We start from the raw sequence: 71485 nt of genomic DNA on the forward strand, positions 1-71485 counted from the left end.
TCGAGAAAAATTGAATTAAAATCACTGAAAAATCAAAAATATCTGCGGAAAGTTTTTAAGCGTTACCTAGGAATTCTTTTCTCATTTTTAAATGCACTGCCTATGAGCTGTATTTGTCATGCTGCTACTCTGAGTATTATCTTTTCGCAAAATACAGATCTTCATTTCGAAAAATAAAGCTTTTTATTTTGCAAATTATAGATTTCCAATTCGTTTCGTCATTTTTCGTTTCGAAAATTACAGTAGGCCCCCGCTACGTAAGAATCAGGAAGAAAAAAAAAGCAACAATTAAGTGATAACATGAAAACAACTGAGGCAAGGCTGCATGCAGACGACGGACAAGAACTTTGAAATGTTAAAGAAGGCGTACGTCTAAGTATCCAAGAACGTTTTGTGGTCTTTTCCAGAAGCGGCTAGTTTTATTTACTTCATTGCTGTAGTGCATAATGGGAACAGTTCTGCCTTTTTTCTTTCCTTTGCCGCCATCATTTAACTGATATCCTCCATTCCACAAATTACTTTTCTCTCTTCCACATTGAATTTCCAGAAGGTTTGGCTTATTTTCACTAGCACGGCACTTTATTTTCTTTACCGATGAGAGCAACTTCTCACTTAACCTCGTTCTCGCGACGTAATTTCGGCACCAGATTTTTTAAATATCGCGAGAACACTGGGAATTGCGGAAATGGCCCACTTCAAGCAAATTCGTTGAGTGTCACGTTCCATTCAATTCATTGGGAATTGGCCAATGTGTGGCTTCATAGCTCAGTTGGTAGAGCATCGCACCGGTATTCGCGGAGGTCACGGGTTCGAATCCCGTTGAAGCCCTGATTTTTTTCAGGCTTCTTCTTTCCAATTGCTTAAATTGGAAAATTTACTGCGATGATCACATTTCACTTTCATCTACAACCGCAGTACAAAAATGAATTATTTCATATAAACTTCACAGTAACAATTAACACAATGAAAAATTGTCGAATACCTGTGAAGAAATACTTCCTGGCTGGTCGTCTCGGCCAAGCTTAGGCTAATCAGAGACCTGTTGACCTGTTGTAAGATTATTTAGTTTGTTAGACTGATGGAGTTAACTAGCTTGAGAAACTTGTGCAAACGGAGGTACCGGGAGTTTGATAAAGAACTTTCATTCCCTCTCTGCTTAATGACTCTAAATGGCTCTTCATCTGAAAGACTGAGTCTCTGTGTGTTATTCAGCCCCAAGTACACGCTCTTAAATATCCTAACGGTAGGGATGTTTGGGCTTACGCAACAACTGACCTAAGCAGAGTGAACATATTTTTATAACCCAAACAATTTCACAAGATATTGGAAATGAACAACAAAGTACTTCAATCTCAACTAATCTTCGAGAACTGAAATCTAGAGAAAACTTATTTTTTCTTTCGCGAAACAGTAAGCCATATCCTGTTTGAGTGTTGTTATTCAATGTTCTACAACTATATAATAATTTTAGGAAAAATCTACCTTTGGACCCGTAAACAAAAAATCATGAAGCCAAACCTAAGACACTTTAAAGTAATTTTAAAAAAAAACCTAGAGAAAACTACCCAATGAAGACCCTAATTCAGATCAAGAACAAACCCAAACATGACCAGCGATGACGATTATCGCACGAGAATTAAACTATATTTCAACACTCAAAGACACATCACTAAAAGGTAAAAATAAATGTGTTGTCTCGCAGCACAGAACAAACCAAGGCCCATCTGACTCGCACAAGGATTTCAAAATCATTTCACAGACGTAAACAATTCCCAAACACTTGGCCGGAACATTCCTGATTTTAATAGTTCCCAAACAATTCTAATTTTAGTAGCTCATAGCAAGTTCATTAAAAGATGCAGGGTGAGTAGATGTTATATAACATGTAGAGTGCTTTAAAATGGGTGAACGTTGCCCTGTTAGCAAATATACTCAATAGAAAGCAGCAGGGGGAAAATGATAAACAAATAGGAAGTAAATGTACCTACGGTCAATTTTCAAAATCTCAATAGTATAATGTCCTTGTCAGTACTGACCTGCCTTCGCCATTATTTATCACAGGCGGTTTGAATTCAGACAGTTAAAAGAACTGCCACCAAACGTTTTCGATAAATTGACTCAGCTATAGGACTTGCGAGTAGCACACTCTATATTCTTAACAAAGCAGATATTTCAGATTGGTTAAAAACGGGAACAGAACCGACCCTAAATTTTACCCTGATTGATTGAACTTCAAACGTTCTCTTAATTCTCTATCAGACGTAGTTGATACATAATTATTTTTCATAATGACTTGGCCGGATATCACCTTAGCTTACGTGGCTTTAGTGCTGAATTGCTTTGCAATGAAGTACTAAAATGAATGTGGCTGCAGCCAAATACATCAGAAAATTATTTAGAGAGGAATGGGACGTCAACACCACTGAACTGAATTCGGAATAAATTTTTGGTTGTGACAAGTCATGTTTTACCTATGTGGTGTACTCGCGCGAAACCCGTCCAGGGTCCTTTTTTGACATTGACTGAAATGCGGTGAACGAAGTGGAGTTTCTCGACCGAGACAAACGAGAGATGTAAACTTATGACATCATTCCGATGGCTGTGTGATCGGGATAGCTGTACCAAACCAAATCATCCAACATACAGCTCAGATCAGATTGTGAAAGGGGGTAGTGTGCAGCCTTGTGTGGCGTAAATACTGTGAATACTAAGTTACCGAAAACTCTCCATAATTGGAACGATTAAGTTTTTGTTTCAATTCGCATACGTGCAGCTAAAATACATTTGCTATGTTGGCGAAGGCATACAGGAGGAGTGTATTAAATTAAAAATTTACCTTGCATAATATTTATATTCCCACTCTTTAAAGGTAAACGCATAGGGCCGAATAAAACGAAGGATTAATATTACTGATGTTTTCAGAAGGAGTATAGAAATTGCCCGAGCCGTGCAGCGACTTCGTCAACTTCTGAAAACATTAGTAACATCGATCCCAATATTTTTACGACGAAACATTCATTATAAGGAGCAAAGTTTTAATTTACTATGGTCAAAAATGGACGCTGTCGTGCAATTACGTAGAAAGCCAATTCAGTGTTCAGTTAGCAGCAATGAACTTAAAAACTTTCGAATCAGCTGAATGAAATTTTATTTTTTATAGTAACGCCAAAGCAATGACACCAGCCTTGCTAACAAACGTTCATACATTCTGACATTCATAACTATTCTACAAGGTAGAACAAGGTAGAACAGCAGATCAAAGGAACAGTAGATTCAAGTTTCATAAAAAAAAATGGTTTATCAGGAAAAGGGTCCTTTAGGAAAAATAAACTGAATTACGAAGTTTTTCAACTGTCAGCGGATTCTCAGTATTTACGGTCAATGGCTCTTAACGTAATTTAAGTTTCAGTATATTGTGATCATAGTTGTAACTCGATACATGGCCCGTATGGATACCAGCCTTCGAGCAAAAAGGGCTATCCTGTCTAAATAAAGTTTTACTCCACTTACTTCTAAGCTCCAAATGTGTTGCTATAAGCTGAATTTACGATGCTACTAAGGCGTTGTGGTTTTAGACTAAGGTCAATCGAATTTCGTGCATGAGACCACAAAGAAAGCCGGGTTTTTGACATTGCTTCATAACAGAAAATATAGAGCGTTGTTTGCGTTTTTGACAATCGTTCCGATCAAATCACAGGTATATCTACAACAACAAACTTAGCAGCCTTCATGCAGGAATATTCAAGACCTTGAAGTCCTTGGAATTTTTGTGAGTGTTTGCGTTTTTTTCTAACAGTAAAAATCACTTGGTAAAGATTTCGGTCATGCACGCTTTCATTTGAAAATAAATTGACTTATTTGCAATCTACTATGTAAGGGCTCCTTTCGATTTTGATATTTATTGATGTGATTACTGAGTTGACTGGGACGGTTTGTTCCACCTAAGAGTTGCTTGGGTTAAACATTTGAAAAAAAAACTATATGCTATTTTGTTCCGTGTCTGAGCAACAATTTTCTTGAATAGGCCTGGAAAACATTTGTATAAAATACTTTTTAGTTCACCAAGCTGCCACAATGATCGGCAGATACTTCTAGTATAACTTTTACGCTGTTTCTTTTTCCTAAAGTTATCATAGACATTTTGAATCTTAATAAAAAAAAATAGTAATCAGTTTACAAATAACTACGTCTTCGTCACTGTCGTCGTCGCCCTGGGCGCTAATCTGAATCATTACGTTAGCTTCTATAAGCTCAAAAAGTATGTTAGCTTCTATAAGCTCAAAAAGTATGTTACGATTGAGGAAAACTAATTGCTTCAAAGCCGGACACAAAATACCCCAAAAATCCGCAGGTGTAAAAAAAGGGAACAAGGGTGTAGTGCTTTTTTTAGGACTTCGGGACTTCAGGCGTCCTATGTAAAACATGGTATGCACGTACCGATTGGCTAGTTCAGAGGTGAAAAGCAAGAAATTTTTACCTCCGAGCAGCCGATGAAATAACATATCGTGCGTCAAGGGTATACCTCCAAACATTTTTCTGTATATCGAAAGTGATAAACTAATTTTTTCAAAAGCAGTTTTTCCTAAAAAGTATTTCTGATTGAAAGATTTACAAGAGTACTTGTCTGTCGTGCATTCATTAATAGACATCGATGATTTCTGACTCATAACTACCACAATAGCCCATATTCCTAAAACTGTTCGGAATTGTTTTACTTACGGATATTTGATCCCGATTTTCAAGGGAAGACCCCTGAGAGCGAGGTTGTGAACGTGCGTCATATCTAAATTTGATATGCAATTTTATATTGAGTGGTTTTAGTCATTGGAGACCGTTTTTAGGGCGGATCTCTGATTTTGGTATCTATAACCTTTTTTGGACTTTCAGTAAATGAATTTCATATTTAAGAGATATCAAAAGAAAGGGGAGGCTGTATCAAACAATTCCTGAATGTGCGAAATTTTATCCTTCAAATATATTAAAATGCATGTGACACCGTTTGCACATTATGATGTCTACTGGCATGAAAAAGAATAGTTAAAGGGCCTATGTCATGGATACGAATAAATAGCGCTGTATTATGGAGAGGTCAATCTCAGCAACGAAGGAACAAAGCAGATATTATATGTTAGGCACATGAACGCAAGCACTTCATCCATGCCCGAGCAATAATCGCGTAAATGGCACCACTATGGGCGATATAGTAGATAAAAACCGGCCTTACGGCCAACAAACAAGGTTATCAAAAAAAAAAGAGAAGACAAAATTACCGCAAAACATATTTAGTTAGCTTTGTAGATTTGAGAGTATTCTCACGCGCCCTATACATGCCTAATATTATTCATGCCAACTAATTGGCAATTCTTATCGAGGACTTTTTTCAATTCTTTTACGAATCTGCATTTGTCAAGTTTTATCGCATCCATCGCCATCTTTTTCTCTCATTGATACAATGACTCGTAAACAAATTACTCTTAAAGAAATTACCATGCAGGATGTTTCTTTAATATTGTCACAACATTCACTTTCTACCCGTTTTTTTCTTATATTTTAAATGGATATTTGGAAATCGTATTACAAAGACATGAAAGCTAAAATGAGGATTCAAAGTGAGGATGGTAGAAGCTTATTTTCACCTTAAACTAACTGCAGGTGGTTACACGCCAACAAACTGCAAAGCCTTCCTTCTACGATATTTGGTAACCTTACCTCCCTGAGAAAACTGTAAATACCTGTAACTCGCAATTTTCAGTTGAAAACTTTTTCATCAATGCTAACGTTCTCATACAAACGTTGAATCCTACGTCATAAAAATCTAAATGATCTGTGCTTACCAAGAATATGATAATACGTTTTTCCCTGAAATGAATTCTAAAGGTCAGAGAACTGATGTATTCGAACTAATTTTCCAGTTCTTAATTGTGCACCTTAAAACTTAATCATTTAAGGTATGGGGTAACTGTTTAAAAAATATTTTACAGGTTGTTGTCCGTTAACCAGCTCAGTCAACTACCGCCGATTATTTTCAAGGAAAATAAAAACCTAGAGTGGCTGTAAGTAGAAAACGAATTACTCTTCATAGTTACTGAAGCTGTATAGTACTCAACAGCGATCGATATATTAGACCAGAGGTGAATATGAAAAAAGGTCCTAGATTCAGACAATCATTCCATATAGATTTCCTTTATCTTTTCCTCTCTTCTGAGTAAGGAAAAGTGCGTCAGTCAGTGATCGAACGACTAAAGCTGAGGTCACTGGACTTACGGGGAACTTATATTCCTCTAGATATCCCGGCAAAGAAGTTTGAATTTTTTCGTGATTTACATTGACCTGTTTATTTCCCCCTTGATTACTTCCAACTAGTTTCACGTTGGGTTAGTTAGTAGTTAGCGCTGATAGTCCTTGCGGCCCTGCGGCCTTTTAATTAAGAACATAAGACAAAAATCCCCATATAAGGGCTGTAGCGACCACTTGAGTAAGGCCAAAAAGCCGTGCGGCCCCGGGAGGTGCGAATGCAGAAGAAATGAAGAGAAAGAAAGAGTGAAGGTCTCACGTGCGTCGCCTACAGATATCTGCACTACATCAGTTCCTAACCAAAGTCAGAGACAAGGACAAGCCAGAAAACAGACAGGGAGCTTTTATAAGAACAACTGCTCATACTGCAAATATCCTTTATCGGAAAAACTTCAAAAACAACCGCATGACTGGACACAAACGAGAGGCAATAATTGATGACGTCAAAATTCACATCGCTGAACATTATTCACTCTATGAAGACACTATCAACTGGGACTCTACGTAATTCCTGACTTACAGCTTCAACTACTTACGACGACAGATTCTGGCCAGCAGATTTACTACCTTAGAACAGACTTCCCTCAAAATATGTCTAAAACTGCCAATATCATACAAACGTCTTATTCGCGGTATTTGCAGACAAATAGAACCGAAGAGAACGACCTTTAACGACGGATCGAAGCCGACCAATTACGACCGACTAACGGGTACTCGAGTCTTGCAGACAATAACACCATGGAAAAACTGACCAATCAGTATGCACGAACCGGACTATAAACAGCTCGACTGACAACAGCTCTTCACTAGTCTCTAATGAAGACTTCTGCTGAGGTTGTGCAAGCGTCATTTACCACTTCCCTCACCCGGACGATCAGAATACATGATCAAATGTTACTCACAGGTTTAAAACATTTATGGTACCATTATTTTTGTTTTCTGTTTTATTTCTATGAACAATGCAGAGAGTTGTCCGACAACAATCTCAACGAATTAACTGATAACCTGTTTCGAGGAATGAAGAATTTAACAAGGCTGTAAGTGAGACCTTTTTAAGATTCTAATAACGATTAAATGATTAATGATTAAAGGAACTTTCTGGCATGGGATTTAAACTTGTAAAAGCAAATCCTGACGACAGACGTTAACGATTTTTCACTGCAGGGCAAGAAGACTAATAGGGAAATTATAATTTATGACAAGCCAGCTTGCAAAGGCTGTTCTATGATCAGACTTTTATACTTCTCATTGATCATTCCAAATGATGTTAAAGGCTGCAAACCAGCTCGTTAAATCATCTATAACCTTTACCGAATTTTTTTGGAGTCTTTCTGTTGTTATCCTCTATCAGTCCATTCTTAACCTTTATCTAGATTGTTTTTCCTATTTTTATACTGTCTTTCCGCATATCTCTCCCTCCGTTTTCCCCGCTTCTCGTTTCAGTGTGTTTATCTGTCTGGATATCCTTTGATTCTCTTGCCACTCTTACAGGTGGTTGCGTAACAACAAACTGAAGAAGCTAACCCCAGAACTGTTCACAGATTTAATCAGTTTAGATGACCTGTGAGTGAATGCGTTAAAGATTAAATCTAAAAGCCCTTTGATCTTACATTTCTACCTCCTGAAAAGTCGTAATTTGTCAAGTTAGACTGACTGAAAATGGAAAGGAGAAATAAAATTGTTATTCTTAAATAACACCATGAACAAATATGTACACTGCAAATATTGTGACGTGCCATTCTGACTTAAGAAAAAGGCTTAGTTTTTCAGTTTTATTTCGTTAAAATTTGGAAGAAATCATGATGAAATACGCATTAAAGCAAATCAATCTACACTCAGATGTTAGGAAACTATCAATCTATTTAGTGCAGTGAAGGGGGGGGGGGGAAGCGTGAGCCTCTGAAGCCCTCCCCCCTTTACCTCTCCAAACCCTGTTGCAAATGTAAAAGAGCCCAGTGCCCAGTTTGAATATCATCAACAACGTATTTACTAACAGTAACTTTGGGGGCTGACAGGTCAAGTTTCTTTACCTTCTTATCCATAACGAGCATGGGTTTTCTTTTTGCCTCTTAACCTATCAATTCCTAAACGTATCCAGGTCAAAGCAATGACTAAGAGTAATGCAAACGTCTGCTTTCTAGCTTGGCCTCGAAAGCAATCAGTCTTACCCATTAGACAAAGAGCGCTTGGTTTCACTATTCCCCGGGCTAAGCAGGATCTGTTTCTGTTGCGATTCATGAAATAAACGATTGCTTTCAGGGATCTGTCGAACAACGAAATTAAAAATCTGCCCCAAGGACTTTTCCAAGGTTTAAAGAAGCTTGAACATCTGTAAGTGATGAATTACATCTAAGAATTCCTTAGTTTTGGAGAATGATTTAAACATCCTTCCTTCAAATATAAAACTCAGAAGTGCTAAATCTTAATTAATAATGTTGATGTCACTCACCTTTCCAACCAACAGTTTTCTAAATAAGCTACAAGGCAAGCGCTTTCATTAACAGGGGGACCAGGATTGGGAAAAAAAAAAGATAATTAAAGCAAATGTTCAAAAATATAAATTTCAACAAAGAGCATGCAAGAAGAATAGAGATTTGCTGGTGTTATTAGATACTACTTAAGTTCTAATAAATGTATATGAAACCTTAAGTTCATCAAGACTTAAAATTTAAATATCAAGAGAAACGAATTGATGAAGAAAACTGCTAAAAAAGAACAAATCGAATATAAAGTAGTTTCTAATGCACAAAATTTTGAAACAAAAATTCTAAATTTACCATTTAGTTTAATTATTTCTTCGTTCATTCATTCATTTAGCTGTTGCTCTCTCACTTTCTTATTTACCGTATTTACCCGTGTATAATGCGGGCCCGTGTATAATACGAATCCCAATTTCAGACCAAATTTTGAGAAAAAAGAAAAATAAACTACTCAACAAGAAGGTGAAATTGTATAACATTATTTATTTCAATTAACTTGGCAAACTAACGAAATGATGGTTACAACATCTTTCACCTATCAAATCCTTCAAACTCGGACTCGGAGTCTGACTGGAACAGTTCTCTTGCAAACGAGTCATCGAGCTCGTTGTTGCAGTCATCGTTGGCCTCGTAAACTACGTCGTCCTCGGATCCATCAAGGCCATCAAGGGAATCCCATATTTCTCGTTCTTTGCCATGTCGAGGGCCTTCAGCCTCACCAGCGATGGTAAAATGGCGAGACCATTGTTCCGTTTCTCTGTGATCCATTCGAGGAGATCAACCTCAAGTTCTGGCCATGCAGCTTTTTTGCCACGATTTGCTCGTTTCAACCGAGGCATCTTTTCCAAGTTTTCCTTGCTCTTCCGCCATAAGCGAACATTACTTTCAGATACTCCGAACTCTCTTTCAGCAGCGAGATTTCCATGCTGTTAGGCGAAATTGATGATTCGTAACTTATCTGACACTGTGTAACTTTGACGCTTTGTTCCGGCGAGTTTTGTAGCCATGTTTACGTTTGATTGCTCAAGATTACAGTAACTGTTTTGTTGATCAGCTGTTCGCTTAAATACTTAGTTAAATTTATTCAAGGATCCAAATTGTTAACATGTCATTGGTAGGTTAGTTTACCCTCAAATTAAAGACCAATTACATCGCACGCTTATGTGTCTTTGTTATTCTAATGTCGCGTGAGCCTAAACAAAGGATTCCGTGTATAATACGCATCTCGAATTTGGGTGTTTATTTCGGGAAAAATAAGTTCGCATTATACACGGGTAAATACGGTATTTATTTATTAATTTATTCATCCTTTCACTTGCTTAGTTCAAATACAACCTTTCTGATTAAAACTAATACCGTTGGTAATTATATTTTTGTAAAGGATAAAGCTGAGGTTTTTGTTGTCGATTAAGGTGATTCCTCAAAGAAAAAAAGTAACCGAACATACAAGTAATTTTTTTAAACTTTCCTTAAACGTTCCTTACCAATGTCTCTTTCGAGAGTACAATAAAAGGGATAGGTCCCCATGCTTGTTTTGGATGATAAGCCAAACTTACCCCACTTATACCTGTACTGGTACTAATCACGCGCGTCATTTCATCGGTTAACGGTACGTTTTTCTGCACTGGGTTTTTAAAGTAACACATGTAAAAAAATCTTGATTGGTAGAAAGTGTCCAGCGCATGGCACAATTGATATGTAATTTCGGGAAAATCACGCAAATTTAAACATGTACCTCGAGTTGTTCCTTTCAAGGTTATAATTTGCATCCTCGAGTAACGGGCTTCGTGCACGCTTTTAGCCTTATCTTTTTTTCTTAAGGAATAATTCTTTTTTAATTTCCCCAATTTAAAGTGGAAAATTTTGCACCAAAATTATGCACAAAAAAAAAAAAAAAATATATATATATATATATATATATATATATATATATATATATATATATAGGTCACCGTGCTCGTTCAAGAGCTAAAGACCATCGTACCTCTTTTCCCACAATACCTTGTGGGCGCTCATTTCTCTGATTACGTGATTTTTATGCGCAATAAAGGATGCACAGTGCAAAACTGAGGAATTACCTCAGGCAAAGTGTTAAAGCAGATTTAAGCAATCGTATTTGATTGGAAGAAGCAAGTATCGGAAGTAGCTATGTAATCAACAGCAAGCAACAGGTTAGTCCTCGATCCTCCTGAAAAGGTTGATAGCGAAACTAGACTTAACTTTCAACTTGGTATCTAATTTCTTTTACGCTATCCCTGTTTTCCATAGGATTTTGTCAGGCAATCAACTCGAGGAACTACCCGGAAATATTTTTGCCAACCTCTCCAAGCTGTTAAATATGTAAGTCATCAAGCACTACGCCCGATGTCCCATGAATAGTGTTTTCGCCGACGTCACAAAATGTATTTTTGAAGAGATATACTATGTTTCACAGTGCTCCAAAGCTTTCTTCGTCGCATTTTCATTGACTTATTATATGCCACAGAAAACTGGACAAGAACAAGCTTAAGAGCCTCCCCAGGGATTTGCTTCGTACTCTGGTCAACTTAAACGGGCTGTAAGTTTTGTGATTGGGTTCAAAGATATCACTTACTTTAATAATGACATATTGTAATCCGCGAAAGCATTATCGAACCTAAATAAGTCCTCTAATTTAAAAATATGCATAGTAAAACTATTCCTTGGATTCTGTCTCTATATGAAAGTGGATCCATTTTTTAATCTCGCTATCGCGCGCTGTCTTTGATTAAAAGAACGTGTTTTTAACAGAGTACAAAACACGGAGCTGAGCTAAAGCTGTCACGCTATCTACCAATGTTTACTATTTTTTTTGTAAACATGCCATGCGCCGTGATTGATGTTATTAAAAAACGTGAGCAGAGACGAAAATCCTCAAAGAGAATATGAAATGGGCAGTCCGAGTTTCGAAGGTTTTCACTCCCAGTGAGATTGTGAGCTTTCTTACGGCAATAAAAATCAAACATAGATAACACTCGTATAGCATATATAGTTTCGTGATCAAAAACAAAACAGAACCAAGCAGGAATCATGAAAAACATAACCAAACAGGCATAACTGTTAAAATTCATGTAAATCATGACGGTGTCAGAGCGACTGCGATCATGATGAGGTCAATCGCGGCTAACTGTAAATTCGGCTGTCGTTCATTCAGTAAACATACGACTTCAGCAGTTTGTTTTATAGTTGTCATGAAAAAAAAATTTGCGTGTCTTTATTAGCCACAATTAGATCGGATTTAAATGCACATTTCACTTTAAGATTCTGTTATAAGACTGAAAAACTTCTGGCAACAGTGTTAAATTCGACCTGCCGAACGTACTATTTCAGTTTGTGAACTAATACAGATTGTGCACTTTGATGGTTGTAAACTTTGATTGTTTGGCATTCATTTTTGACAGCTTTGATCTTATTCAACCAATCAGATCATTTGAACCATTCTAACAAGGATTCTGAAACTTTATTGATTTGGCTTATTCTAACTTGATTCATGAGAGTATAGAACATGCCGACGGCGCTTTTGCTTGCTTCTAAAACTACAATTTGTTTTGAAAATAGTAAGTAATGCGTGGGAAATTTGACGGATTCTTTGTTATAAAAAAAATAAAGACAACTCCATCAAGGGTGTGGCAAAACTGAATTGCTCCCATTTGGACTAAATAATATCGTTGGAATATGCTACTTTGAAAACAGTCTAAGGGATAACGCGGGTGAAAAACTGATCGAGACGACGGGGAGTCGTCTGTGATACTACTATCACACTATCAGCTGACTCTGGATCCACGATATCTTGTTTGCCTCAGTAGCTCGATATACCAGGGTTTACTTTGAATAACTGTTGTAATCCGCAAGTTTTGTGTCTGTTCATGCTATGTAACTATTACTTTGTAGCTACCATTTAGTTTCCCTGTTGATGCACGTGTTTACATCTCGTACCCGTGGTGCAAAGTCATGCCTCTACAGATAAACATTTATTCGTTTGCCTAGCCAGTCCAATAAAAAAAATTTGGGCATTTATCTAAAACATAATTTACATTTAAGGTATCTGTCCGAAAATAACATCAAGAATTTACCCAAAGGGATTTTCAGCGGCACGAGAAAACTTCAGGTTCTGTAAGTACAACATTTGCAAACATCACCTGATGGATTTTTCTTTTTTTGTATGCTTAAGAAGCACTCCATATCATCCGATGCCATATCATACTATGACATTACCGACCACACCACATGTAGATTACTGAGGATCACATAAACCATCTCACGGCCACACTTTTCCACATTGAATCACAGCACATGATATGATTTTGAAACCTTCAATACTGCTCAAACTTTATAATTTCTGAAACCCTCAACGAAAGACATACCTTACTATCTCAAGAAGCACTCCATATCATACGATGCTATACGATGCCAAATCATACTTTGACATTGCGGACCACACTACATGTAGATTACTAAAGACCACATAAACCATCTCATATCCACACTTTTCCCCATTGAATTACAGCACATCGCATCATTTTGAAACCTACAACATTGCTCAAACTTTATAATTTCTGAAACCCTCAACAAAAGACACACCTTACTATCTCATACAGTACCACACGTCATCATAAAAAAGAACACTAAACACATCGCATCACATCGCATCACACTTTACTATGTCATACTACCCCACAGCCCACCACACCATGAGAAGGAACACTGCAACACATCACATCACACTTTACCATGTAGTACCACACCACAGCACACCATATCATGAGAAGGAACACTGCAACACATCACATCACATTTTATTATGTCATGCCACACCACAGCACGCCATATCATGAGAAGGAACACTACAACACATCACATCACACTTTATCATGTCATACCACACCGCACCACAGCACACCATATCATGAAAACGAACACCGCAGCACACCATATCACGAGAGGGAACACCGCAACACATCACATCACACTTTGCCATGTCATATCACACCATGGCACTCCATATCACGAGAAGGAACACGGCAACATATCACATCACACTTTACCAAGTCATACCACACCACAGCACACAAAATCATGATAAGGAACACTGCAACACATCACATCACACCTTATCATGTCATACCACATCACAGCTTACCATATCATGAGAAATAACACCGCAACACGTCATATCTTACTTTATCATGTCATACCACACCACAGCACACCATATCATGAAAACGCATACTGCAGCACATCATACCACACTTTTCCATGTCATATAACACCAGAGCACACTGTATCATCAAAACGAACACCATGGCACATCACATCACACTTTACCATGTCATACTGCACCACACAATACCTCAACATTCCAGTCATACCCTGCAAAACCACTCTTTATTAATTCACATCATAACAAATGATCCACAAAACATCACACCACAGAAGACTTTCCCGTGAGCAGTTGCCCTTACCTCATATTATGGTGGATATTACCGCTGTGACTTTTTACTTCCTAACGCCGATTTTTTTTTCTCCACAGCACTATTTCTGATAACAAGATTCCCGGTGTCACCAACGAAAACTTTAGGGACCTTCCAAATTTGGTTATTTTGTGAGCATATACCCACTGATGAATTCATCATTAGACCACCACATTATATCTTAAAGCCCACTGGATCCTACTGGGCTTACTAAAAGTGAAAATTGGTTTATAACAATGACTTCCTGTAAATAAACACACTTTTAAATTGAAAATCATGAAATAGGAACATGATGTTCTAGCGCTAGCTTTATATTTTTTGCATCAAAAATACAGAGAAACCGTATTTACTCTGTTTTAGTTGTTGTCGTTTAACTTACAAGAGGTTCCTGAAAAGACTTTTTTAACCCTTTAACTCCAACGAGTGACCAAGAAAGCATTTCTCCCTGCAATATTAATACAATATCAAAGAGAAAAGTGATGAGAATAGGGAACACATCAGTTAGGGGATTATTTGTTGATCCTGCACCAAATTCTCCAAACTAACAATAGAATGACTGAATGGAAGGCAGAATGATTAATGTGATCTTGGGAATGAAAGAGTTAACGACTAAACTGCTTGAATTCTAGCGAATTTTATCCTACTGCAGTTAATATGTCGCTGGTACAATGGTATAGTGAAAAAACTTAACTGGCTTATTTTTGAGAAAAGATTACAGGTATTTATTGCGAGCACAGAGCGAGAGGCACCTTTAAAGAAATCGGGATCGCCAGTTTACACAAACCTCATGGTTTGTTCCGAGATCGATTTAGACTGGAATCCGGAGACGTTGGGCTATAAAAAAGGATGAATCTTCACGGCGTTTAAACATAATTTAAACACGCAACAAGGGGGCACACGTTTTGACATCACGGTGTAGTTTCAATTTCTTATCCATACCTATTTATCGATGGTAGCCTTTTTTATTTTTAGGAATATGCAAAATAACGAAATGTCTGAGCTTCCTAACGGGTTTTTCGATAGAATGAAGGACATCATGAAAGTGTAAGTTTTTTTTTAATGGTCAGTGAAACGTACAATATTATATTATATTATGGTTCAAGTTTCCTGCAATACCGACTCCGCAAATATTTAGCTGGTTTAGGTCAGTTTAACCTACTGAAAACTTGTAGCTATACAGAGATTGTTGTTGAAGTTACAATCTTTTGCAATTATATGGTTTCCTTTTTCCTTTTTTGAGGCCCCATATAATCACAGCCTACCTCACTTAGCTTCAAAATAAGCGGAAACTTTGGTGCCTCAAAGACCATTCGATTCACTATCCCTAGATTGAGCCAACAGCAACCTGGAAAATAAATTATACCCCATATTTTGATCATGACCTTTCAGTGTTAGTGACAACATATGTTTTGCGTTTTTATCCTCACTGTATTTTCCCTCTACATTATGGATTATAGGATAGTGGACACCAGTCTTATGTGTTGTCATCTGACCAAAGAAGACGCCCAATGCACCGCTTTATACGACGACAGCTTCGCCAGTTGCGAGAGCATGTTCCGCAACTCAGCTCCACGTAAAAGTATTTGGGCAATCGGAATCCTTTCTTTGCTTGGTGCTGTGTTCGTAATTGTGTGGCGTCTAATCTTTAAAGAGAGAAACGTAGTCCAGCTTATCATGTTAATGCACTTAGCAGTTGGGGATTGCTTGATGGGCGTTTACTTGGTCACCTTAGGTGCCAAAGACCTGTTATGGTCGGGAAGTTACTATCTGCATGACTTCCAGTGGCGATCCAGTTTGTCGTGTCAGGTTACAGGTGCGATCTCAGTGCTGTCCAGTGAGGTGTCTGTAATGGTGCTGGCGCTCATCTCTGCTGACAGGCTGAAGAACATCGTTTTCCCATACCATGGCAGAGGGCTGACTCGCAGGAAGGCACACATTCTGTGCGCGATTATTTGGGTCCTTAGTTTTGTCATCGCATTCCTTCCCCTCAGTGGCATTGGCTACTTTTATGACGCCCTAGAGCGCCCTGCCTACTACGGACGTTCCGTTGTGTGCCTCCCACTGCAACTGTCCAACAGGTTTCCAGCTGGTTGGGAGTTCTCCATCGCTATCTTTGTCGGGTTAAACTTCCTCCTCTTCCTGTTCATGACGGTGGCCTATGTCGCAATTTTCCTTAAAAGTTATCGCTCCAGCCGTCAGCTTGCAAGGGAGGGAACCCGACGAGAGGTGCAGGCAAGAAAGAAGAACGCCAGTTCCAGAAGGGAGAGAGCATTGGCCAAAAGAGTCTTCTTTATCATCCTCACAGATTGCGCCTGTTGGATGCCGATAATAGTCATGGGCATCAGGTCTTTGGTTGAAAAAGATTACAGTCCCCGAGGAGATCTTCCTGCCTGGATCGCCGTGTTTGTACTGCCAATTAACTCAGCCTTGAATCCAATTATCTACACCCTATCAACCCCTCAGGTATGTCAGGGACGTAAATTAGTAAAGTGCAATGACGTATTACTCCATCGTGTTTATGCGTTAATTACGTATTCTCGCAGAATGCTTAAAAGTGGTAATGAAAGATATACTTCGTAGGCTTCCTAGGAAAAACCTTATCGTGGAATTATCGTCCAGTGGAAGAATTTTTTCATAAAAGAAAGAAGTAGGTAGCTTATCAAATGTTGCGATTGCAAATGAACACGGCTGTGACATTGAATTTCAAAATGATTTGTTTCACACAAAAATTTCCCGCTCCTTGAAAAATATTATTACAAATATCTGCACAAGAAATTTCTAAAAGCTACTTGAACAGTTTCTCATAGTCCATGTTGAGGCATTTGGAAAATATCAGAATTCGATAAATGGCCATGCAACTTAACAGGCTTATTCTAGCAATCGGCTCTCCTTGTGTTTAAATTGTATGATAAGCTTTATCACTGTTTATGAAAGTTACATTTGTAAACTCTCTATCATATTCTATCTTAATTTATACAGATTTAATGAAATATTCACTTTTCATTCCCCTAATAGGTGCAGGGCATATTGCGACCTAAACTGCGAATTTTGATGAACCATGTGCGCAGCTTTTTCTCTTGCTGTAAAAAACAACAAGATCATCAAAGTGAGGTTTACCATTTTCTTTAGTCACTGTTAAGTCACTACATAGGTGGGAGGTATCATATTTTTGTGATAAGAAAGAAAAGCTCATATCAGTTTGCCTGAAAATAATATGGCTCAGTGCAATTAATGGAATTAGAAACTTGATTACATCCATTTTGAAATCACTGGTGGTCCTTGTAATTTGATTAGCCCTGATTGGTGCACCATTTCTTGCTTTAAATCGCATCATTTTCCCGGCCAATGAGGAGGCTACGCTGAAAACAAAACAACCAATCAGATTTCAAGGCTTGTATAAAGTGTCCAATCTAATTGCAGGAAAATGAAAGACGAAGAGTATCATGTGGCAAATTTTGCAATCTTTGTTTCCAAAACTCTTGTTTTTTAAAATGGATGTAATAAAGTGGTAATTGAACCTTGTGCCGTGCAATTTTGGTCTGAAATCATACTTGTGATTTCAAATCGAACTCGCGCTATGCGCTTGGTTGATTTTGAAATCACACGTATGATTTCAGCCCAAATTGTACTCCACTCAGTTCAATTGCCATTATTTTTCACATTATCGCATCAATGGAAAAGCTCAGTAAATATAATAAGAACTTATCCAAGGTCACTTTTAGAGTATTCACAGCATGTTAGATTATATGAGCATACATATATATATGAGTTCACACGTATACATGTATAAATATGAATATTTATTGTACATGTATGTTGATTGGTCACGGTAGATCAGGAACAGGGAGACGATGGAATGCTTGAAATGGTGGAAATGGTGCAACTTGGACAAGCAGATCCAGAGCAAGGTAACTTCTGTTAAATTGATCTTTGGCATTTATCCAGGCAAACCAAAAAGAATAATCTATGAATACAAGATACATTAGTTAGGAAGCTGATTTATGTCAAAATAATGGATGAAGGACCAAAAAGAAAACTTTTTATTCTTTAATTTTCTTTATAGCTTTATTTATCTATTCAATATACCTTTGGTGGTCGTGTAGTAAGAATGGATGCCACATTAACAAAACTTGTTTTGCACAGGTTGTATTGCTATTTAAAATAAGAGACCTCACTTTAAACATACTTGACATTAACAGTATACTTTATTAGTATTGGTACGAAACGACCGAGCTGAGTACTAAACAACTCAACTGATTGGATACGAATCGACCGGGTATGAAACAACCGTGAGTCGGTACGAAAACACTGGTAACCAACTCAAATAAGGTGGTAACACCTTTATCTGTTTTTTCCTTAACGATATTGGAAGAACTTGAATAAGAACTCCCATTAATGAGTTGCAAAAGCAATAAAGAAATAGAAACAACTGATTCATTTTCTGTTAGGTGCAGGCCAAGTTAACGAGGAAGAACACGTGCTGCCGGCTGAAGCAGGTATTACAACAAACAAGACCCAACATTTATTATCGCAATGAAGTCCTTAGATTAAAAAGATGGATATGCCTCATTTGATCTTTTAACGTGGAGTTCCCAAAAAGGTTTTGTCTGTTGATCAGTTTACTTTTTTTGTCGTAATTCACAATTTTTTTTGGCTTTTTTAATTAACAAAACTCGACGAATATTGTAAGAAGGCGGGAAAGGCGGGTGACCTGCGATGAATCAGAATGATTGTTGCATATAAAGGAAACCCGGAACAACTTCGCCGCCTCGTGGGCTAATAGGGTAGAGAATGAATTTGACTTTACTTTAGCCTAACTTAAATGTGTTAGAACAGTTATGAAATAAACACACAAAGTTTAACTGTTATCCTGAAGTAGATGTCACTTATTTGTTGTGTTCAATATTTGCAGCTCAAGAAGAAGAAGTACATTTGTTGATTGGCGCAGAAGGCGCTTTTTTAAAGCAATTTTATTTTTGTTAGACTGCTTATTGTGACACATGTCACACTCGATCGTGAATATAAATTTTTTCAACTAGCGTTGGATAAGGGATAATGTACTGTGAACATTTAAGAATATTTCTGTTGGATAATTTGATACCATTTTGTTGTTCAAGCAGAAAAAGACGAAGATGAGGGCAACGGAGGAAATTTGCAAATGGTTGTTGTGGAAGGTGAGTCGTTCTCTGAGAGTCTGTATCAAAGGACATAGCCTTGAATGCTCTTTCAGAAAATAGTAAGTGTTAGTGGTAAAACCTACAGAGAGTTAAACGAAACGAACCTGAGAGGACCCCGAAAGCATTGCGCTGAGACTTCTATCAAGAAAAGATCTGAGGGGTCATCATTTTTCCAAAGAAAGAGGTGCTTGGATGCTCACTTTGTTCATCTCTGTCATGGAAAGGAAATCTTAATGTCATCAATATTTTCATTCGGAGCTAATACATTGATTGCTAACGAGAAAATTAATCTTAGTCTGTTTTTTTTCCATTTCAGTTCATCCATACAAAGGACCACGAGATAATGCAGTCCAAACTATGACTTATGGACAAGGTAAAGTTTTCATTGTACTAAATCAGTTTTAAAGCGGTTCATAAGTCATCACCACTTCTTAATTTTTGTCTTTTTAATTTACGCCAAAGCCACCTTTATAGTTTTTTAGTTCAACTACTTATATTTTTTCAACTCCAAATTACGTTTTCAATACCAAATTAACCAATTGTCTTACCGATTGACTTATCAATCAACTTACCGATTAACAAATATCAAGGTTTTGTTTCCTTCTGTTTCAAATCAGAACAAAAGCAGGATTCTGAACAGGACAAGGAAGGACAACAGGCAGCTTCCACAGAACAACCATCAACTTCCTTTGAGGGTGAAGAAGAAAAAGAGGCCGTTGAATTTGAAACCAAAAGTAGTGACAGAGATGATCGAACTACCTCGGACCGACCACCAACTCCTTTGAAGGAAACCAGCGAAGAAGCTATTGAACACGAAGACAACGAGAGAGAAGAAGAAGAGAAAGAAGAAGAAAAAGAAGAAGAAGAAAAAGAAAAGGAAGAAGAAGAAGAAGAAATGGAATACGAAGAAAAAGAAAAGGAAGAAGAAGAAAAAGAAAAGGAAGAAGAAGAAAAAGAAAAGGAAGAAGAAGAAAAAGAAAAGGAAGAAGAAGAAAAAGAAAAGGAAGAAGAAGAAAAAGAAAAGGAAGAAGAAGAAGAAGAAGAAGAGGAAAGTAAGATCGCTCCAGATGAACCATCTGCTCTCTGTAAAGAAACATTTGAGGAAGCTAAAGAATACCGAGACACAATGGGTGAGGATGATGAGAGCAAGAACGTCCCAGCTAAACGAGAGTAGTAAAACTACTTGATATGACACAGGCAGTGACTTAACTTAAATATAATTATAAACGTTTTATGTAGCACTTAGATTTGTAGTTTCGAGCTGGAATAAGCAGATAGCGAGAAAAGACAGCAAAACTATACAGAAAAAAAAGTTCAGTTACTCCACAGGATCGTAAAGACTACGGTGAACTAGTTCGGTAAAATTGGAAAAAAAAAGTCACTCACTGAATACAAAGATATCTAGACACGTATTTATCTCTTGTTTTACTCAGAAGTTACGATAGCATTTAGCATTTGCAACATGTATACACAATATGTTGGTAGGAGACGGTTGAGGTCCTTTTTCTTGCATGTTTCCGAGTTTCATTATACTGGTCTATTTTAATCTTCTCTCTCGTCAAATAAAATTTCATGTATTGCTTTTGCTTACAATAAAAAGAAGATCAGGTTTTAGAACAATTTTGTAGCACCGATTAGAAGCCGTCTCTGGAAAAGTAACATACATTCCTGAAACAAGGTGAAAACGTTTGTGACTAACAAACAACAGAGGCTTAAAGATGTATGGACAATGAGATTGTAATCGTGATTAAGTAAGCAACGCTGTTAAACCACATGATTATCAATAAAACCGTCGAGAGAGTTTAAGTTACTTTGCCTTCTAGAGATGACTTGTTACTTTGCGAAAAGTGATAAAGACAACACACGACCATCTGATTTGCAATGAGGTAGAAGCAGAAGTAAGGAGTTTATTTGTGGACCGTCTGTCGGAACATAAGGGGTGGCCTAAGATTTATATTCGACCGAATGCGACTTCCCTTTCACGGAAAAAGTGAAGAAAGTTTCTGTAATACCTTGAGAGCGGGACGGATTATCAGACTTAAAACTGTAAAACGCATTAAAAACCAACAACAAAAATCAATCAAACAAACAAAAAAAACTAAACAAATTAAGTGAAAGTAACTGGCAACCTAGAATTGGCACATGGAATGATTGTTAAGCTCAGGCGTGATAATAACAGTACTTTGCTCTTCTCCAATCTACATCGAGTCTGTATGGATTGAAAAAAAAAAAAAAAAAAAAAAAGGTGTACTGAGAATTAACCAGCGTATCCTACTAAATCAGAAGTACATTGATGAGACGAAAGTGCAAAGCTGCTTTGCTATTTCCATTGACCCCTGCAAGTCTCGTGCCCACCTTAAGATACCCCGAGACAACCCACGGGGTTCTATGAGAGAAACTCCCTCCTTACCCACTCAGCTCTGTCTTTAAGGTTTTTTAGTTGATTAATCCCGCCATTACTAGCCCCTCTACAGGAGTCCATACACCCTTTAATTTTCATTTTCTCTTAGTTCAGGCATCGACGAATCCAGGGAACTTAGTTTTAAAACCTTAGTTTTAAAACTAAGGTGGAAACGAATTGATATGATCAGTCACTAGATTTCGCATATCAATAACGCTAACGTCTGGCCCGTTGGCGTTTTATGTTGTGACTCAAACAAACAGAAAATGCAATCGCCGTAGGAAAACGGAGTGACAAAATCATGAGCTACGCAGGCGTCTGTATTGCATAGCAGTTTATTTTGATTACTGTTACAAAGTCTGTATTGCCTAGCAGTTTATTTTGACTACTGTTACAAAGTCTGTATTGCCTAACAGTTTATTTTGATTACTGTTACAAACAAGTCCGGGATGGATCTATCCTTACTCCTTTACCTTAGCACGGCATCAACGTATTTGGATGGCTTCATTGGAAAAATAAATATTGTATCTCAAGCAACCAAAAGACCTGATATTCTCAGTCTCTTAAAGCCACTCAATGCCGGTAAACATAAGGTGTGATAAGTAATGAAGGAATAGAAAAGCTTTGTCTTAGCAAGTGTCCTAAATTCTCGAGGTCTTTCAGTTGAGGCTAAAGAAACGAACCTGAGAATCAAAAGAAAAGTAGTTCGTTCCCTACGGCAATTTCACGTTACTTTACTCGCATATAAAGTCACCACACAAACCAACTATGAATACAAATTATTAATCTTGTACGGTGTTAGTCTTACTATAAAGTTTTACACTATTTAAGTAGAAAGCTGATCTATGTAAAACAGGTAATTTAAATTGGCCACCGTAAAGAGTAAAAAAGCTGACGTTTCGAGCGTTAGCCCTTCAGTCAGATCGTCAGAACGTTTCGAGCGTTAGCCCTTCGCCATCGCTCTGACGAAGGACTAACGCTCGCAATGTCAGCTTTTTTACTCTTTACGGTGGCCAGTTTACGTTTTCAACTCAGTTGTTAACACTAAATTACCAGCTATACTCTCCCACCGACGTAAAACGTACACCCTTTATTCTATATAAAACAGACATGTACTGACCTTTCGCTATTCGAAAGATTAAACTGAGTTTATAAATGAAGACTATCAATCGTATGGGTCAGCGAGCTATGACACGCAGCTTGTGACAAGCACTGGCTTTTGGTGAAGATTTTCGAATTTTGCCTTACGTTTCTAACAAGAAATTATTCAAAATATGCGACGGTGGTATTATCAAATTTAACTATCAATACCGATATCAGTTACAGGTCGTTGACTACGAGATAATTTCTGTCAAAACACGACATTCTACAACATTTCACAACATTTCATCCTGGCCACGCGAATTTTCCCTAGGGACTGGAGAGACAGAATCTTGTTGATCTGCTGACCGTAAGGCTTCGCGGGCAAGAAAGTTCTCTCTCTTGACTTGATTGTCAACTTCCTTCGGAACATCGGGGATAATCCAAGCCAAGATTGCCGTCATACCGAACACGATGTGCTGCACAAAATAACAAAATAATAAGACGATCAGCCAAACACAAGAAGAAATATTAGATGGTAGGTAGGTTTCTTCAACTGAACCTTTTTTTTTTTTTTGGTTGGTCAATTTTAAATGTTTCACAGAACTGCTACGAAGATCAACTAGGAAATAGAGAGGAACACAGATAGGGTGGAATCTTCTTTTTACAACATTACTGCAGTAATCTCCACCAACAATTCTATTTGTAGGAAAATACTCCGATTCTCAGTATCCCATCAGGTGCGTCCCACAATTAAAAGTGGACACAAACTCACCAGAAAGGCAACCACAAAAAACAGCTTGGCCGCCAAAATATGCCAATAGGCTGTCGAGAACTTGTCAGCATTCGGATTTGGAAGGGTCGTGTTGAGTATTGTAATTTTTGGTCGTTCATAATACCCTCGGAATCTAAAATGCAAGCACACAAGACCTTTAAAACTTGAGTTATAATGGATGACTTATGATTCTTACAATAGTGTCACCAAGCGTCCAGCAAGCTTTGACAAATTAATGAATCAGTACACTAATCAGTAAAGGCGATTCTTTTTTCTGCAAGAACTAAACCATAAAACAGAACCCTCCTTGTTATTTTACCTGCAGGTAGATAAATTAAACCCACAACTGTTAATTCTTAGGGGGAACTCAACAGCAGCAGCTCCAGAAGGTCTCTCAGACTCAGGAAAATCATCCACCGCAAAACACGACAAGGTGTGGTTCACAAATCCTTCCAAGCTGTCGTTGTGTTCACCTAGGGTGTAATACAGTCTGGGGACGAATTCGGAAACAAAGGCAATCACAAAGCCCTAACAAAAAGAGTAAGAAAAAAACAAGTTACCGTGATTATACATTGTGGCTTTCCTTACAATAAGTTCTCTTTGGTTTTAAATCAAAACGCCGAGTACGACATGTTTTTCACCTTTGACAACAGGTAGAACAAAGAGATAACTCTCTGCTGTATTCTGCTCTTTAAATCGCTGATTCAAATTATTCAAGTATGCTTCCTTCAACTAAAGTGACTCGAACCGCAGCATGCAGCACGTACGATTAATGAGGCAATACTATTGCTCAAGTTCTTTTGAATACAAACTGTTTTCAAGCAAAATGAGCGGTCCTTGTAGAACATGCTAAATCATTGTCTGTCCGCTTGAATTTGCAAGTTACCAAAGCAATGAAATATCTCATCCTATTAGGAAATCCTTCATTTTTAGCTCTTACAGGTCAGTAACTACCACCAGGTGACCAAATTTGACTATATTATTGTTATTTGATTTAAGTCAGGACCAACCTTTTTTGCTCGAACATGGGAAAAACTGTCTCATTAATTTTTTCTTTATTCGATAAAATTGGGGGAAAAAAACAACTGTGTTTGTAACTGAATCTGTCGCCCAAGTAATTTTTCTCTGTTTATTTTCCGTTTTTCAATCCTTAAAGAAATAATATTCAAAAACGCACAACTTTGTTAAATAGATTCTTACATTTACGACCACAGAGATCTTCGTAACACCTTTCAAGATTGCGTACCAAATTCCTGTGAAAACAAAAGGTCTTTTTTTTCAAGTGTTCTATTCGGTAGTTCCTAAATAGAATTTCAATTAATAAAAAATGTTTAAGACCAAGAAAAATAATCGGCCCTCTCTTCATATAACGCATACCTATATCCTGCGCACGAGCTGCCATTGGGCGCTGAAAAACCACGATAAACTTGTAAGCATCAAGACGAATTTCCAACAAGTTATTGATGAGGGCAAAGAACGGTCCAAGTGGAAAGGCGGCCACAAATAGTGTCACAAAGCCATACTGGATCACTGGAAAAAACAAAAACGAAAAAAACAAAAAACAAAAAAACAAAACAGAGTTCATAACCAGTAAAATCTCAACCATCTCCTTCGCTCAACCGTACAAGCTGTGCAGTTCTTACCCATCTCAAGGTATTTATAAAACAACCCGTGCACGGGATACTGAGTCAAGTCATAGTCCAGTTCCCAACGTGTGTATTCGGTCAAGTCGGGGGTTTCAATATTCTGACGGCGTCTCCACCAGTTCTGAAGCTTTCTGTGGAAAATAATTATAATAATAATATAAACCTCAGTCAAATACCAAGTGAGTTTTCGCGCGAAAACATCATATCTTCATACGTGAAGATAACATGTTTCTCTTTACACGTGGAAACAATACCGATACTATGATTATACTATTACAAGGCCGCTTGGAGCTACGAAATTTCTCTTCACGCGTTGAAAAATATTTTATCTCGTTCGTTTCGCTCACTCGTGAAATATTTCCCAACACTCGAACAGAATTAATTATCTTCGCGCGGCCATGTAATATCCTCTATTTTAAGGAACAAAAGAGACCATAGTGATGATAATAATAATAATAATAATAATAATAATAATAATAATAATGGTGACGATATCAACTACAGCAATAATAATGATAATAATAATGAAGATGAAGATGATGATGATGATGATGATGATGGTGATGATGATGATGATGATGATAATGATTATGATGATGATGATGATGATGAAAAAAATAGGAGTGCTTACCCAAATGATCATCCCACTCATTTGAAATTTGAGTCAAAATATTATTAATCCATAACGTTCACAGAATGAGTGACTTGGCTTGTGAAATACTGTTTTACAGGACTAAACAATTAAAAGTATTATTTCACTGTAAAATGTGTTTGGAGCATGTTCCCACAATAATAATATACATGGAAAAATTTCTCAGTTCTGATTGGTCAAGATAAATGCAGTTTTCAGGTAATTCCGTGCAGAAGAGAGTTAATTCAGTGCAGAAGAGGGTTAATTCAGTGAAGAGAAAGTAACAAATCAAACATTCTGATTGGTCAATAATCAAAGAAACTCATAGATAGCCAATCAAATGAGAGCCTTCGATGCCGCAACAAAATTTGAAAATTTGAAAATTTGCGAGCGAAACAATGGCCTGCTTTTTAAGTAGGTTTTCTTTCGCCACCGCAGCTGAAAACAGCTCAGACAACCAAAACACTGTAAAAAGCACTGTTTTTGGTTTCGGTCTGGAAAAAGTGGTTTTAGAGAAGGGAATTGCCAAGGAAATCAAAAATTACAAGCCGACCTTGCTTAACACTTTGCTCAAGCGATCCAACGCCGAAATTAAAAACAAACATGGTTAAACCTCGAAAACGACGATTCCATTTCATCGAAAGTGATTCGGACAGACTGAACAATTCCTTGAACTGTTTAGCCGGACTTTGAACTTTTTTGCGCCTTAAAGATGTGAAGATATCATCGCATATTATTGTTTTGATCGTACATTGTTGTTTTGACCGAACGCACGGTTTGAATAAATTATTTTTGCTCTTGATGCGCGCGCTTTGCTTCTGCTTAATTATGATAAGCCATCTCGTATTTTTTCATGTCTATTATTAACACGTAATCCCATGATTTTTCTCGTGCAATTTGGAATAAATAAGCACTTGTTAATTTTTTCAAAGACCACAAATTGCACTCGCCCTACAGGCTCGTGCAATTTTGTTAGTCTTTGAAAAAATTTACTCGTGCTTATTTATTCCAAATTGCACTCGAAATCATGTGATTACCTATACAAATACATTCCCTGATTTTTTTTTTTTCAGCGATTCCGGTTTTCTGATTACTATACCTGTGTTTCACTTACGCTATAAATGTGCTTCTCCAATGAGCTATTACACCTATATGTATGTCGTATTAAAAAACAGTCGAAGTATATCGAGCAGAACGTAAATACTCCTAGTTAACAGTAAACTGCTATTACATTAGAATACGTAAATGTCCATAAATGTGTTATTTTCTAAAACCTACCTTAAGTCCAACGAAGTCTCAAAAAGCGGGAACGTTAAAAATGTACCTCATCTCTTTACGGGCTACTTACGGGACGATTATTTCAATAAAATTATTGAAGATCTGCTTTCCAACCATGATAACTGCCAGCTGAACCAAGAGCTCAAATGAACAACCTGCCGGATTACACTGCCAGAACAACATAAAAATGAACTCAGAATTCTCCTTTACAACTGCTCTATGTTTGAAAGATATTTTCAGTTACTTTTATGCCTTATTTTACTTTCTATTTTCTGATTGAAATGAACTAATATTGTACAAAGGAGGTAAAAAAGTCAAAAATAAGATTCAATTTGTTAAAGCAACTATTTCCAAGTCGGCAAACCTTGCATTGTCAAATTTAACGAACATCACATATACCCTTACGATATAAATTCTAATCAAACGCGTCCTTTTTAAACTGGTCCAACTAATGGGACCAAAGGCGAAAAAATATTATTTACTTCAATTACAAACAATGTCTAAAGACGATCTTTCCTTCCTTTTCTCGCAAATTTTTGACGACAGTACCGTCTGATTAACCCAATGCAGCTTTCAATACCCTAAACTGTCACAAAAAAAACTTTACACATCGAATACTTTTTCTTACCTCTTCTTGTCGAAAACCAAATATCCTGTTAAATTCTGCTGGCCTTCCAGGGCTGAAAACAAACATTTTTTTTGTCAGCGCAGTTCTTTCTTCCAGAGGGACGAAAATTGTTGTCCCCGTAGGTCTGTTCAGTACCATTTTTAAAATTATGCATAAAAAATCTGTCTCACCCTAAACAGATAACTTATAATTGTCAGCTGAAAATATTCTCAAAATATGATTCAATACGTTCATTCTACCGCTGTGATGTCAAACAATTTTTAATGTGTTTAACGCTTCTATGTAAATAGATAAAATTTCCTACTCATAATTATGTAAAACTATTTTTCTGAAGATGTTTTTACTTTTGATGTGAATCGCGACGTTTCAATGGCTTAGTGCGAGTTTTCTTTACGTGATGAGGTCGAGTGTATACGAGAGGCCTTCTGAAGCATTATGCTCCAATGTGGTGGGCTGTTTCTCGACAGCTTAGCGCGTTTCGAAGATTCGCTGTAACACGGCTCTCCTGTTGTTGTTTTTGATCGTCAGTATCACAACACAGCATCACAAAGAAACAAGACAACAGCAGAACCGTGCAACAGCAAATGGGTGAGGGAAGATCACGATCTGCATGTCATTCGAAGAGCCTAAATCGTGAGAAAAACAATGACACTTAAGGCTGGCGGGAAAAATCCCGGATAGTCGGTGATTTCAATATTTCTCGATGATTCCAAAGTTTTCTAATTAATGAAACTCGAAATCGTAGACATTCCGATTGTCTGATGGTTGGCGAAAAATAGAACAGACACCACTTCATTTGCAACTCGGGCTACAGGAGCCAAGGAATGGTAGCAAATTAAAACTAACGACAGTTCAAAATAGGAGTTTTCATTAACCTTCAGTAATCGCGGATCATCGCAAAAATCTGGGTTGCGTCAGTAAAAAAAAGCCCTCTCGATTTAACCGACTTGTCGTCAGTCATCCCAGACAATCGAAAATGTCTACGATTTTGAGTTTTCTTTCTAAGGAGAACTCTAAGTAACTTTTTTCCCATTGTTGCCATTAGATTACTCATGACATAAACTCACCTGAGTTTAAAAAACGCAATATAAAAGAGTGACGAATAGAAGTTCACAAACTGGAAAAAGGTACATCTTAAATGAAAAGATGTCTTCAAGCTCCGTCTGGGTGCGAGGGATCTCTGAAACAAAAACAGATGATGAATTTAACCCTATCCTCATTGCCTCCTACTTTGTTAGCTATCGACGCCGCATGCCAATGCAGTTTAGAGGTACGGAAGGATTCGGCTACTAATTTTAAATTTAAAATTCTTATGTAGGGTGTAATGACCACAACGTGCACGAGTACAGTAGTACGGTTAAGGTCAGTTGAAAGATCGGATGCACTGATGATTCAATATCAGGAAAGTGGTCAATAGCTTAAAGCATGAATGAAGGTCAATTCATTTTCTACACACGTACCCCATCGTGTCAAAATCTCAGCCAGTTTTTCGTAAACCTGGAGATAAAATAACATAATTAACAAAAAGAAGTCACCTGAGGATCACACTAAATGATCAGTTGTTACTCCAAGGTATAAAACCATCCGCTGAACTTCTACTGTTAACCCTCTAACTCCCAAGATCTGATTGAGAGGTTACATGTTCATCACTTCTGGGAGTTAAAGGGTTAACTAATATCTGCTCATTCAAGTAGGAACCATCGCTGTAAGAGTCGCAAACGAACATCTACATGATAGGGCAGACAACAAAAATTTACCTCAAGATGTTTACTAGTTGTGTACCGTCTCCATAGAATAAGATAAGTTTATGCGGGTACCTTGTTGAGGAGCATGATGGTAATGAGATTTAGGGGAGCTGCAGTGCCGGACGTGGCCATGTTTACAGCTCTCATGTTGTAGTCGCTGCGTGCGGCTAACACCGCGTATACTGCAACACGGTATACTACAACAGCAAACATGGTGATGACGAAAAGCGCCAGCTGCGATACAAAGACCATAATACTATAGATCAAAATTCAGAGCTTCGCTGTTGCACCTCTTATACTCTTTAATAAAACACTACGAGCCATACCGGTGACCAAAAGCCAGTTTTTCTGTCGGTTATAACTAGCTTGTAAAAGACGCCAGGGCTACAGAATTCAGGTAAATCTAGATTTGAAAAGGTCAAATCGTTGCAGTAATATGAGTGTTTCGCCTCGTACGAGTAGCGACGCTCAATAGTATCAAGGTGGTGGGTGGGTGGGTGGATGCGAACAGTTGACACCATAGGAGGGAAGCAATCTCCCAGCAATCAAGCCGCAGCCAACCTCCAGGCACCTGTCAACGCAACACCAGCAAACCGGTGCGCGGAATGTACAATCACCCAAAAGAGGGAGGGGGTGAAGGAGGGAGGGAAGGAAGGAAGGAAGGAAACAAAGCAGAAATGTAGTAATGCACATCGATGCCGTTGCGAGGCTCTGGTGAAACTGCTGCATTATCTCGGTTTAAACCTGGCCAAAATCACATTGAGCCTTATTAAACATTATCCAGTTCTTACCATGAAGATGATGAAACTGAAACTACAAATAAATCTGGGCACTTTCCTCCCAAGCGATATGAAAGGCTCTTCCACTTTCGTGATGGGGTTCAAACAGGTCTCCATCGCTACTGCCTCGTACTCGGGACGAGGTTGTTCCTAAAACAGAATAATGAATTGGAGATGGTCAAATGAAAAACACACTGAACAGGACTGACGGTCAAGTTTTTGCGAGTCTTTTTAAGTAATAAACTGTACCTTGAGTTCAAACGAACACATTTCAGAGATCCGTGAAATTAATATTAATTGCTTATAACATGCAACAAGATCAACAAAAACGTTTACATTTAAAGCACCATTCACAAAACGAAAGAAAAATCGACACGGAGAAGTAAGTAGTGTGGTTTTTTGTTCCTGGATAAATCCTAAACGGCATAAGCTTACCTTGCCAAGCCTAATCTTTGCCTTCTTACAAATAATAAACAAAAGTCATAAATAAATACATTGATTGATTAATTAATATCGTACCTCTTCGTCCTCATATCCCAATAGATCCCATTCGTAAGCAATCTCTGCATGCTCTTCCAAAACTCAAGAAACATGGTGGCTGTGTAACAAATACACACATGATCATCAGCAAAGTATTGCATTAACATTACGACCCTGAAAGAAAATCAAAGTTTCCTTTCTGTGAAAGTCACAGACAAAATGATCCTATTTATGAAATGTTCGGTAATCAATCCATTAGCTATTTTTTCAACTCTTGAACGGGATGGTTCAATACAAGTTACCCAAACATTCTGTCAAGTTTCTTTGACTATTCAGCGTTGCCAATAAGTACATACTCCCGGGTGGAGAGAAGCATTCTCAGAGTGAATCATCTCGCCCAACAACTCAATATAATGACCACACCAGGGCTTAAACATTTAGACTTAAGGTTCCACGTGCTAGCCATTTATGAATTGTACAGCTGTCAACAATAGAGCCTCGGGGTCTGACACAGTTTACTACACAAGCAATTATTCTTAAAAATAAAAAAAGGTCTCACCCCAAATCGACATAAAAATGGCAAAAACCACAGTAAACTCATTGTCAAAAACGTAAGCCACCTGAAGAGAATCAAAGAGGGCATTCGTACATGTAGACGATAAAACTGGATAGATAACTTCTGAAAAACGAACTACAAAGATGAATATTTCCCAGCAAAATAATGTGTTAATCATTATGAATTGTCTCCAAATTTATGTTTATGCTACGTGTAGCCCCTTTAACAAGGGGCAACATCAATTATTTATGGGACAGAGGGCCTCACACAGCGGTCATTTGGTCATCATGGTCAGCAGGAAGAAACTGGTGCTTAAATTCAATGTTGCACAAAATTTCTTTCTCTGCTTTCTTCCTTTCTTTCTCCATTTCTGGCAAACATTTCGTGATTTTAACGCTTTAACTCCCATGAGTGACCAAGACAGAATTTTTCCTTACAATATCAATATAATATCAACCAGATAAGTGATAATAATAAAGAAAAATATCAATTTGGGGATAACTAGTTGTTCCAATACTAAATTCTCTGAACAAACAATATAGGAATTGTATGGTTGACTGTGAAGAGAATGACAAATTTGGTTGAGTCGCCAAATAGCGACCTTTAAAAAACTTTAGCAAAGAAGTCGAGGAAAAAGAAAAGAAGGAACTTGAAGTAAGAGGTGAAAATGTTCTTTAAGTCACCTTTGAATAGATGCATGTGTCCGATAAAGACCAGTATGGACAGCGTTTGTCACAGCGAAGGCACATGGGAAAGTTCTTAGACGTATCACAGATGTCTTTCCTAAAGCAAAAGATACATACATACAGTTGGTTTTACGTGTCTGAAAGCCACGTTTACACAAAAATAAAAAAAAAAGTTCGTTCTCTGACTTGCGTTTTTTCAGTATAAAACCAGTGATTGCAATACTGTTAACGCTTACGACTGGCAGTAATAGTAAACACTGGATGCACATTATAGTGAAAGTTATGTAAAATAGCACATGTGAATGTATCACCAAGTATATTTTTCTTTTGTTCCATTTCACGACAACTTTAGATAATACTTTAAGATTCCCAGTCCTCAATGAGCCCATTTCAGGGCTGATATGAATATAAGGCCTTTGCATATGATAGAATGCACATATAGGCCTTACCAAACTCATCACTTACACAGGAATATAAGACTCCAGTCTGACAAGTCCATAAATCATACAAACAAGGCCCATGATGGCTGCTGGGAGCAACATCCATGTGTAGAAACCTGTCAAACAGTCAAGAGAGTAACATTTGTTTGATGACACTGTTTTCCTCATTGACATCCAAACTTCATGCATTGTGCAATGTCCTTGAGTCTCACTGGCTGACTAGAATACAGTCATACCCTTTAATATGTGTTCTTCCAAAAGCAAAAATTATATGAAGCCATGATTAAACAGCTGAAACAATAACTTACTTCAATCAGAGAGCACATGAAATTTGAAGCCATTAATTATATTTACCTAACCAAGCAAAGTAGATTCCAATTTTCTCTCCAAAGTAATCTCTGCAACAAAATTAATGAATAATCAACCAAAACAACTATTAAAAACAAAAAATGATGCGCACACCTTGAGTCAAACAGTCCTGTGTACGTGATTTTACCTGATATGATCCAATGGTTGCATTTTGTACCAGCGATGTGCTTTAACCCAGGTGTCAAACAACAACTGAAATAGCAACAACCCACAAATAAAACTATCATTGATTACCAACTGAAAAACTGGAAAAAACAATGCAATAGAAAAATTTATAACTGCACTTAAAAGAAAATATTGAGAAAAGCTATCAAAGTTTCAAGTCTGATATATCTGAACACAAGCTTGAGAAGAATATCAAGAGTAGGGGTAGAAGTAAAAATATTTGGGAAGGAGAAAATTCAATGAAAAAACAAACAAAGTTTTCTTTGGTGATTTGACTTGTTCGACTCTAATTTTCCTCTTACAAGTTCCTACAAAATAGTAATTTACCTTAAAACATCTAAAAGCAGGAATGTGATAAGAAGAAAGAAAAAACTTCAGGGGACAAAGTATTGTTTGATTATATAAACTGTAAAAGCTGTATGGTAGACTGGATGGAGAATTTATGTTTACATCTTTGAAAAAAAAGGTTACATGTACTGTAGCTTGAATGACAAATCAGCTTTGAAAGAAGTTTACAAAACTGATGAAGTGTAAGTTGAAGAGATGGTAATAGGATGGCATAGATTGGGTTACCGATTGTTTCACACCCACAGTCATGTCATACCCAGTTAGTTGAGTCATTCTGTACCCAGCTTGAGTATAAAATGAATGAGTACAAAACAACTATGGGTACAAAATGACTGCATACCATAGATTTGTTTAGGAGTTTATTAGGTCCAAGTTGTACATACACAATGTACACTGTAAACTTAACAGGAAACAACATACACAAAACTAATTAACCTTAAGAGGTCTATTAATTTAAAAATAATAATAAAAAAATTACCTGTCTGGCATTTTCAGGTCTTGGAGGATCATTGGATTGATCTTTTTCATAAGTGTCCTACATCAACCTTTGTAAAATACAAAAATGATTGTACTGTATCAAGTTATTCCATGTATTATTGTGGTAATTTTTGCAATTATGTATAGATCTCTACATGTCAAATTCCCTGATAAAGTAATTATAAATTACAGTGTGCTCATCATATGCCAAATCCATCTCTTTTACCTCTCTCCAGTAAAAAAAAATCAAATGCAACTCTTTAATTTGTAACATCAACACCTAAAGGTAAAAGAACATGTTTCAAAATGCTAAAAAATTACTTTTGTGTGTGTTATGAGCAACTGACAACCACACAGTTGTCCTAGATATGATTAAGACAACATGATTTTTGTACATGTTGTGTTCAAGTCTGATTGAATTATTTTGATGGTTATGAACAAAAAGCATACCCTCAAAATTGGCCTGAAGTACAATTATGCTTTGTTGCTATTCAAAATCCCTGGTTTCATTGATCAAAACTATAACAAAATTCTTGAGTTCTCCAGCTCAGTTTGAGCACTAATAGGACAGTGTACACATCATGCTTGTAATTGGACAGTGTAATAGGGCAATTGACCACTTTACAGTTGTGCACTTAGTTGCCAAGCCTTTGATTTGGAGTGAGGCTGAAGGTGACCTTGTGGGGTTAGAGACCAGAATCTAGTTAGCATGATAACAAATTAATTTGCATTTCAAAAGCAGCAAGGTTTGTATCATAACAAGGTCACCCTTAGCCTCACTCCTGTTCAAAGGCTTGGCAACCAAGCACACAACTGTAAAATGGACTATTAACACACTATGCCTGTGTAAGTGGAAAGAAGGTGTCACATGTGCATGCTGTTGTCTCACATTTTGCCCATTGAACTGTTGTTTTTTTTTTTTTTTAATGAAAAGGTACAATGGATGCCTTCACAGTGCAATCATCCAATTTTGTTAATCACTTGGATAATTACAGCCTGAATTGGACTCCTCTTAGTCCTATTACTATTATATACATGTACAATGTACATGTATCAGTCTGAACAGCTCCCCATGTACAAGCTTAATGTTCCCTGGATCAAGACATCCATTGTCCAACTCTCACTTGACTAAACATATGGACATGTAGTTGTTTGATGTTATTCCTTCTTTGTATTAAATTTTCATTCTAAAATTTTGATCTCATGAGAATGCCTTACTGTACTTTCTGAAATAAATGACAAGAAAACACAGTTGGCTAACTTTGCCAACATTTGGCTGAATCCTGTTCAAGCAACCTGACATAATTGTTGATTCAAGGAAAATATCATTATTAGACTCCAAATCACTCTGAGAAAACTGATGCAGTATGTTGCCTTTTCCTCTGGCCAGTCCCTTGCATGGGATCATTCAACTAGATGGAGTGCACTTACAAAAAATGAACCATGACCTATATAGCTTTGTTTGGCTTTTTCATGTCCCTTTAATTCCTGACAGGAGACAAGGTTTTTAATTTTAAGTTTTGTATGATATAACTGTATGTCAGCCTTCTTGGGACTTCAACTTAATAATCATGTGCAAATATGAGGGCCCTTAAATTTGTTCACCACTGCCCTTCAAGTCTCTGTTTTCAGTCAATCTAAATTCTGAGAAGTTTCAAAGCCTATGATATTCTCTTCTAAAGGACTATCATTCAGGAACTGCTCATTTTTTAAACCTAGAGAAATCATTGTAAATTGCAGTGATCCATCAACTTATACCATAGTAAATTTCTTGGACACTTTTCAAGTTTTACAGTAACTGGAGTTGTTATACTGAAGACAAAAAAAAAAGAACAAAACAAAACTTGCAATTAATTTTTTACCTCGTGTAAGGGATAAGCTGCAGCGTAAGATCCATTGCCAATTAAGCATCCAATGCCTAATATCATATTACAAAGATGCATAAATGACAAGGATATGCACCTACATTATGTTAGGTATAAGTTTCTGATCACACCATACACAATGTGATACATGATATACTGCAAAATCAGTTTAATAAGCTGACATCAATAATGAAAAGTAATACAAAGAGAATACTTCAAAGAGTCTTGCTGTTATCAGAGAAAACTGACATGTACCTTTAAATTCCCTGTAGGTGGCAATATTCTTATTGTTCAATGACTGACAAAAACATTTTTTCTCTTCCTAATGTAAAGGGCCCCAAATTTTTAATGCTAGTCATTAACATAAAGTATAGTTTTGATTAAGATTGCTTCATTTTTACCAATCTGATTCCTCTTCTCACCATACTGTGTTCTTGTCAAAATTCTGTGAACGTGCTTGCAATTGAACATCAATATTTACTGTACTTCTATTTGTTTTGCCATCTCTGTCTGAGATGTGTTACCTGAGTATACTATTTTATAAATCAGGCAAAGGATGAATATAACATTTGGTCATTGTTCAGTGAGTAGAAGACCTACTATAGCAGGTACTACAAGACATACATGACTGTAAAACTATCAGACTTGTAATGTTGTAATGATAAAGTTGAGTTCAAAGTAAACATCCTGTGTTACAGGAATCACTTACAATTCTGCTTCGCTGAGCACTTTTGAAGAAATCATCACGGTTAACCATAACCATTTGTTAACCATAATCCTGATGGTTAACAAAGAAAACGTACTTGTCAAGTTTGTCTTTTCTGAAGGCACAAGTGAAGTAGTTTGGCTGCTCTGGGAGATCTTCAGCTCTGAGTTCAAATGGATTACGCATTCCAATGGTATCAAAACATCTCTCAGTCCAATCTCTTGTGTCAAAGTCATTCTCCTGTCAACAGAAAAGATTGTGTTAATTTCAAGCACTTATCAGTCACTTGTCAAATACATGTAAATTATGAAGATTGCGTGACGAAAACAAGTTACGCTGTCATGTCTATCATGTGGAACGGTTCTTGGGAGATCGTGGGCGACTCTTTTTAAGAGGCATAGCGAGTACAACGAACACGTACGGTCCCCGTACCCAGCAATCGGAGAAAATGCGTATGGAAGATGAGCATCATTGGCTGTGACTGTTTGCATCAACATCACACTGATCGATACAGTACTGAAAATAACATTGAAATGAAATGCTTATTGATTAACTAGAGATTTTTAAATTTAGAAATTGAACACGGAAGCGGGTGCCAGGAAACTTTTAGGGAGCAACAGGAGACGCTTCCAAGGGACTAAACACATGCATCATCCTTCGCTGCAGGGTTATCAATCAATAATTGCTTTATTATAATACATACATGCGAGGCAGTGAGTTTTTAAAGTGTGTCCTCCACCTAGGCCTTGAGTATTTACTCTATTTTACATGATGTGATTCAGGAAGATGACGTCTGCTTGCTCGATTATTTTTTAGTCTAATGCCCCAAGTGAATTTTCTAAAAATTGCTTTTGGGTTCCCACGTCTAAATATGTTACTTACTTAAAGAGTCGTGTGAGACAGTTCATTTCAGGAAAGCACTATATAACATCGTCCTAAACCAGATGAGCCCACGACATATCAGCGGCATCTTGTATGAGTATCCGCAGTTTACAATATGACTTCCGCTTTTTCTTGTTGACGCGTACTCACAGTGTACTCGAGTATTAGGAAGTTCGCGTAGTGCGTCTGAGCCAGTTTCTGCCAGATTTGAACAGAAAAACAGGTCCTTTGTTGGACTGTAATGATACTTTGATGGCGCTGTTAACGAAATGTTTGGCCGGTTCGTAAGTTGTCAACCTGGTTTCGGTCGATCTGATTGATTGGCAACACCTCTTGAAAATCCTACACACCATCGACCTAAGCCTCATAGCTGCCAAGTGAGCAGAAGAACAATGACATCAAAATACTCGAGAAAGATAAGTATTAATTTTAATTGCATTTGTGTTAAACTTATATGTACAGAAATTTCTGAAGAGGTACTTAATCAGAAGTTTATCACATGATAAGCCTTCAAACTTGTATTAAATAAATTGATGTACATATTTCACAATTTTAAGATGATTGTGTGATGACAATACACCGACGGTCAACATTCGAATATTCAGCTTGAGCTTCCTCCTAAATGTTAAGTATTTCAATTTGAACTTGTAGAATATAACCTATGGATTAAATGTGGGTCTATAAGTATCATCCATGAAATTCTTACAGGCAATTTTCATCATGATATTAAAGCACCACAAACTCAAGAACAAGGAAAAATAAGTTACGCAGAAAACTGAGTTAGGCAGAAAACTGAGTTAGGCAGAAAACTGACGGAGAAATTCATAGTTTTCATAATTTTGAATTCATTCATAATTTTGAATTATAAATCATTCAGACCATAGCCACATATAGACTTTTAGATTGTCACTGCTTTTCTTTTGGTGATTGCATGATATGGTACCCGTCTTGACGTTCTTGGGAAAGGAACCATATCATGCAAGTCCAGGCAGTTGATGTAGTGTTTGCGCATTTTGTCTTGGTCATATGACTGCGCTGTGGGGTCTAGGCCATGGCATAAATCTGTAGCAAATGCCAGTGCAAACAAGCCACAGTCATTTGAATTTGTTTGCTTTTGCACTCTTTCATTACAAAAAGTGACTGTAGAACCAGTATACAATAGCATGTGACATGAATGATCAATGGCAACCGCGCTTACATTTTGATATAAGCTGTCATACACCTTGACAGTTCTAGGACTAGTAGCTATTGTGCTCAGGCAAACCCAGTGTGAGCCAGTGTTTATGATCTGTACAAACTCACTAATGGCTGGAGTGACTAATGCACCCACAATAACAGGGTCCCTTAGACCATCTACAAGAGGGAATTTTTGTTTTAGGAGGATCTGACCAGCATGTATCTCAGAATCACACAGCCATGTTGTCTTGTTTAAAATGGATCACCTATACTTATTTTAATTACATCAGTGCTGTCTTCTTCCTTCAGTGACTGTGGTTGTTGATAGGACTCACTATCACTTGTAAGGCAGTAAGGCCTGAAAAAGAAATTATCATCTGGGCTTTCTTCTTTCCACTTCTTGATTTTTAAGTCAAGGTTTTCTTGATCAATTTGTGAATGTCTGCACACCACTGTGGCACAATACATGTGGTTCCTGACATCTATGGTTGTTGGGAAGAACCGTCTGTTGGTTAGATCTGGAGGCTGTTGGCCTGTGAAAAGTTCCTTCTTTACATAATGATGCAGGTGCCGTTGCATTTCAGAAACGCAATTAACACCACTTCCAACAAGCTCATGAATTTTTTTAACCAGTGTCTCATCAATAGGCTGAAGTAGCCCAGCAGTCTGATTACACAACAAGAAAGAAAGAATAATTGCTTTATTATTTATTCATTTAAAAAATTACACAACCTCATCCCCAGGTTTTCTTGGTCAACGGTTCAATAACCTGGAGCCGGCTGCTTTTGATGTCATTGGTTCAATATGAGAAAATTTTTTCCAAATTTGGTCAACAGCAGCTGGTTATGATGAAATATGTGAGTGGTTTTAACCTTTCAGAAACAAGGAAATATTTTCAATGAATAATAATGCAAATTATACTAACATTACTATCGGCAGTCCTCTGGTAGGGCTTTTCAGTAATAGTTACAGAATGTTATAATTACAAAGTACTGAACACTGTATTTTTTAAGAAAATCCATTTAAAAAGTCCATGACAGCATTCCATTAAAACAGTGCCAGTGGAAATCCCTCTCCGATAAAATTGTGATATTATAGTCTTGACATTGAGTTTGAGGAATGAGTGCCAGTGTAGCTAAAAGAAGCTCTACATGTAGTACATTTTATTGGTCTTTTGTTGTGATGTATAATCTTTATTCATTCTTTATATATATTCAACATGACAGTGGAAGCAGCACAGTCTACAGTAGACTGATGATCTGTGTGAAGTTAAGTCACCTTCAATTCCCCACCAAACTTCAGTTTCCTGATTCCAAAAAAAATTTAATTGATGGCCAAGTACTTACCCTCCCCATGGGGTGAAATAAGTGATCCGTAGGTTTAGGAAGTAATATGTAAATATGCTCCTCTGTAGCTATTGTTTGCTTCTTTTCTGACTCTAGGGATGTTCTCAGAAATTTTGACATTGTCTCCCTTCTACTCTTTGTGTTCTCTGAAATCTAACGATACAATGTTTTAATTAAAATAATATTTGAAAAATTGGTTTCTAAAATATTTACTCTGTTTCCATTACAGGTAAATTTGTTTCAATTCTGCACAACGAAATGTCCAGGTTGTCTTATCATATGTCCACTTGACCTACATGTAACACAAGGCCCATTAGGATTAAGCACCCTTTATTAGGCTAGTGATCATTCATGTTAATGGTAGTGCCCCCTGAACCCTTATTCAATAATTAAAATAAACTGACCTTATTTTCAGGATGCTTGATTATTTTCCTTAGGTGGATCTTTGCTGGACAGTCACATTTCTTCGTATCCTGTACTATAAAGCGCTGTTTGGTGTTGTTATAGCAGTGATCAGCATTCTCCTTCTGAAACCAAATAGATTTATTAGATTGTTAGATAGAGCAGTCATATGGGAATAGTCAAGTTATCAATAAACTTAGAAGTAATGAAAAGTATCCTTTAAAATAGTACTTGATTCCTACCTTGTAAACTGCAGTCACAGTGGTCCTTTTTTGCAACTTTGCTTATTTTAACAAATAAAATGTGATATGTCCTTTTACTTGCAAGTGGTAAAAAAGAAAACATTATTGCCTGCTATTAGCCCTGAGGGAGAGGTGAGTGCTCACCAACTTGCTTAGAAAAATCAGTTGGGACTTACCACCTTGTTAGCTTAAGAGCAAATAGGTGAAGGTAAATCAATAACTATGTAATGCCCTACATATGATATCCTCTTTGGGAGTCCTTAAGTAATAATATCATCTTGTTTACATTCTTATTTAGTTAATTATTATGCATGCTTACATCTTTTTGTAGTCTCTTTTGAGCCTCCTTCCTTTTGAGTGCCTTATTTCTGTCTGGCCCATTTTGGCATTCTAAAACTTTGACCCCGACAATTTGGAATGGGATGCCATCAAAACTTAGTCTGCACCCTGTCATCTCCTGTGAGTCAGCCCATTGTAAACGGTGGTCCTTAGCATTTTTATCTGCATTTTCTTTTATGTGAGAAGAGGAACCAAGCTAAGTTAGCAATACGATACATGTACACAAACACATACGTACATATGTACACATGGGTGCTTAAAATGGAGGGCCTGAAAATCAAGCCTGCCCCACCCAGATGTAGCCCAAGGATGGGGATGCTGGCAGCTGTGTGTCAATAGCACTGAGTAGGGTTTTGACACTTTAAGCTTGATCTTAATTAATTAAGCATTTCTTGCCAACTCTTGCTGCAGGCTCACAGTAAATTGACACTTGAAGCTAAGTTGAATTTTAATTACATGTTAATTTTGAAAGTCTAACTGACCAGGGTAAACTGAAGAATAATGATGTGTACATGTATTCTTAAGACATCAATAATTATTGGAAAAAAGTTAAATCCCTTTTTTATTTTGATTTATCTATATTTCATGTTAATAACACGATCTCACACGCCCCTGGCTTTAAATACCTATAGTGTCTAAATAAAGTTATACTTCACTTTACTTTACTGTCAGTATGGTTTATTTTGTAAATCTTTACATGTGAACTTACTCACCCAGCCTACTGCAATTAGAAAATCCTCTTGTTTGTTTAAATACAGTGAAGCGTGTCGTCGTAGCTATCTCTTACTGTTTTATGAGTTCGTCAGCGCTGCTTTCATCGTTAACATACCCGGAATAAGGGTCAAACTGTACGGTCCATCTTGAAGCCCAAGGTGTACTGTTATCAGCCATGTTTGTTCTTCTACCAAACATTTAGATTTCCCGCCAATATTTACCCGCGAGCCGCAAAACATAAATGCATGAGTGTTAAATATTAACTGGACCACCCCTTGGCAAATATATTTATTAGTAGCAAATAAGATGTTGAACAAAAACCAAGAGATCATGGTCAAATAAAACGTAAAGATAATTTATTACAAACAGAAAAGAACTGTATGTTTGTTCCAATCGAAAGATTTTACAGTGCAAAGTTATGCAAATGATCTTTGACCTGAATCTGCTCTTGGTCGATGATAGCGAGGTCAGAGGATAACATCGACCGAAACTATTAGGCTGGTCATATTTAAGTGTCGATCCTCCTTTTAACGCCTTTATAACAGGCTAGATTTTTTCTTAAATATGTGATCTAGACAGAAATTAGTTTGTACAAGTTATGGGAAGAATACTTTCGCAATAAAATATTGAAGAATACGACGCTTTATCGTCAGTCACACAGGTCACGGTCTCTTGATTCGCCGGAAACGAGCAGAAAAATAGAAGACTCTCGCTACGATTCCGCTGACATGTCATGGGCTCATCTGGTTTGGGACGATGATATGTATTGCCCTAGGGGTGTTGTCAATTAATCAGATCGACCGAAACCAGGTCGACAACTTACGAACCAGCCAAATATTTCGTTAACAGCGCCATCGATGAAAATGTCATTACACTCCAACAAAAGACCCACTTTTCTGTTCAAATCTGCCAGAAACTGGCTCAAACGCACTTCCTATTCCATGAGTACACTGTAAAATACGCTTTAACAAGAATAAGCGGAAGTCACATTGTAAACTGCGGGTACTCATACAAGATGCCGCTGATATGTCGTGGGCTCATCTGGTTTAGGACGATGTTATCTAGTGCTTTCCTTCATTTCAGGTTTAGCAATCAAATAGCCATTTTGAACTCCGCTTTGCTTCGTTCCCAGGACCTCTCCTCCCTGAGAAACAGGACCGAGGTTGTGACTTGATTTGCATAAGCATCCCGCGCGAAAGAGAAATCACCTACGCTTTTGTGCTCATCATCCCTACAGGACAACTTATAAGCAGGTTGATAATCTCTAGAGAATCCAGTGTCATTCACTAAAATGCAGGTGACTGCTACGAAAGATCGTTCTGATGTGCCTTCACGGCGTCACAATCAGGCCGAGGAAATTTTCGGGTGACTCCTTACAATTTTAAGGCATACCAGTGTCTTGTGGGGCAAATGTTAGGTATATCATCGCGGTCAATATCCCTTTACTTCCCCACCCCCTAACCCTATACGGCGTTTGCATTTTGGCGAAAGAGGTTCATTCTGCACTACAAGTCTCAAAGGAAAGAAATAACAGTTGTACTTTCAATTGTGTTAAGTCTATAGCTAATATTTCGCCCCATCCTTTCCTTCATCATTATTCTCGCCGAGCCTGAAATCTTCCACACTTACTCAAAACAGTTCCCTCTGACTTTCAGGAGTGTTTTCTTGACATGAAAAAATTTCCTTGAAACATAGGAGTACTTTCGCTGATTGGTTAGAGAATATGATCGAAAAACTAAATCCTCTTAACTAATTTTATGCATAGAAATGTGTGACAGCTGAGAAAGAAAATTGCCTGTCACATCTTTAGATTTAAGGGGTTCAAACGGAGGTGGTGCTGCCTTATGGCACTTATCTTACGTTCTCCTGAGAGCAAAAATGCTGGGTTCCATCACTTTTGTAAAGGGTAGTAAATCAAAAGGTAAATATGAGTTAAATCCTCTTTTTCAACTCTCGTGCAGCAAAACATAGCTTCGCATCAATACCATGAGAAACATTGGTCAACCTCGATGTCTTTGATGAGGCTCCGAAACTAATATTTTTACATCTGGAACAAACATCCACGCTTGGAAAATGAGATGTTTAGGTTTTATCTGACGTTACTGTTTTGATATTATGACTAGGGGTGTGTGTAGTGTTTTTGATCCTGGCGGCGGGAAACTTGGCAAATCTTGTCAATCTGCACGTAGCTGATGTTGGGAAAACCGGCGAATTGCGTATTTGGCTGGTGATTTTTTTTGCTGTTCTGCTGCCATACTCGTGGCTGGGAACGCCTAAGCACTTCTGAGGGATCGCTGTCAGTGCTAGTGTAGCAACAGCTATGGCTTGTTTGATGATCTGCGTGCGCATCACATTGGATATGCCGTCTGATTTGAATACTGTTGAACAACCTAGTGTAAGCTTCGAGAGTTTCTTTTCAGGTGTGTTTTCCTAAGTGGACTTATTATCATATATAATTATTTATGCTACTCATATGAAATTATACGATAAGCTGAATTATACAAGCATTTTATTGGTACTACTTATGTTCTGTTGGAAGACAAACGCATAGATGACGTCATTATTAACAACCTTTCGTCATCTCTACAATTAGAAAATCGATTCTACGTTGCTGTGGGTCTGTACAATAATAGATCACAGAAGACATCAAAATGTGGTAAAAACATCAGTGACACAACCGGCTGCGCTTCATGTGCTCTTTTGTTTTTTCTTACCACGTTTTGACTGCATCTCTGATCCATTTCTGAACGGAGGCTGCCAATGGTCTCGGTGTGGCCAAGTCGACCTACAAGATTATCCAGTGTAATAAAAAAATGACATGACTTTTTTACTAGAATGTGCCGCGAAATGTTAACATTTTAATCGTCAGTAAGAGCTATCCACTGCGTGGCTAAAATTTCGCAGGAAAAATGAGGATGGTAGGTTTTATCTAAAGTGAACCTTATATTCATTCCTCAATGCTGCTGAGTTCTTCTAATTTCTCCTTTTCTTTTAGCTTTCGGAACTATATTATTTTCATTTGGTGGTGCTTCAACCTTTCCAACGATTCAGACAGACATGAAAAAATGCTCCAAGTTTCCAATTTCTGTGTTCTGGGCGTAGGTTGGTGTCGTAAGCATGTATCTGCCTGTGTCAATCCTCGGTTTGTGGCTTACGGCAAGAACATCACATCGAACATTCTCGAGAGCGTGAAATACGAAGGACATGACGCGGCTGCTGTTATGTTAGACATAGTGCTTGTACTGATCACACTTCACCTGCTGTTAAGCTTTGTTATTGTGATAAAACCAGTATCGCAGTCTTTTGAGGAGTTTTTGAGCATACCTCAAGGTTGGTTTAAATACACCCAGGGTTAATCTCATTAATTCAGCGGGAAGCAAGCGTTGCGATGGAAGTTTACCTATTCCGTAAAAAAAACATAGAATCTAGTATTTTACAGGGAATGTGATCAAGATAGCTCTAGGGTCCACAGCTACGCTTATATATCTAGGGGCGAAATACGAGGGCTTTTTTTTCTTGCTTCTTTCGTGTAAAACTGTTTTCCTTATCGGCGTCTTGCTTTCATAAAACCCCCCATCCACACAGCGTTTTAATGTTAGACACCTACGCTAACTTAAGTCATTTTTCAGTCTTCTTTTCCAACAGGATTTGGTGTCAAACGGTGCCTCCTTCGCACCGCCATCATATGTTTTTTTCTTGGCATTGGCGAACTCATCCCAAAGTTTGGTCCCATTCTGTCTCTTATTGGAGGATCCACAATAACTGCATTGACCTTTGTATTTCCCTGTTTGTTTTATTTGAGAATTGAATGTAATATTCCTCTTCATATCAAGTTTTTCTTGTATGAACTCATAGCTGTTGGAATTTTTGGTGGTGTGGCGTCCACCTACTCCGCAATAAATGACATTCGAAAAGTATTCAGTTAACCCTTCAAAATAATAAAAATATCGGACTTATTCGATGGCTAAGGTGGGGGAGGGGGGGGGAGGCGAGGGCAGAATTAGTCTCGTACACAGACCTCCCACGGCCAAGCGACAGAAATCGATCCTTCATTTTGATCAAACTAGTAGAATCAGGGTACGAATTGTTTGATCCAGTGATAGTTCGTATTATTACTTAATGCATGAAATATGTTTGTGCTAGTTTATTATAAAGAGCTGTAATCTGGCCCTCGTGTATGATTCACCGAGTGACTAAGGAAAACGGTTATAAACAGCTCCCCGTCCATGAATAAAAGTACATGAATCGTAACATGCAGGGCTGATGGTTGTCTTATTCTTCTAAAAAGATCTGAACATGTTGACATATTTGGTAAGTTCGACAAAACAAGCAGCCCAGGCTCGATCTGAGAAGTTTGAAAAATTTAGATATTACATGATATGACCAAACTGTTCACGAAACATGAAAAGAAACATGAACTGTATGTGAAATTCACCTTTTAGCCTAAATAATTTAAAAAGAGCTAGATTTGCAAGGGAAAGTTCACCTACGGCAAAGCATCAGGACATAAATATGTATTTAAAAAAAAAAACTCCCCACATTAGTTTTGGGCGGTCTGTGAGATCTGGTTTGTTAAATGCGGCAACATAGAAAAATCTGTGTTGGTGAGAAATTTATGTATTGAAACGCAACGTACCAAGCTTTAGCTTCTTGTGGGCATGCGCACTCTTTTCACTTCCTCGGAAATACACCTTTTACTAATATCTATTTCTGAATGAATGGTATTCCTCAGCTTCAGTCGTATTACCATTCACAATTTCTTTGTGAATTAAAATTACTTCATCCTACGTGTTTCATTTGAATTTTCATCATAAAGATCGCTAGTTTTCAAATAACAACAATGCCAATAACGTCATTTTAGACAGGCATTGAACATATTGTATGAAAAAGAGATGAAAAAGCACAAATATTTGCTATAAGTAGAGACAAGAAGTCGAATGAACATTTCAGTTTTTTAAAGAAAGATGAATTCCTGAAAAGTTTGGAAGTTTCAAAACAATTTCAGTTCCCCGGGATATTAATTATGTATCGTCCACCACATAATTATCGGTAATTATGCATGCAAATCCACGTTTTCATGCAGTTTATTGCAAACGTATTCAGATAACGTTATTTCAACAATTCTGTCTTTAACGGTGCAATATTGTGGCTTACAAGAAACCAGAGACTCCTCGATGGGGTAGTTCAGGTAAATAATTGAATCCATCCATTTGTGTACTGCAAGTAGTACATTTAATAGTTCAGAACAATTGGTAAAAAAATATATAGTTGCAGCCAGTTATAGTTTTTTCAGTGATCAAGTCATATTAACTGTGACCGCACCATATGCTTTTGACTTTATGTTGTTGTTAGGCTGAAAAAATCAATATGCTCCGTAATTCTTACTTTTTTTTTTTTGTTTTGAAAATTACACATAAATAACGATTTTTAACAGAAATTGAAGAAGCAATGGCTGTTTGTACGATTAGCTTTTAACATGTCCAACAGAAACTAATGTAATCATTATGGCATCGTGCTACAGTTTACTTCATCCTTTAACATTCGGCCGGTTGTCAAAAGACGGATGTTTAGCAACCTCTTTCTCTTGGTAAAATAATTCACCGTAAATGTTATGACAAAACGACAATTAATTTGAGATTGCAATAAGAAAGTTATTTTCGTTATCTCTGTGACTAAAGGAATAATTACTGAAATTGTTTGTGAGGCTTTTTAAAACTGAGCAGCAATTTTTCTCGTTTTGTGAGCGGGTAATTGTTTTTCACCATCTGTTTAAAACTTAAAATTAATGACAAAAACGACAATTATCTGACGGTTTTTTGTTGTTCACAAATACTTTTATAGTGCGTTTGAATCGCAGGTCTTAGTGTAACGTCAACACAGACTGCTTCAAAAGGCTTCAAATGCTTTTCTTTGAGCTTGTTTCAGACCAGGCACGACTGATGACGGACTTCAGCAATAAAGCTCATTGTCATTGTCATATTCTTATGATCCCCATTCATTCGCACTTAATCGGCTGTCAATTTTCTTCAGTTCTATCTTTATACTCTGCTGGCGATACTTACCCCCCCCCCCTCCGCTTCTGCTGAACACCACGTGATTTCCTTAGATAATCGCCCCCCCCTGCCCCCCCACCCTCTCGATAATAAGTAGTCATTTTCATATTTGCATGAGTGCCCCTCATTAAAAATTAATCGTCTGTCAATTTTCTACAATTCTATTTTTAATCTCTGTTAGCGACGACTGATCCCCCTCCGTTTCTGTTGACCCCTACGTGGTCCACCAAATCCTCTGCCTCCCCCCTCCCCCGGCTCCCCTCGGCGATAAATAGTCATTTTCATATTTGCATGAGTCCCCCTAGTTAAAAGTCAATCGGCTGTCAATTTTCTACAGTTCTATTTTTATACTCTGTTGGCTACGACTGATTCCCCCTTCATTTCCCCTACCGTTGATAAATAAATACTGGTCCCTTATTGTACGCCTATAGTTGCTTTTTCAAGATTTCGTTATATTCAGCTCTTCAAATTTTTCCAAGCTCGCCTTAGTTTATTTCCCCTTTGACCACAAGACTGAAAATGCGTTCCACATAGATTTTTGTGCCATGCCTGCTTGCCTTGATCTTAAGCGCTGATCTTGTCTATTGTGCTTTCAGTTGATTCTCGCGTCATGTCTGTCACAAAGAAAACCATGTTCGTGTTTATTTTTTTATTGGGTAAGCGATGACATTTCACTTCTCGTAAATACTATTGGCGAATAATTTAGCCCTCTCTACCAAATATATTTAGTAATCATCAGTAATCAGTACGTAGTTTTGTTTCTTATTTTGGAAATACTTATCACGTATGTAAATTTAACTGAACAGCTGTTGAAACCGTAAGAAGCAATTATTTGGCATCAAATACTACAATTGATTGTCCAGAACCCTGTGAATGCAAGTCAGTGGTAGTTAACTGCAGTGGAAAACAACTTAAATCATTTCCATGGAAACTGCCAGCTACAACGACAATCTTGTGCGTATATTACATGTAATCATTCAAGTCAAATAAATTCAAATAATAGACAAAAAAAAAACAAACAAACCAACACGAGAGGACACTATATAAAATTTTTCAAGAAAAAATAAAAGCATTAAATAGCTAATCAACCAGCTGCCAAATAAACCAAGAAGCAAAGATGAATGGATAATTCAATTGCTTCTTTAAGAGAAAATCGTCCATCACCATGATAGAGGAAATTTTCTCTTTATCCATTCTTGTAACTATGTAATGAGTTTTTCAGTCTTCTTGTAAACGCTAATCACCTGAGAATAATAAAGTCAGAGTTGATCACGGATATTTCCCCTTGTACACGTTATTTGTAAATGCCATTGCATTTTACAGAGACCTGAGTGATAACCATTTGGAGGAGCTACCATCTGACTTGCTTGCCAACCTCAGCAATCTTCAACAATTGTACGTTGAATTACGTTTGCCAACTTCATTACAGTTGCGATTTAAATAAAAATGTCGTCTTAGTTATGTAAGGAAAAAGAAACATGTCATACCATTTATTTATAATATGTCACGATCGATATGATGTGGTCAAAAAAAGTAGGTGTGGTCCTGACAGACTTCTTTTTGGTTCATATTGACGTTGAACCCATAGAGGAAAAAGAACTTCAGACTAGAGGCAAAAGTTCAGGGAGCCTAAGGTCATGATTTCGTTAATAAATCTTTGTTATTCTTGTGATAAGCTAACAGCTAATCTTCTTGACTGTTCTGGCTAAATAGGAGATTAAACAAAACCAAGCTGAAAGACCTTTCTCCAACCCTATTTGATCGCAATCCACATCTGAATATCCTGTGAGTGAACTTTACCTACCTTTCTTTCATTGGGTCTGCTCCTTTAGTAGCTCCTAGTTTAGCTGGAAAAATTGTGACTTTCGAGGAATTTACTCTCTGTCGATTCATATATGAACTGTGTCATAGGAAGTCATATTTTGTGGACGGATTTTGTCAACGTTCTGTTAGAAGTTATAATAGTTTGACTTGGCTGTGTAATCATAAATTGTCGAGCCCTAAGGACGGAAAGATCCGACAACAGTACTAACGTTTCGTCTTCCATGTGTTTCTACCCGAGTCAAAACAAGCAATTAAATGCCACAGCGCAGTCCTCACTATGCACTAGTCACTCTACACTCCGCACCCTGCATATAGAGGCGTTAATCAATACACGGACAGTATCAACGCCTTTGACAATCGTTCCAATCAAATCACAGGTATATCCACAACAACACACTAAGCAGCCTTCATCCAGGAATATTTAGAACCTTAAAGTCCTTGAAAATTTTTTTTTATCTTCTAACAGTAGAAATTATTTGGTAAAGTTTCTGGTCACGCACACTTTTATTTGAAAATAAATTGACTTATTTGCAATTTACTATGCAAGGGCGCCTTTCGATTTTGATATTTATTGATATGATTGCTAAGTTGATTGGGACAGTTTGGTCCATGTAAGAGTTTCATCACCCTTATAGAAGAAATTCTCCTCTTTATCCATTCTTGTAACTATGTAATAAATTTTTCAGTCTTCTTGTAAACGCTAATCACCTGAGAATAATAAAGTCAGAGTTGATCACGGATATTTCCCCTTGTACACGTTATTTGTAAATGCCATTGCATTTTACAGAAACCTGAGTGATAACCATTTGGAGGAGCTACCATCTGACTTGCTTGCCAACCTCAGCAATCTTCAAGCATTGTACGTTGAATTACGTTCGCCAACTTCATTACAGTTGTGATTTAAATAAAAATGTTGTCTTAGTTATGTAAGGAAAAAGAAACATGTCATACCATTTATTTATAATATGTCACGATCGATATGATGTGGTCAAAAAAAGTAGGTGTGGTCCTGACAGACTTCTTTTTGGTTCATATTGACGTTGAACCCATAGAGGAAAAAGAACTTCAGACTAGAGGCAAAAGTTCAGGGAGCCTAAGGTCATGATTTCGTTAATAAATCTTTGTTATTCTTGTGATAAGCTAACAGCTAATCTTCTTGACTGTTCTGGCCAAATAGGGGATTACACAAAAACAAGCTGAAAGACCTTCCACCAACCCTATTTGATCGCAATCCACATTTGAAGGACCTGTGAGTGAACTTTACCTGCCTTTCTTTCATTGGGTCTGCTCCTATAGTAGCTCCTAGTTTAGCAGGAAAATTGTGACTTTCGGGGAATTTACTCTCTGTTGATTCATTTATGAACTTCAGACTAAAGGGAAAAGTTCAGGGAGCCTAAGGTCATGATTTCGTTAATAAATCTTTGTTATTCTTGTGATAAGCTAACAGCTAATCTTCTTGACTGTTCTGGCTAAATAGGGGATTACACGAAAACAAGCTGAAAGACCTTCCTTCAACCCTATTTGATCGCAATCCACATTTGAAGAACCTGTGAGTGAACTTTACCTGCCTTTCTTTCATTGGGTCTGCTCCTATAGTAGCTCCTAGTTTAGCAGGAAAATTGTGACTTTCGGGGAATTTACTCTCTGTTGATTCATTTATGAACTTCAGACTAAAGGGAAAAGTTCAGGGAGCCTAAGGTCATGATTTCGTTGATAAATCTTTGTTATTCTTGTGATAAGCTAACAGCTAATCTTCTTGACTGTTCTGGCTAAATAGAGGATTACACAAAAACAAGCTGAAAGACCTTCCTCCAACCCTATTTGATCGCAATCCACATTTGAAGATCCTGTGAGTGAACTTTACCTGCCTTTCTTTCATTGGGTCTGCTCCTATAGTAGCTCCTAGTTTAGCAGGAAAATTGTGACTTTCGGGGAATTTACTCTCTGTTGATTCATTTATGAACTGTGTCATACGAAGTCATATTTGGTGGATGGATTTTGCCATCGTTCTATTAGAAGTTATAATAGTTTGACTCGGCTGTGTAATCATAAATTGCCGAGCCCTAAGGAAGGAAAGATCCGACAACAGTACTAACGTTTCGTCTTCCACGTGCTTCTACTCAAGTCAAAGCAAGCAATTTTAATTTTAAAAATGCCACAGCACAGTCCTCACTATACACTAGTCACTGTGCACTCCGCACCATAGAGGCGTTAATCAATAAACGGACAGAACCAACGCCTTTGTTGCCTCTGACAGGCCAGACTAGTTCATTCGTACTAAACTGAAACATGTCTTTTGAGTATCAAAATAGTTTGCTCCAATCATTTAATTACTCTCTATTCTCGTATAGTTCTTGCAAACAATGCGGAAACTGTAGATGATAAACAAAACTTTTTTCATTCTTACGTTGGGTCGGCCCGAGGGCCACTTTGGACAAATGGTAATCGCTTTAATTGAATTACAAAAACAAACAAGCTAACAAAAACGCTATGGCAATAATTTTGTGCGACCTGGCTATGTGCTCATAAATCATGACCAAACCCTGATGTAGGAACCATCGACAGCAATTTAACTGTTTGTCCTCCATGCGTTTCCGTACCCGAGTCAAGCTAGCAATGTCAGAATAGTCCTCAACTTCAAGCTGCATACAAAGGCGTTAATTAACATACAGGCGGGAAAAAACGCCTTGGTTGGAAGCGATAGACCAGACCAGGTCATTAATAATGAATTGTAACATGACCGTTGTATATCAAAACCGTCTGCCCCGATCATTGAAATATTTTTTATTCTTATGGTAATCTCATGAAAGCTCTTGAAATGATATTTATTCATTCATACGGTTAGTCGGCCTGGGGTCATTTTAGACAAGTGGTAAACGCCTTCTACTTGTATTAAAATAAAAAACAGTCATCGTAATAAGTTTCTAAACAGGCCCAAAGCGGGATTATTGCTTTGAAACACTAGCCTCGTCACTTTTTATCCGCTTCGTTTTAACTACCGTCCGGCTTGTTTCCAAAGTCAGGAAGACTCATAGATCTTCAGTACTGTTATATAATGGTAATTGAACTGAGTGGAGTGCAATTTGGGCTGAAATCATACGCGTGATTTCAGACCAAAATTGCACGACACGAGGTTCAATTACCACTTTATTACATCCATTTTGAAATCACCCAAATACAGGACTTGGTAAATTCGAATATTTTATTGATGCAGTACTGAGCCGGTTTTTAAATAAAAAGCGGAACCGGAAATGCAAAACAGAAAGACTTTGACGTCATGTGTCAAAAACTCAGTCAAGCGTATCAAAAGAAAGACAACTTTCATTCAAGAAATTCGAGAAGTCCTCAATAACTCAGAAAAATAGTGAAGCGTTAAAGTTCAGTCCTCGTCGTCTGACTCAATGATGTAAGCTCTTCGTTTCTTCTGTGGTTGGGGTGGAGAATTCTGGCTGTCTCTAGAGAAGAAATTGAAGGTGCAGCCTGAGTAATTCTGCGATGGAACGGGAGCAGCACAACTGAAGGCTTCCATGCGGTACTGAGACTGCAACGGAAAACGTGGTGGAAATCCTGAAAATTCAGCCGGCTGAAAAACCAGGATTGGAGCCCATGGCCTGATGCATTTGGTCTTGTTGTTGGACGTGATAAATAGGAACCAGAGGTGTTCGTTTATGTTGGACTGCAATCTCTTGATTTGAGGCTTCATTTGCAGTGTTTTGGCGGGAGACTTCGTTCGCTTGATTTTCGTTTGACACTTCTTTATATCCACTGATAATGTGAGACAGTTCTTTCCTGTGATACTCGTCTATTTCATCGTAGTCGTCTAACGAAGATTCACGTGCATGGCCTGTTATTTCACAGATAACATTGCGCGGTTGACCAGACTTCTTCAGTTTTGATACCAATGTTTTCCTCATGCTGTGGTTCGTCAGCTTCTTATTCGTCCTGAGACAGGAGGCCATGGATTTCATTAAATTGCCTATGGTGTTTTGTCCCATTCGAACTTTGGTGTACCAAACATCTGCTGATTTAGGACGATTTATGATGCTAAGATAGAGTGGCCCTGTGTTCTTCATTCCTTCGGGTCGCTTGGACAACCAAAGCTTGAATAGCCGCACTGGATCGCTTTTTCCGCCATCGGTGCTGAACATTGCCTGTGGTGTTGTTCTTCGCCTGATGGTGAGACCACCGCTCCGCGTTTTAGTGGGACCTTCCCTGAACTCAACAACTTCAGTTCCATCTTCTCGCTGTCTTATAATTACGTCTTTCACGTATGCATCGTAGTATTCTTGGCGACCACGAAATCCCAGTTGTTCTGTCAAATTTTTGAACTTGACATTGGTCAAGACCTTTCCATTAAAATCACCCAACTGACCTTTTTCCCACAGGGCTGACTCTTCTTCAGGTGTGATTGGCTGAGCTTTGTTAGGTCTCTTTCCCTTTCCTTGTTGACGTAGGGAAATTGCTTTCGCATTGAGGATTTCTTGTGAGGAGTGAAACTCTCTCGATCGCACGATGCTCAATGGATAGTTCTTCTCCTTTAGATACCGTTCAATTGCACGCTGCATGATTTTAAGGGATTCTGGCTCGTAGTCATCTCCGTCCTTTTTTTTCACCTCGGCGTAAACTTACTCAAGACCTTGTCAAGTTTTTCAGGCGCCATTGTTTCGATGGAGACATATTCAAGATGGCGGCACTGACACCAGCTTCTGAAAACATTCATCCATTGTTTTGTGGAGCAGGACGTATTTTTATTCGAAGCGACAGACTTAAGCTCCTGTATTTCATCGCTTGAAATGATAGGAAATCTTAAACATCTTACTGTTGTTGTGGCTTTTGATTTTCTACGTTTGTTGCTGACTCGGTGGACTCGGGATTGTGCGGATTTTGAGCTCGAGAGGGTAGAAAATCGTCAAAATATTCACCAAAATATACACGAAAAGTGGGAAAGTTCCTGGAATGTTGGTCTTCAGCCTGAAGGATCTCATTGTCATCATTCAACAACTGGAAAAAATTAAATGCATCCATTTTTGGGGGGGAAAAAAAAGAGTTATGGAAACAAAAGTTGCAAAATTTGCGAAATGAAACTCTTTGTCTTTCATTTTCCTGCAATTTGATTGGTTACTTTAAACAAGCCTTGAAATCTGATTGGTTGTTTTGTTTTAAGTGTAACTTCCTCATTGGCTGGAAAAAAGATGCGATTTAGAGCAAAAAATGGTGCGATTCGTGAATAAATCGCACCAATTAGAGCCAATCAGATTGCAGGGACCACCAGTGATTTCAAAATGGATGTAATAAATTATCATATCTGTTTGTCTAAAGGCAAAGTTATGCCTGGATATAGAACAGAATGAGATGGAAGGAGTCTCCTGGAGAGGCATGAAATATCAAATAATTGAGGTTATGCTTTTACATTGCTGAACGATCAATTAAATACAACTAGTAAATGGTCAACTTGCAACCAACTGAAAAGACAGCAAGGGACAAAAAATTACCATCTTTTCTATTCTTTGAGAAGAAAATGAAAAATTGTGCGTTACATAGTAAAAGACTTTATCATTTTTGCTCTGCGTGCAAAATGTTTCGGCTTCGTAAACGTTAATTACTTCTGAAATTAATCATAGTTTTTTATGGGTTTTTCCCGCTGTTGTAAATAGATTCGCTCTTACAGAGACCTGAGTGACAGTTTATTACAGTTGTAGTTGATGTTTCGTTTGCTATACAGGGTTTAGGATAAATAGAATAGCTGGGAGAATTTGTGGCATTTATTTACATACTAAGGCGCTCGTGCTCCGAATAATCCTTACCAAGAATGAATTTCGTAGCCCTACGTTGGACCTTTTCCAAATTGTTGGTGTTTCGTTTGGTATGAGGTGACCATACCACGCCAGCATATCGATTTCACCTTGGAGAGTGTGTTAATAAAATTTTCGCGTTGTCTTTCTCTGCCTCTCTCCGCCAATTTTGTTCTGAATAAATATTTCTTTTGAAGAATCAATCCCGAGGAGTCGTGACTCTTTCCTTTAAGCGGAACCTTTCTTTGCTCCCGCTGGGTGATACGTTGCGTAGAAAGTGAACTGGAATGTCTCTGTTGGTTTGAAGTGGTTTCTTAAATGGAGAACTGAATCCCTATTCAATCTTTCACCCCTATGGATAGTTGTGTCTGAGAAAGAAGCTTCTGATATTTCAGCCGTTTTAAGTTTAATTATTTTCATTTAATTGTAAGCAATTAATAGACCGCTCAGTTAATTCAGTCCTACATAAGGCTAAAAAGCAACCGACATGTTACTTTTCTTTGATGATACTGATCAGCACTCACTCAAAGGATAAGTAATAAGTTTGCTAGAAAATACTTAAAAATTTTTAACAAGGGTAAAATTTAAAATGCTTATGTTATGAGAGAGAAACAACAAAAATGCCATACGAAACGCATCCGTCGATCAATCTGGCAGCTTGTTTAACTAAAATGTTTACGTCCTTTAAATTTCACTTTTGAGTGTGTGCTGTTAATGAAATTGTTTGCATGCCTCTCTCTGACTTTCCCGGCCAGCTGTGTTCTTATATCGAGAACTGACTCTCTGTTGAATCTTTTACCCTTACAGACAGTTGTGTCTAAGAATTGGCTTCTGATATTTAAGCCGTTATGATTGTTGTATGATGTTTATTAACTTGGTCAATGAACTGGTTAAATTAAGACCCGCGAAAATGGTAAGGTAAGTTAAGCGAATTCCAAGTCAAATCATTACCAAAAATAGTTCAAGATCAACAACGTCTGATAAAATCTTAAGAGAATGTTTCACATAAATTACGTACTGCAATCAAGGACAATTTAGGATTGGTCCTGTTCTTGATTTAAAGCAGCCAGAGAGTGCTACTCACAAGAGTTTTATTTGGCGAAGGCTGAGCGTGGAATACCTCACCCTATTAGCGATTGAAAGATACAAATTACGATCCCATCCTCGCGTCTCGCAACTACCTCCGACATGCGTACCGACAAACTAACGATCTAAGCTAATTAGTGTTAGTATATACCACACAAGTAAATAGCGCTTTTCGCGTCCACTGATTGGCTAGTTCGGAGGTGAATAGCAAGTACTATTCATCTTCGAGCAGCCAGAGCGACGCGTACTTTTATTTTGGGTGATATCTCGTCTTCTCCAATTTGAAAAATAAATTATGATATCTGAAGCCGGAAATTTTATTAAGAGATCGTGGTCGATGTAATTAAAAATGTAAGAAAAGAAATCGATAGTGATCGGCAACTTAGTCGTATATATATAAAAAAAAAAAATTAGTTTCCAAGTAAGAAGATATTCTAGAAAAATTGAATGAAAGTCACTGAAAAGTCAACAATATCTGCGGAGAGTTTTAAGCGTCACCTGGGAATTCTTTCCTCATTTCTAAATGTGCTGCTTATAAGCTGCTTTTCATGCTGTTACGTTTCACAGGAGTCAAGGACTAAAGGTACGGCCCTGCAAACACCCGATTTCTGTCCTACCAGCAATTTATATCACAGTAAAACTACATTTTTGAGGTCAAAAGCCTTTCAATAAAATCTATGCTTAAAGTCCATAATAATTGTTTACGACTGAGTTCGAAGATCGCTTCCTTAAAAGTTATAAATGATGCTCAGACTGCTTTTCCACGCTGTCATCTGCCGTTTAGTTACGTGTCGCGGTTCCTGGCTTTAAAAGCATTCCTTTCCATCTCCCTTATTTTCTGCGGAAGAAAAACAAAGTCGTTAGAGTCCAGTGATAACCAATATCAAAATACGTGTCTTGAATGCGATAAACACTGACCCTTTTACGAGTGGCTTTCGCGCGAGATGAAAATTAATGGGAGGGTTATAAAATAAATGACCCGCTTTCAGATTTTGTGGTGTATCTTGGCTGATGATGTCCTTGGCTGGGAGATTGTCCTCAAAATTTCAAGTTTTCCCTTGAGGCTTCGCTTGTCGGCCGAATATTCATTTTTCGGTCAACATCCTAGCCGCCAGAGGAGGTTTATTTACAAAATAATTTAAAAAATAAATTGTGGAGGTACGAGTCTCAAAGCCACTGGTCCCTTAGCGTTACTTAATGATTCTTTTCTGAGTTCTGAATGAGCAGCTAATACGCTGCGTCTTGTGAGTAGCACTCTCTGGCTGCTTTAAATCAAGAACAGGACCAATCCTAAATTGTCCTTGATTGCAGTACGTAATTTATGTGAAACAATCTCTTAAGATTTTATCAGACGTTGTTGATCTTGAACTATTTTTGGTAATGATTTGACTTGGAATTCGCTTAACTTACCTTACCATTTTCGCGGGTCTTAATTTTCGCGATTGACGATGTCATCAACCAGTTCATTGACCAAGTTAATAAACATCATACAACAATCATAACGGCTTAAATATCAGAAGCTAATTCTTTGACACAACTGTCTGTAAGGGTAAAAGATTCAACAGAGAGTCAGTTCTCGATATAAGAACACAGCTGGCCGGGAAAGTCAGAGAGAGGCATGCAAACAATTTCATTAACAGCACACACTCAAAAGTGAAATTTAGAGGACGTAAACATTTCAGTTAAACAAGCTGCCAGATTGATCGACGGGTACGTTTCGTATGGCGTTTTTGTTGTTTCTCTCTCATAACATAAGCATTTTAAATTTTATCCTTGTTAAAAATTTTTAAGTATTTTCTAGCAAACTTATTATTTATCTTTTGAGTGAGTGCTGATCAGTATCATCATAGAAAAGTAACATGTCGGTTGCTTTTTAGCCTTATGTAGGACTGAATTAACTGAGCGGTCTATTAATTGCTTACAATTAAATGAAAATAACTTAGAACGGCTGAAATACCAGAAGCTTCTTTCTCAGACACAACTATCCATAGGGGTGAAAGACTGAATAGGGATTCAGTTCTCCATTTAAGAAACCACTTCAAACCAACAGAGATATTCCAGTTCACTTTCTACACAACGTGTCACCCAGCCGGAGCAAAGAAAGGCTTTGCTAAAAGGAAAGAGTCACGACTCCTCGGGATTGATTCTTCAAAACAAATATTTGTTCAGAACAAAATTGGTGGAGAGAGGCAGAGAAAGACAACGCGAAAATTTTATTAACACACCAAACGAAACATCAACAATTTGGAACAGGTCCAACGTAGGGCTACGAGATTCATTCTTGGTAGGGATTATTCGGAGCACGAGCGCCTTTGTAAATTAAATTTATTACCTTTGCAGTATCATAGAGAAATTAATGATGCAGCTTACTTTTTTAAGTGTCTTAAGAATGTTTATAAAATAATTCAAATAGTACGCGCGCTCTGATTGGCCATAAAACAATTTTACATGAACGTATGTAAACACGGTTTTCGTTCTCCTTTCATTAGTTATTTTATAAAAGAAATGTAAAGCTGAAAACCACTCCGCTTCGCGTCGTGGTTTCCTACGCTTATCTCGTGTTCTCCCAACCTCCCGCGTGTTTACATCAGGCTATGTAAACACGGAAACCATTTTACATTTCTTCACTTGATGTCCCTTTCAGAAGGACTGACGTCTTTGTTCGAATCTGTCGCCTGTGGAATGAACTACCTCTTAGTATAAAAGAGTTAAATACCTTATCGATCTTTTGTAAGAATTTGATGGCCTTTTATCATGATAACTCGATAAGCTAGAAACCACTCCGCCTCGCGTCTTGGTTTCCTACGCTTATCTCGTGTTCTCCCAACCTCCCGCGTGTTTACATCAGGCTATGTAAACACGGAAACCATTTTACATTTCAGTAATTTATAAGCGTTCATGTTGCATATCTTTCATAACTGACATGTTACGCTAACGACTTTTTAGATAATTTTATTACTTAATTAATTTTGTAGATGTGATAATAGGTAGCTTATTTTTAAGGAGTCTTGTATTCTGTTTTAAGACTACCTCAGATTTGTCATTTTACTTGTAAATCTGAAACTTGATTAAAGAATTAAGAATCAAGAATTTAGTTCAACATGCAGCCACAATGATCAACAGATACGTTTCGTATGGCGTTTTTGTTATTTCTCTCTTATAGACTTGACTTAAGTATTTTAAATTGTAACCTTGGTAAAAATTGTGAAGTATTGTTTACTAAACTTATCATTTATCCTTTAAGTGAGTCTGCTGATCATTGTCAACAAACAAAAGTAAAATGTCAGTTGTTTTTCGTAGCCTTATGTAGGACTGAATTAACCGAGCGGTCTATTAAATTGGTTACAATTAAATGAAATGAATTTGATTTGATCGATGGATAAGAATTAACTTACGATATAATCCTTGCAAGTTGACCGTACGCTCAAAGAAATTTCGAAAAAGAAGCTTTCAAGGATGTTTGTGCTGCGACAGGAATCAAACTTGTGTTACTGGATAGTACTTGGTTGCTGCTACCAACTGAGAGACAAGGGTTAAGCGTCGAGAGCGCGGCAAATTTTAGTGGGCTCTTCATTATCGTAAAAGGAATCTTATGACAATTGATTCAAATAAATTGCACTTGTTCATACTTACCTGTTCCTCAATTTCTTTTTATCTGTGCAGCTATGGGGAAATGGATTGTTATGTATTCTCCATATTCTATATGGAAATTGACCAAATATCATTTCATTCAAGCCTGACAATGAACAACTGAATAATTCTTAAAATAAGTATTGGAATAACGAGAAGAAGCAAGAACGTCAGTCATGCCCTTACAAGAGGGTAGTCAACAAATAGATGCAGCTTTTAGAGTCGATCTTAACTGAGAAAAAGCTGGTCTGCCCATTGTAGAAGAGAGTATAGATTGCTTTAATCTGGACTTCTGATTTCTTTTTTCTTTTTTCTTTTTTTGTAACCCAACCATAGAGGTATCTCGGACAACGAACTCCAAACGTTGCCAGAGGGAATATTTGACAACATGACCAGCTTAACTGAACTGTAAGTATTTATCAACTGATTAATTGATTGATGAACGAGAGTAAGCATCTTTACTTCTTACATGCGTGTTCACTAGTATTAAAAGATTAAGTATTTACAGGAATCTTGAACGCAGATTTCTACTTTGACTTAAAATCGTGATCGTGATAGCAGTACGATGCTATATCAACCATGATCCAGCTTTGCAGATCAAAAGTTATGATTAGGGTACATTGTGAGCTCCTGTGAAATAAAAGCAATAAACTATGAGTTACCGAAATCTTTCCATATATAAGTACAGCGATCAATTTTTTGTTTCAATTGGGAGACGTTCTACCTAAATACATTTGCAACGTCGGAGAATACAAACAGGTGAAATGTATGGAAAACATTACATAATATTTATAGTCCCCAAGTATCATGTAATTACAATTACACTAACTTAACTGAACCGATGCGTACTTTCCTATTGGGTGATAACTCATCTTCTCCAATTTCTTATATCTACAATAAATTGTTATATCTGAGGCCGTAAATCTGACTAAGAGATCGTTACCTAGGTGATTAAAACTGCAGAGTAGAATTTGATAGCGCCCAGTGATCGGACAACTTAGTCGCGTAAAAAAATGAGTTTCAAAGAGGTAAATATTCGAGAAAAATTGAATTAAAATCACTGAAAAGTCAACAATATCTGCAGATAGTTTTTAAGCGTTACCTGGGAATTATTTTCTCATTTTTAAATGCGCTGCTTAGAAGCTGCATTTGTCATGCTGCTAGAATGAGTATTCTATTTTCGCAAATACAGACCTTCATTTCGAAAAACAAGAAAAAAAATCATTTTGAAAATTGTAGATTATTTATTCGTTTCGTCATGTTTTGTTTCAAAAATTACGCTAAGCTCCCACTACGTAAAAAAAGCAAAATTCAAATGATGACATGAAAACAACTGAAGCAAGGCCGCATGCAGACGCTGGACAATAACTTTGAAATGATAAAGAAGGCGTACGTCTAAGCATCCAACAACGTCTCGTAGTCTTTTCCAGAAGCTTATTTGCTTCATTGCTGCATTGCATAAAAGGAACAGTTCTTAACGAATTTACGATTATTCAGTTTGTTGGACTGATGGAGTTAACTAGTTTGAGAGACTTTTGCAAACGGAGGCACCTGGTGTCTGATCAAGAACTTTCATTCCCTCTCTGTTTAATGACTCTAAATGGCTGAAAGACTGAGCGACAGCTGACCTTGACAGAGTGAACATATTTTTAGAACGCTATCCCAAATAATATCACCAGACATTCGAAATGAACAACAAAGTACTTTAATTACAACTAAACTTCGAAAACTGAAACCCTAAGGAAAACCTTCCCGATGAGGACCCTAAGCAAGGTCAAGGACAAATCCAAACATGACCAGCGATGACGATTATTATACGAGAATTAAGTCCTATTTCAACTGTCAAAGACACATCACTCTAAAGGTAAAAATAGATGTGTGGTCTTGCAGCACAGAACAAACCAAAGCTCATGGGACTCGCACAATGATCTAATGATCATCTAACAGGCCTAAACAATTCCCAAATACTTAGTGGGAACACTCCCGATGCTTTGCAATGAAGTAATAAAATGAATGTGGCTGTCGTCATCTTTGAAAACATTAGTTACATCAATCCTAATATTTGTACGAAAACATTAGTTACATCAATCCTAATATTTGTACGACGAAACATACGATAACTCCCTCGTAATACAAAGGCCAAAGTTTCATTTCGGTAAGGTCAAAAATGGACACTGTTGCGCAATTACGTAGGGAGCCATTTCAGTGTTCAGTTAACGGCAATTAAGTGAAAAACTCACGAATCAGCTATATGAAATTTTATTTCTTACAGAAACGCCAAAGCAATGACTCCAGCCTTGCTAAGAATATATTCGTACATTCTGACATTTATAACTATTCTACAAGGCAGAACAAGGCAGAACAGTAGATCAAAGGTTCGAAAAGTGGATTAAAGGTTCATCGGAAAAAAAATTTCATCAGAAAAAGGTTCATGAAAAGGGTCCTCTCGGAAAAATAAACCGAATTACGAAATTTTCAGTGGATTCTCGGTATTTACAGTCAATAGCTCTCAACGTAATTTAAGTTTTAATATATTACAATCATAACTGTTCTTCGATACATGGCCCCTATGGATATCCACTTTCGATCTGAAAGGGCTATCCTGTCAAATTTAAGTTTTACTTTACCTACTTCTAAGCTCCAAATGTGCTGCAATAAGCTGAATTTATGATGCTACTGAGGTGTTGGGGTTCTAGACAAAGATTGGATTTCGTACATAAGACCACGCAAAGAAAGGCGGGTTTTTTAAGATTGCTTCATAACAAAAAACAAAGAGCGTTACTTGCGTTTTTGACAATCGTTCCAGTCAAATCACAGGTATATCTACAACAACAAACTAAGCAGTCTTCATCCAGGAATATTCAGGGCCTTAAAGTCCTTGGAAATTTTGTGAGTGGTTGTGTTCTTTTTTTTCTTTTCTTTTTCTAACAGTAGAAATTATTTGGTAAAGTTTCTGGTCACGCACTCTTTTACTTGAAAATAAATCGACTTATTTGCAATTTACTATGCAAGGGCTCCTTTCGATTTTGTTATTTATTGTTATGATTGCTAAATTGATTGGGACAGTTTGGTTCATGTAAGAGTTGCTGGTGTTACCTGTGCCCCAAGAATCACATTAACAAGCAGTGAAACAAATAACGCTTCAAGAAATGTATATCTTGTTTTTTTTTTTTCACAAACTACAACAACTGCTATTTTTACTATCCCGGATGTAAGTGATGTACGTCACAAGCCACGTGTTTTCGTCACAATTATCGCTTATTTCTACTTGTTTACGCCCTAAAAAACTTCCTCCCCTCGAAGAAAAGTGTCGTCCCTGACACTTGCACATAAACTGCGTATATGAATAGCACACATTAAGAGGTTTCACGCCCGAAAAGGGGAATGATAATGAAAGTTACAAATATCTTGTAAAACAATAGGATCCTGACGTATTAATCTCTAATACAAGACTGCAGCAACTGAAATTTACGGTAGCATCTCCCGTCCATAAGTTACACTCGTATTATTTGGAAGTACTGGAGCTCGTTTCTAACACAGGGAATCAGACGGAGATCTAAGTGCATTTTTTTTTTTTGCAAACAAAGTAATTCACTAAAAGTTCGTTTAAAACACAAAGCCGGGCACAGGTTCGTGCCCAGAGTTCATGGTTACGGGTACTTGCATCAGATTACTCCTCGGCTGATACATGATAAGTGAGGGAACAGGGAAATGGTTACCCGGCTGGGACACAGGTTGAGGCATGGTTGGATACTGCAGGTACGTTCCCGAGTAGCGAAGGATTACTGGATACTGGGTCAAAGGTGGGTATGGGGGTAGCTGGAACTGCTGTACAGTCGGTAAACCTGTTCTCCAATGAAGATGAGAAGTACCGCACTGAGGTAATTGACTTCCAGAAACACTGTTGGCGGCTATGATGTGTACAGTAGCTTGGGTCTCATATATGTGGGATTGCCAAGTGAGTGGTACGTCAGAACTGTTGGTGGGTGTCTCTGTCATTTAGGCCTAAGTTCAGTTCGGGACTGTCTGGTGGACTGTTGTTATCCTGGGTTAGAGGATCTTGTCCATTTCCGCTCTCTAATCCGGTTTCTTCCGTCTCTTCCAAAACTTTCCCTCGATGGGCGTCGCCCGATATTGCATCCCCTGACTGCATCCCCTGAAGGTTTGACGAGCTCCTCAGTAACCGCCTCTTCTACGGTCTGCCTAGTGTGGGGGTTCCCTGGGATGATTGTATACTCATCATTACTACAGGTACCATCTGCCACGTCTTCGGCCTGTGGTATAGGTATCTGACTAGCAGTGCTACGCTCATCCTTCCGGAATCGTCTTTCTCTCTTCTGGCCAGTTTCGTTTGGGATGTTAATGGGAAGATTATTGGATGGCAATAGCAAGTTCCTACGTAGGGTTCTGTTCCCCCAGTGCCAGCTTCGGGCTTGACTTCATACACAGGGCTATCTTCTCCTTTACGGCTAATGACTATGTGAATCTGATCCTCCCCATGCGAGCGCAGCTTCTCCGGTCCACCCCGTTCTCTAAGATGCGTACAAAAACTCTATCACCAGGCAGGTCATAATGTTGTTTGGCTCGTGTGCCTGCTTCACTGGACTTCTTGCCTGCTAATTTGTATGCCTCTGTCATTGTTTTTCGCCACTTTTCTGCATGTTGTGAGTGGTTCACGTGGTTGGTTTCATCTTCAGTTCCAAAAATCAAGTCTACCGGCAAACGGGGGTGGCGGCCGAAGAGGAGGAAGAACGGTGAGTAGCCAGTTGATTTGTGTTTCGTGCAGTTATAAGCGTGTAACACATGGTTCAAGTGTTCTGCCCAACGTGATTTCTGGGTCTCTGGAAAGGTACGGAGCATCCACAAAAGTGTCCGGTTGAAGCGCTCTATATGGGGTAGTATGAGAATGTTGTACGCCGCACAGCTCGAGCTCCCGATGGAGGCAATTTTCAAATTCTCCCCCTTGATCATGGTGAATTCTGAACGGAAAACCAACCTGGAGAATAAAATAATTGTAAAGTTCTTGGGCAACTGTTTTAGCTGACTTGTTTCTCGTAGCATATGCTTGGGCATAGCGTTTTAAATGGTCCATCACAACGAGGATATATTCGCACCCTCCTCTACTCTTCTCCAAATGAAGGAAGTCAATGGCGATAGGTTCAAAAGGCGAGGTAGTCACAATGGGATTTAGTGGAGCCGTAGTCTTAAGCGAGGGGGCCTTTTTTTTTTAATCCATTGACAGACATGTTAATATGGTGTTCAATATCTCGCTGCATGTGGGGCCAATAGAAGCGCTCTCTGGTGAGGTCTAGTGTGCGTTCTTCCCTAAGTTGACCCATGTTTTCGTGGAGTTCCTTGACAATGCATGAACGTCTGTCTGAGTACAATAACTTGAGTCCTAGTTCCTTTACGTCGTCTAAGTATACCATCCTCATCAAGGGATAGTTTATCCCATTCATGCAGGAGAAGTTGCGTCTCACCCAACTCACGTTTTCTCCCTGTTGCTGGTGGTCGTTGGCCACGCTGGATTAAATCACTCACTCGACGAACGACTTGTGCGTGCTTGAAGTCTTTCCTTGGTCCTGTGGATTCTTCCCTTCTAAATGGGTCAGTTGGTAGGATGTTGTGGTCTCATGTGAGGGCGGACGCCCAGCTCACTTGTCCTCGGTCTTAAGATTTTGCCTAAAATGCTACGGCCTGAAGGACCAGTGCAAACCGGTGGCATTCAGTTTTGCAGAGGATAATTTTGTAGATGTAATAATAGGTGGCTTATTTTTAAGGAGTCTTGTATTCTGTTTTAAGACTACCTCAGATTTGTCATTCTACCTGTAAGTCTGAAACTTGATTAAAGAATAAAGAATAAAGAATTTAGTTCAACATGCAGCCACAATGATCAACAGATAAGTTTCGTATTGCGTTTTTGTCGTTTCTCTCTCAAAGACTTGACTTAAGTATTTTAAATTGTAACCTTGGTAAAAATTGTGAAGTATTGTTTACTAAAGAGTCTGCTGATCATTGTTAACAAACAAAAGTAAAATGTCGGTTGTTTAGGAATTAGATGGGACAAGCGCATGCTGTGTTATAGAGAGAAAATAGGCTCAATTTAACTCGAAAAAGTAGTCGTATCTTATCTCTAGAGAAGTGAACACTCTTAGGAGAGTGAGGTCTAGGAAAACTTTGATCCTTGTGGAGGCTATAGTGAATAAAGGACGCTTAGTGGTTGGCCAGGTTAGACATATGTAACTGGATGGTTTATAAAAATAGACTAGTGATTTAACAAAATCAGAAGAGAAGAAAGATCAGGAAGAATATGAGCGCCGCATACCATTAGAGGAAGTCCTTATTTAAAGTCCATTTACTTTAAACAAATTAAGTTCGCATTGATGGTAGGAAGGTTTAATTTTCAGTAACGTCTTGGAGACTTCACGTTTTATTCAAGGTGCGAATATATTGAGTAGTCACTGTGCAATGCACCCTGGTCGAATGGATGATAAAAAAAGTATACGAACCTGTGACAAATTTTAAAAGAACGCGAGTATCGACATATCGATACGTACTTTGACACTGTGAAGACAAAAGACCAGAACTGAGGAAAATACGCTTTTCATGGAGTTTTGTTTATCGTGTCAAGATATTTCTCGTGACCCTGTACATTTTGATCAAGTTTGTTGACAGCATAGTGAACAGTCGAGTGAAAATTAAACATAGTGATCAAGCATTTACGAAGAGGATCTTTGATGAGAAAAAATACAACGTAATTAATGAAACCAGTGTAGGCGAAACCTGCACAGGACTGGTGCGTTTTATGTAGTGCCAGGAGACATATGTCTCTTGATAGTCTACCATTTCTCTTTAGCCTTATCTAAGTTAGACTTTATGTTAATTATCGTGTTACAGTTCAAACCTACAACTTAATCTGCACCTACAGCTACTACAATTTTTTTCTACTGCTACGGCTACTAAGGTCAACGATGTCAAACGCAACCGATTGATCTAGACCTTTGAACTTTTGATCTCTTATTAAATCAGTTTAAATCTACCAAGTGGAGTTTGAATTATTGTCACCCCACACCGCGCTGTCGTTGTTGAGGATTTGAGTAGGCCGCAACCTCCAGAGTTTTCACAATTACAAAGACAACATGAAGAAAGTAAAGTTTCGTAGACGATATCAAAACTAAACGATATTGCAACAAACCCTTAGTGTTACTTAGTGATTCTTTTCTGAGTTCTGAATGAGCAGCCAATAAGCTGTATCTCTAACGTTATTCAGTCGTTGAGTTTTTAAACTCTGATTGCGCCGAGGACATAAAGAAAACCAGGTTGTTTGACACTGCTTCCTAACAGATAACAAAGGTGGCTGTTTTCGTTTATGAAAAGAAGTCTGACCATTGTTCAAATCAAATCACAGGTATATCTACAACAACAAACTAAGCAGTCTTCATCCAGGAATATTCAGGACCTTAAAAGTCCTTGGAAATTTTGTGAGTGGTTGTGTTTTTTTGTTGCTTTTTTTTTTCTAACAGTAGAAATTATGGTTGTGAATATATGAGTCATATAAGTCATATATTTGAAATGCGGATAAAGACGTGAATATGTTAGCGATCTTCGCAGTAATGAACACTACTTAAGCATAGTAAAAAGAAGGCCTTTAACATGCCTTTATGACCATTTTGTCTATGCTACTCTACAGTCACACACGGCAATAATATCCTAGTGCGTTGTCCAGCCAAGCCTCCTTGTTATATGCATCCGGGCGCTAAATGCAATCATTACGGTAGCTTCCATATTCTCAAACTGTATGTTGAGATTGAGGACTAAATGCATCGAAGCCGGACACGAAATTCACAAAAGCCAGCAGATGTAAAAAAAGGGGAACAGGTGACCTCGACCAAGGTAGTAGTGTTATCGTCGGGACTTCAGGCGTCCCATGTAAAACATGGTGTGCACATAATAAAAAGTCAGGGAAGTCAAGGAAGGATATGAGTACACGTTAAACTGAAACAAGGTACCAATATGACAATACATAAAAAAATAATGAATTAAAAGAAAACGAAACCTAACAGTTTTACTTGGCGAGGGCTGAGCGTAGAATACCTCACCCTATTAGCGATTGAAAGATGCAAATTACGATCCCATCCTCGCGTCTCGCAACTACCTCCGACATGCGTACCGACAAACTAACGATCTAAGCTAATTAGTTTTAGTATATACCACACAAGTCTGATATCTGATATCTGAAGCCGGAAATTTTATTAAGAGATCGTGGTCGATGTAATAAAAAATGTAAGAAAAGAAATCGATAGCGCCCAGTGATCGGACAACTTAGTCGTATATATTACAAAAAAAAAAATTAGTTTCCAAGTAAGAAGATATTCTAGAAAAATTGAATTAAAGTCACTGAAAAGTCAACAATATCTGCGGAGAGTTTTAAGCGTCACCTGGGAATTCTTTCCTCATTTCTAAATGTGCTGCTTATAAGCTGTTTTTCATTCTGCTACGTTTCATAGGAGTCAAGGACTAAAGGTACGGCCCTGCAAACACCCGATTTCTGTCCTACCAGCAATTTATATCACAGTAAAACTACATTTTTGAAGTCAAAAGCCTTTCAATAAAATCTATGCTTAAAGTCCATGATAATTGTTTACGACTGAGTTCGAAGATCGCTTCCTTAAAAGTTATAAATGATGCTCAGACTGCTTTTCCACGCTGTCATCTGCCGTTTAGTTACGTGTCGCGGTTCCTGGCTTTAAAAGCATTCCTTTCCATCTCTCTTATTTTCTGCGGAAGAAAAACAAAGTCGTTAGAGTCCAGTGATAACCAATATCAAAATACGTGTCTTGAATGCGATAAACACTGACCCTTTTACGAGTGGCTTTCGCGCGAGATGAAAATTAATGGGAGGGTTATAAAATAAATGACCCGCTTTCAGATTTTGTGGTGTATCTTGGCTGATGATGTCCTTGGCTGGGAGATTGTCCTCAAAATTTCAAGTTTTCCCTTGAGGCTTCGCTTGTCGGCCGAATATTCATTTTTCGGTCAACATCCTAGCCGCCAGAAGAGGTTTATTTACAAAATAATTCAAAAAATAAATTGTGGAGGTACGAGTCTCAAAGCCACTGCTCCCTTAGCGTTACTTAATGATTCTTTTCTGAGCTCTGAATGAGCAGCTAATACGCTGCGTCTTGTGAGTAGCACTCTCTGGCTGCTTAAAATCAAGAACAGGACCAATCCTAAATTGTCCTTGATTGCAGTACGTAATTTATGTGAAACATTCTCTTAAGATTTTATCAGACGTTGTTGATCTTGAACTATTTTTGGAAATGATTTGACTTAGAATTCGCTTAACTTACCTTACCATTTTCGCGGGTCTTAATTTTCGAGATTGACAATGTCATCAACCAATTCATTGACCAAGTTAATAAACATCATACAACAATCATAACGGCTTAAATATCAGAAGCTAATTCTTAGACACAACTGTCTGTAAGGGTAAAAGATTCAACAGAGAGTCAGTTCTCGATATAAGAACCCACTTTAAACCAACAGAGACATTCTAGTTTACTTTCTGCACAACGTGTCACCCAACGGGAGCTAACAAAGGTTTCGCTAAAGGCGAAGAGTTACTTCTCCTCAGAAATAATTCTTCAACGCAAAACTTTGTTCAGAACACAGCTGGCCGGGAAAGTCAGAGAGAGGCATGCAAACAATTTCATTAACAACACACACTCAAAAGTTAAATTTAGAGGACGTAAACATTTTAGTTAAACAAGCCGCCAGATTGATCGACGGATACGTTTCGTATGGCGTTTTTGTTGTTTCTCTCTCATAACATAAGCATTTTAAATTTTACCCTTGTTAAAAATTATTAAGTATTTTCTAGCAAACTTATTATTTATCCTTTAAGTGAGTGCTGATCAGTATCATCAAAGAAAAGTAACATGTCGGTTGCTTTTTTTTAGCCTTATGTAGGACTGAATTAACTGAGCGGTCTATTAATTGCTTAGAATTAAATGAAAATAATTAAACTTAAAACGGCTGAAATATCAGAAGCTTCTTTCTCAGACACAACTATCCATAGGGGTGAAAGATTGAATAGGGAGTCAGTTCTCCATTTAAGAAACCACTTCAAACCAACAGAGACATTCCAGTTCACTTTCTACGTAACGTGTCACCCAGCGGGAGCAAAGAAAGGCTCCGCTAAAAGGAAAGAGTCACGACTCCTCGGGATTAATTCTTCAAAACAAATATTTTTTCAGAATAAAATTGGCGGAGAGAGGCAGAGAGAGACAACGCGAAAATTTTATCAACACACTCTCCAAGGTGAAAATGATATGCTAGCGTGGCATGGTCACCTCATACCAAACGAAACATTAACAATTTGGAACAGGTCCAACGTAGGGCTACGAGATTCATTCTTGGTAGGGATTATTCGGAGCACGAGCGCCTTAGTAAATTAAATTTATTACCTTTGCAGTATCATAGAGAAATTAATGATGCAGTTTACTTTTTTAAGTGTCTTAAGAATGTTTATAAAATAATTCAAATAGTACGCGCGCTCTGATTGGCCATAAAACCATTTTACATGAGCGTATGTAAACACGGTTTTCGTTCCTCTGTCATTAGTTATTTTATAAAAGAAATGTAAAGCTGAAAGCCACTCCACTTCGCGTCGTGGTTTCCTACGCTTATCTCGTGTTCTCCCAACCTCCCGCGTGTTTACATCAGGCTATGTAAACACGGAAACCATTTTACATTTCTTTACTTGATGTCCCTTTCAGAAGGACTGACGTCTTTAAGAATTCTTTTTTTGTTCGAATCTGTCGCCTGTGGAATGAACTACCTCTTAGTATAAGAGAGTTAAATACTTTATCGATCTTTTGTAAGAATTTGATGGCCTTCTATCATGATAACTCGATAAGCTGGAAACCACTCCGCTTCGCGTCTTGGTTTCCTATGCTTATTCTCCCAACCTCCCGCGTGTTTACATCAGGCTATGTAAACACGGAAACCATTTTACATTTCTTCAATTTATTAGCGTTCATGTCGCATATCTTTCATAACTGACATGTTACGCTAACGACTTTTTAGATAATTTTATTACTTAATTAATTTTGTAGATGTAATAATAGGTGGCTTATTTTTAAGGAGTCTTGTATTCTGTTTTAAGACTACCTCAGATTTGTCATTCTACTTGTAAATCTGAAACTTGATTAAAGAATAAAGAATCAAGAATTTAGTTCAACATGCAGCCACAATGATCAACAGATACGTTTCGTATGGCGTTTTTGTTATTTCTCTCTCATAGACTTGACTTAAGTATTTTAAATTGTAACCTTGGTAAAAATTGTGAAGTATTGTTTACTAAACTTATCATTTATCCTTTGAGTGAGTCTGCTGATCATTGTCAACAAACAAAAGTAAAATGTCAGTTGTTTTTCGTAGCCTTATGTAGGACTGAATTAACCGAGCGGTCTATTAAATTGGTTACAATTAAATGAAATGAA

General features: G+C 37.7%; 5 protein-coding genes and 3 pseudogenes across 10 annotated transcripts; 4 read left to right on the top strand and 4 right to left on the bottom strand.

Annotated features, from left to right (window-relative positions):
* Positions 1 to 7259: 7259 nt before the first annotated feature.
* On the top strand, positions 7260 to 15206 carry LOC113670805 (uncharacterized). The gene is made up of 7 exons (XM_089195321.1): positions 7260 to 7331; positions 7786 to 7857; positions 8554 to 8625; positions 11043 to 11114; positions 11260 to 11331; positions 12834 to 12905; positions 14323 to 15206. Exons 1-7 carry the CDS (start codon positions 7312 to 7314, stop codon positions 14396 to 14398), a joined length of 456 nt encoding a protein of 151 aa, XP_089051447.1. The 5' UTR covers positions 7260 to 7311; the 3' UTR covers positions 14399 to 15206.
* A 497-nt stretch (positions 15207 to 15703) lies between these two features.
* LOC149049806 (G protein-coupled receptor GRL101-like) lies at positions 15704 to 19029 on the top strand. Its single transcript, XM_089195319.1, has 4 exons — positions 15704 to 16726; positions 17279 to 17369; positions 18097 to 18171; positions 18712 to 19029. Exons 1-4 carry the CDS (start codon positions 15710 to 15712, stop codon positions 18798 to 18800), a joined length of 1272 nt encoding a protein of 423 aa, XP_089051445.1. The 5' UTR covers positions 15704 to 15709; the 3' UTR covers positions 18801 to 19029.
* A 172-nt stretch (positions 19030 to 19201) lies between these two features.
* LOC149049807 (uncharacterized) lies at positions 19202 to 21250 on the top strand. Its single transcript, XM_089195320.1, has 2 exons — positions 19202 to 19813; positions 20058 to 21250. Exons 1-2 carry the CDS (start codon positions 19798 to 19800, stop codon positions 20612 to 20614), a joined length of 573 nt encoding a protein of 190 aa, XP_089051446.1. The 5' UTR covers positions 19202 to 19797; the 3' UTR covers positions 20615 to 21250.
* A 908-nt stretch (positions 21251 to 22158) lies between these two features.
* On the bottom strand, positions 22159 to 31470 carry LOC149049808 (anoctamin-4-like; annotated as a pseudogene). The gene is made up of 14 exons (XR_016183386.1): positions 31443 to 31470; positions 30923 to 31001; positions 30416 to 30553; positions 29697 to 29858; positions 29340 to 29376; positions 28947 to 29059; positions 27880 to 27931; positions 27322 to 27419; positions 25340 to 25473; positions 25074 to 25226; positions 24897 to 24949; positions 24016 to 24224; positions 23697 to 23829; positions 22159 to 23400 (listed from the first exon to the last, which is right to left on the bottom strand). The product of XR_016183386.1 is annotated as an anoctamin-4-like (transcript).
* A 518-nt stretch (positions 31471 to 31988) lies between these two features.
* On the bottom strand, positions 31989 to 37423 carry LOC149049809 (anoctamin-4-like). 5 transcript variants are annotated; one of them, XM_089195326.1, is made up of 9 exons: positions 37378 to 37423; positions 36499 to 36735; positions 35787 to 35842; positions 34151 to 34204; positions 33926 to 33992; positions 33062 to 33126; positions 32920 to 32963; positions 32591 to 32681; positions 31989 to 32222 (listed from the first exon to the last, which is right to left on the bottom strand). In XM_089195326.1, exons 6-9 carry the CDS (start codon positions 33082 to 33084, stop codon positions 32114 to 32116), a joined length of 267 nt encoding a protein of 88 aa, XP_089051452.1. In that variant the 5' UTR covers positions 33085 to 33126; positions 33926 to 33992; positions 34151 to 34204; positions 35787 to 35842; positions 36499 to 36735; positions 37378 to 37423; the 3' UTR covers positions 31989 to 32113. The 5 variants fall into 5 exon arrangements, 4 of the variants coding, with proteins under 4 accessions (XP_089051452.1, XP_089051451.1, XP_089051450.1 ...); XM_089195325.1 differs by lacking the exon at positions 34151 to 34204; XM_089195324.1 differs by lacking the exons at positions 33926 to 33992; positions 34151 to 34204; positions 35787 to 35842.
* On the top strand, positions 36853 to 45522 carry LOC149049810 (uncharacterized; annotated as a pseudogene).
* LOC149049811 (calcium-responsive transcription factor-like) lies at positions 37788 to 42665 on the bottom strand. Its single transcript, XM_089195317.1, has 4 exons — positions 40863 to 42665; positions 40304 to 40426; positions 39900 to 40052; positions 37788 to 39219 (listed from the first exon to the last, which is right to left on the bottom strand). Exons 1-4 carry the CDS (start codon positions 40995 to 40997, stop codon positions 38806 to 38808), a joined length of 825 nt encoding a protein of 274 aa, XP_089051443.1. The 5' UTR covers positions 40998 to 42665; the 3' UTR covers positions 37788 to 38805.
* A 7060-nt stretch (positions 45523 to 52582) lies between the features above and the next one.
* Positions 52583 to 54208, bottom strand: LOC113685565 (uncharacterized protein KIAA1958-like; annotated as a pseudogene).
* Positions 54209 to 71485: the final 17277 nt, after the last annotated feature.

This window comes from Pocillopora damicornis, chromosome 2 (assembly GCF_964200805.1).
Source record: "Pocillopora damicornis chromosome 2, jaPocDami1.2, whole genome shotgun sequence".
Classification (NCBI taxonomy): domain Eukaryota; kingdom Metazoa; phylum Cnidaria; class Anthozoa; order Scleractinia; family Pocilloporidae; genus Pocillopora; species Pocillopora damicornis.

Bases quoted from the DNA above. Each gene is read 5' to 3' on its own strand.
- LOC113670805 (XM_089195321.1), top strand. From the start codon at position 7,312: ATGAAGAATTTAACAAGGCT. The intron at 11,115-11,259 runs GTAAGTCATCAA...TATATGCCACAG, and splicing joins CTCTCCAAGCTGTTAAATAT to AAAACTGGACAAGAACAAGC. The intron at 12,906-14,322 runs GTAAGTACAACA...TTTTCTCCACAG, and splicing joins ACGAGAAAACTTCAGGTTCT to CACTATTTCTGATAACAAGA.
- LOC149049806 (XM_089195319.1), top strand. From the start codon at position 15,710: ATGGATTATAGGATAGTGGACACCAGTCTTATGTGTTGTCATCTGACC. The intron at 16,727-17,278 runs GTATGTCAGGGA...TTCCCCTAATAG, and splicing joins ACACCCTATCAACCCCTCAG to GTGCAGGGCATATTGCGACC. The intron at 17,370-18,096 runs GTGAGGTTTACC...TGGTCACGGTAG, and splicing joins AAAACAACAAGATCATCAAA to ATCAGGAACAGGGAGACGAT.
- LOC149049809 (XM_089195324.1), bottom strand. From the start codon at position 36,552: ATGGTTATGGTTAACCGTGATGATTTCTTCAAAAGTGCTCAGCGAAGC. The intron at 33,127-36,498 runs GTAAGTGATTCC...TTGCTATTTCAG, and splicing joins GTGCTCAGCGAAGCAGAATT to TTGTTGTTTGACACCTGGGT. The intron at 32,682-32,919 runs GTAAATATAATT...ACTGTTTGACAG, and splicing joins AATCTACTTTGCTTGGTTAG to GTTTCTACACATGGATGTTG.
- LOC149049811 (XM_089195317.1), bottom strand. From the start codon at position 40,997: ATGACAGGGTGCAGACTAAGTTTTGATGGCATCCCATTCCAAATTGTC. The intron at 40,427-40,862 runs GTAAGCATGCAT...ATTTGGTTTCAG, and splicing joins AAAAGAGACTACAAAAAGAT to AAGGAGAATGCTGATCACTG. The intron at 40,053-40,303 runs GTCAGTTTATTT...TTGTATCGTTAG, and splicing joins TCAAGCATCCTGAAAATAAG to ATTTCAGAGAACACAAAGAG.